General features: G+C 42.2%; 1 protein-coding gene across 2 annotated transcripts; it reads left to right on the forward strand.

Annotated features, from left to right (window-relative positions):
* Positions 1-419: 419 nt before the first annotated feature.
* Positions 420-38,991, forward strand: efnb3a (ephrin-B3a). 2 transcript variants are annotated; one of them, XM_060909346.1, is made up of 5 exons: positions 420-1,532; positions 15,913-16,193; positions 36,848-36,940; positions 37,052-37,114; positions 37,260-38,991. In XM_060909346.1, exons 1-5 carry the CDS (start codon positions 1,435-1,437, stop codon positions 37,706-37,708), a joined length of 984 nt encoding a protein of 327 aa, XP_060765329.1. In that variant the 5' UTR covers positions 420-1,434; the 3' UTR covers positions 37,709-38,991. The 2 variants fall into 2 exon arrangements, with proteins under 2 accessions (XP_060765329.1, XP_060765328.1); XM_060909345.1 differs by having other exon boundaries at positions 421-1,536.
* The last annotated feature ends 33,098 nt before the right edge of the window (positions 38,992-72,089 follow it).

The raw sequence follows: 72,089 nt of genomic DNA on the forward strand, positions 1-72,089 counted from the left end.
GGCCAATGACAGTTGACGTACTGTACTGTGTTATCTTACATCTAAAGATTACAATGTCTGTTTGAATTATCAAATCTACCAATAAAAAGAAAAATGTCGATCACAAAAAAGCTGTGTTCTGATAAATCACCACAAGATGGTGCTGTTTAACTCCGTCAGCAGCTGGTATCCTAGCAACGCCGTAACGTCTCAGTCGGTGCTGCCTTCATTTTAAAAACGCTGTTTCTTAAAGAACCGGCGCCTCAATCAATCAATCAATCAATCAATCGATAAATCGATAAATAAAAATCGCCCGACACACACAAACGCGCGCGCATTAAAATCATGGATTCGGGTGAAAACTTTCTTGAGGAATCGACTCACCTTTAAAAGAGTCGTTCAGGAAGCAGAAGTGAATCATTTCGTGCACGAGCAGCCCATCATCGTCAGTAGTGCGCGAGCGCTGAGCGGAAACACACAGAGCAGCGCGAGCTCCTGCCGCGAGCGCTTCATTTCCCGCATTTTTTCCTCCTTTCTGAGTCCTGAGGCGCCTCCAGATCCCTGAGGGGGCTGTGCTGCTCCTCCTCCTCACTCTGTCCCAAACACCTGACGGACATTTTGTCTTTTATTTCCCGGGAGCTGGCTGGGGAGAGAGCAGCGGTTTGGAACAGAAGCGTTCAGGTTCATCTGAGGAGGAAAAGTGAAGGAGAACTTTTCCTCCTCTCAGTTTGGAAGATCATCAGATCTCCACCAAAATTCAAATTTACTTGACCTTGAGCTTGTTGAAGTATGTTTTAGGGAATCTTTTTTTTTTTCAATGCAGCTGAAACTTCTGTTTATCCTCAAAGAAATTTGGGAAAACTGAGCAAAAGACAGAACCACCATCATCATCATCATCATCTGACCTGGGAATAATATGGATTTCACACAACAATCTCACTAGCAGCCTCGAAGATGGAGAACTTTCTGGAACGTCTTCTTACATTTTCATCATTTTTACACCACAAAACAGAACTTAGTTGAGGAACTCACTGCGAAGAATTCTTGAAGATCTACAGATGCGTCAGAGTCGATTTTACTTTCTTTTTCGTCTTCTCACGCGTGGTCTTCACACCTCATCGGATTTAATAAGCTTCATGTTGATCGAAGAACTCGGTGGTTCTCAAATTTGACGCTTTGAAGGATCGTGTTCGCATTACGTTTTCTGAATAATCTCATGAACTTCATATTTCTGAAAGGTCTTGTGAAACTGGGAGTTTCTAACCGGCTCTAAAGGATGTGATTAAATTCACGCTTTGAAGGATCTCATGAGCTTCATGCTTTGAAGGATAATGAGCTCGAAGCATTGAAGGCGCTCATGAACTTGCTCTGATTTTCTGTGATTGCTGATTTTTGTATGCGCTCCTCCTCGGGTTTCTTTTGCAGGATGGAGAGAGGAGCTCAGAAACTCTCCGAATGTCCTCATGGACTGACGTTTTTAGTTGTATTCCTTATGGAGAGCTTAACGGTCACGGCAGCCAACTTGGAGCCTGTCTACTGGAACTCCTTGAACAGTAGGTATGTGATGTGATTGCACCATCATCACCACTGTGATCACCAGGAGATGGGAATCGAAAGAACATGCTTCCCATTTCTGCCTTTCCACAGTCCAGATCTTATTTGCACTTGAAATGCATTTTAGGGTGGAGCTTCTGATACGACCTGAGATCTGATCGAATGCTAGTTTAATTAGCATCACTTCGCACCAATATTGGCGCATTCCGATATCATCTATCCATCATCATGTCCAAAGGTAAAGATCTAGATACATCTCAATGCCAGTTTTACCAGTGATGGAAATCGAAGAGTGAATAAACACCAAAATGTAAACATTCCAATATTATAGACAGATGATGTTCAAGCATTGTCTGTTTTTCTTGAAAGATTGCATCTGAATTTTAATGAGTTAGTATATGAATATGAATGAAATAATGTTACATACCATCACAGACTAAACTACAAAGTGAAAAACAAGGTTAACTTCCACAAACAAATCACGATGGTGTCATCTTATTAGCAATGTTTCGTATACGTTTTCACCCACCGTTATTTTATTTTTCAGTGTTCGTATTTTGCTTGATTTTATGTCTTTTTTAAAAAAAATCAATATATAAAAATCTGCACAATTGGACGATGTCAACCCTCTTCAACAAAACGGCAGCAATGACGATTAAAAAAAACATGACATTTTTGATGGACCTCATCTATGTAATGTTTTAAAAGACTTCATGTCGGGTTCTAAAGGGTGTCAATAAATTCAAGTTTTGAAGAATCATGAACTTCAAGTTTCACTTCACACGTCGTCTTCTCTGCAGAAGATATAAAACGTCATAACTCCTGTAGCGTAGAGACGTTACCACCCAGAAATGAATGATTTTCCCGACAGCAGAACATCCAAGTGTTTTATTTTTCTTAAACCACAGCAATTTGATGACAGTTTTTAATTAATTCATGAATGATGTGAAACGTTTAATTTACTCATCTCATTCTCTCTAGCCGCTTTATCCTGTTCTACAGGGTCGCAGGCAAGCTGGAGCCTATCCCAGCTGACTACGGGCGAAAGGCGGGGTACACCCTGGACAAGTCGCCAGGTCATTACAGGGCTGACACATAGACACAGACAACCATTCACACTCACATTCACACCTACGGTCAATTTAGAGTCACCAGTTAACCTAACCTGCATGTCTTTGGACTGTGGGGGAAACCGGAGCACCCGGAGGAAACCCACGCGGACACGGGGAGAACATGCAAACTCCGCACAGAAAGGCCCTCGCCGGCCACGGGGCTCGAACCCGGACCTTCTTGCTGTGAGGCGACAGCGCTAACCACTACACCACCGTGCCGCCCCCTTTCATTTACTGTTATGTTTAAATGTCATCAAACATCCATGAAATAAGACAAAAACATCTGAAGTTAACGAGCCGTTACTCTAGAAATGATAATCTATTAGAATGAGCGCATCAATATAAACGTGTGATGGGTAGATACACTGCTGTCAGGACTGCCGTTAGAGAAAATTAATCAACACCTGACGACCAATCACAATCCAGAATTCAACAGTGCTGTGAAAAACCGTCCTTTCGTCCTCGCTCCTTGGTAAATGCCTTTCACACTTTAACGTTCCCAACAATCTGACTCTCTTTTTACCAGATCAGACGCCATTCGTTGTTAGCGTGAGGTTCGGATTTCCAAGGGAGTCTGTTACTCCGAGGAAAGATGGCGAGTTCCACCAAACTTGGAGGTGTCTACAGGACAGGACTGATGAGGACCAAGTAGTCATCAAGTGTCTCTAGGAGATGAGTAGATTCGTGTTTGAATGTCTGAATACGGTATTTCCGATTTTCATGTTTGTACTCGCGAATCAGGAGAATGTTTTTAAATGCAACACTGGAATGCAAAGTGCAAGGACAGAAGGATGAAGCGTGATGAAGCTCAAGCATAAACTCAGCAAGATGTTCCTTGGGTTCCTGAAAAGGTCAACGTGTTTACTCACGTCCCATCACACACACACACACACTGAGCTAACAACGCTGTTTTGCATGCTAATTCTGAGGCAGCATGTGCAGTCGTAAATGCTGAGGTGTTTGAGTTAAAGGGTAAGTGTGGTAGGAGAAGTGGAAACGATCTGAAGGAAGGGAAATGATTCTTTTTGAACACGTGATTGGAATCGATTCGTAAGCTTGAGTGAATCAGGGATGTGCGTTTTCCCCTTTTGCATTTCTAAATGACCCGTTTCTGTCATTATCGTGAACAGAGAGCTGTGCTGAAAGAAAACGACCTGCACACATTTTTCAAACCAGAGAAGCAAATAAAAAGTGCCATATTTGCAAGATGATCCATCACTGCAGCGGTGAAAAAAATATACAGAATTCACAGCATGAGCTTTCATCACAGAGGCAATTTGCCCTCGAGCTCAGCCGCACAGAAAAAAGGGCAGAGCTTTTGCTGGTTTTGCAGATATTACTGGCACTTATTGCTGGGAAATGTGAAGGATGATCCTGTGCAGATCAGGAAGGTTCGGGGATTGGAATGTCATTTAAGGGCAGCCATTTCCAGACCTGAAAAATCCGGATGTAAAGACATTAAGGATCGGAATATCTCAACTTGTCCTTGTTCTCTGTGCCAGCAGTGTCCTTAATGCAAATCACACGACATCGTTTTCCTGCGTCATGATAAGTTTATTGACCTTTAAAAATTTTAAGCAAGAAAAAAAAAAAACTTCACATGGAAAAAGTCTGGGGAAGGCTTGAGAAGGTCTGGATGAAAACATATCAAAGCAGATTTAAAAAAAAATGGGTTTCTGTGCTGACATCCACAGCTTGAAGAAAACAAACCCGAAAGACCTGTACAGGTCTGAGCTCAGCCTTCATCTGATTGGGAGACAGAAGCTACATAAATAGGAAAAAATTGCTTGCTCAGAAATACATCGACACCAGGATTCAAACCGACATCGCAAAGTCTGTTCCTTTCCTCGACAGCGCTATGGACCGCTCGGCCACAGAGGAGGACATCGTAAACTGAGGTTATGTAACATGGCACTTTCATAGTCAGTACACAGTGGCACCACACCGTGACTGTGGAATCGCTACCTGAGGCTGGCACGCCAATGACCATCTTACATTCTTAGACACGCTCAAACTCATTGAAACATACACATACAGACAAGCACCTCTATAGGCCTCCAGGAGCCAAAAAACCAAATCCAGATTCTACAAAACTGGACATGTCGGTGTTTTACAGACGTTTCATGATGGTAAAACCACGAGCTGGCCTAGTGGTTAGTGTGTCCACCTCTCAACCAGGAGATCATGATTTCTACTCATGGTTGGGTCATACCATCATAAAAATGGTACCTACTACCATCTGGCAAAGCACGCTGCAATACAGAGGTGAGTGGGGAAGTCAAACTCTTGCGGTTACCCGAGGACCAGGCCCCCCACTGTAACCCTAGCTGTATAGGCGAGAGGCCGAGGGTTATCGAAACGGAGATCGGCGCCGCACCCATACACCTTAAAGAGTTGGTTAGTACTGGGGACAGGAGACTGCCTGGGAAGACCAGATTCTGACATGAGAGGGACTTTGACATGATGGTAAGTTTGACACCTGGTTCGAACGATTCCTCTGACCAAGGCTCGACGTTTCTTCAGTTCCCCACTCGTAACTTTACTTCCTACGGTACCTGCAGTTTCCCACTTCCTGTTCAATGCACAAAATGGAGGCGCGTGGTTTTATCTTATGTCGTCATATACTAGCTCTCATTAAACATGTAGAGACGTTACAAAGAAAAATAAAGCTTGGAAGAGAACAGCAGAGATCATCAGTGCGTCTGGTTAGTGTACGTCGTTAGGACAGCGTGCACTGCGAATTTAATATTCTGATGAGGCTAGCACAAAGCTGAGCGCTGTACTATCCTGGTACTATTTAATAAGTACTCGAGCCATGCAAAGTGCTCAGCAGCAAAATCAGTGACTAGGGGCAACTTTTCACGTTCCGATAAATTACTGTACTAAAAAGTACACCACTTATGCTAGCATACAGTACTTTTTAATGCTGCTGCTACAATTTGCCTTTTAGAAATTCACTTTCAGATTTCGTTAAATGTGTGGGTGGAAAGGCAGCGTGTGTTTTGCAGTGTGATCTATCGGACGAGGAGAGAGAGAGAGAGAGAGAGAGAAGCAGGGGAAATTTGTTGTACAACTTCAAGCTCGGTTGCACATTAATAATGAATCACTCGATTCAGTAAAGGTGAAATCAGTTCATCTGATGCTTGCAGACCTGCATTTGGGAGCCAAGTGTGAGGAAGTGCTGCGATGCAATATGATATCGATTCAGGATGTCCGTGTGCACACATGGGTCCGAGTCCATGTTCAACGCAGGAGTGAATTTTGCCTCTTTAGTTTTGCGCTGGAGCTACAACACTCACGGAGCCAAAATGTCATGGTAGTTTACAGCCTCCTGTTCAGCACAGCGAACTGAATCGACATGTCGCATCTAATCAGTCAGCTTTTTGGAGTTGTTCAGCATCTTAAACTGACTTGTTACAAAAGTTAAAGTGCATATCACGGGTAAATTCAGGAGCAAGATCAATGTCTCATCTCATCTCATTATCTCTAGCCGCTTTATCCTTCTACAGGGTCGCAGGCAAGCTGGAGCCTATCCCAGCTGACTACAGGCGAAAGGCGGGGTACACCCTGGACAAGTCGCCAGGTCATCACAGGGCTGACACATAGACACAGACAACCATTCACACCTACGGTCAATTTAGAGTCACCAGTTAACCTAACCTGCATGTCTTTGGACTGTGGGGGAAACCGGAGCACCCGGAGGAAACCCACGCGGACACGGGGAGAACATGCAAACTCCACACAGAAAGGCCCTCGCCGGCCCCGGGGCTCGAACCCAGGACCTTCTTGCTGTGAGGCAACAGCGCTAACCACTACACCACCGTGCCGCCCAAGATCAATGTAATTCTCCTATTTTATATTTAAACTTTGGCCAAATATCTGTAACATTCTGCATTTTCTGCAATTTTTTTTACCTTGCGCAATACCAGAAAAATTCCGTTGAAATCAAGCCATTTGAGGCAAATTGGTCCGCCTCTGAAAAAACTTGGCATTTGGATTTCCCGGCAAGCATTGATTTTCGTGACGTCATCTGCGGGACGCCTCCTTCTGAATCCTACGTCAGCGCTGGTTTGTTTATGAGAAAACGACCTGGTGGTTTTCTGCAAGTTTCTTCAACATTATTGTGTAATTATTAAAATGGTTAACAGATGTATTGTAGGAGGGTGTAGCAACACCAATCGTGATGGGATTAGTGCTCAAAAGACTGGACAATGAGAGAGAAATGGGAGTGCTTGGTCTACACAGGCTGTGCACTGAACCCGTGCAAAGCTTGCGCAGCCTGCTGACGCTTCCGCAGGTAATGTCATGAATCTGGCTCCAGACTCCCTTGGGATTTTTCCAGACGCATTTTGTTATTTTTTTCTGCTGTAGACAGATGGCCGGGCGGCACGGTGGTGTTAGCGCTGTCGCCTCACAGCAAGAAGGTCCGGGTTCGAGCCCCGGGGCCGGCGAGGGCCTTTCTGTGTGGAGTTTGCATGTTCTCCCCGTGTCCGCGTGGGTTTCCTCCGGGTGCTCCGGTTTCCCCCACAGTCCAAAGACATGCAGGTTAGGTTAACTGGTGGCTCTAAATTGACCGTAGGTGTGAATGTGAGTGTGAATGGTTGTCTGTGTCTATGTGTCAGCCCTGTGATGACCTGGCGACTTGTCCAGGGTGAACCCCGCCTTTCGCCCGTAGTCAGCTGGGATAGGCTCCAGCTTGCCTGCGACCCTGTAGGACAGGATAAAGTGGCTAGAGATAATGAGATGAGACAGATGGCCTTGTGCAAAATTACCCTTCTGGATGAGTGTGTAAAGGGACAGACTTTTCATATAAAAAAACCCCGAAATTGGTCCAGAATATGCACTTTAAACAAGTCAATTTAAGAGTTAAAGTGAAATCTTAAGGTCTAATCACCATTTTTACTCAGTACACAGTTTGGTGTCAGTTGGAGACGACTCGAGTCCATTTATTCAAATGATTCATGTAGATTTCTTCACTGATATTTGTTCAGTTGCATGATTATGATTACGCTACCATCCAAGTCAGACGACAAACAGCTGGGTTCGTATGAAATGCTCATTTGTCGCATGCGTGTCATTTCTGTTTTTAGAAATTATTTTTCACTTCCAGTTGAACATACAGTCACGCAGCATGCACGACTGAATCGGCTCAAAGGAGACGCCCTGAACTCGGACACAACCGATTCACTGAATATCACAGAACTGAATCAGCAATGACCAAAAGATTCCCTGATTCAGTGATCAAGAGAGGAATCAATCTCAGTCATGACCAGAATGACTCCTTGATTCAAACAGCGATCTGCTGAAGGACAGACATGACTCTTGCCCTGTGTCCAAAATTGCTCCCTACTCACTATATAGGGCACTATGTAGTGGAGACGCCATTTTGTAGTGCTGTCCGAAACCTTAAAATTATTTACACCCTATATAGTTGTGGCAGTTCGTAAGAGTGGGCGGAGCACAGAAGACAGCAGGACAGAACTCAGTTTTGCAACCCTTTTTATTTTATACACTTCAGTGGTCTTTTCAGTAACACCCAGACACTCGCGCACGCACACACATCTGGTGCCTGGTTCAGGAGAGAGCTCTCCTCTGCTCTCGCTCTCTCCTTAAATAGGGTGTGGTCACTGGGGAAGACACACAAACACACGTTAATTAACATCAGGTGCAGTGATTCTGCCACTTACCTTCCCTGACTCCTCCCTCCGGTCACAGACCGACGCTTGACCACGCCCCCGCTGCCACATACCCCCACCGCCTGACTCAGGCCGGGCGGATGTCCGGCCTGCAGCCGACTCCCCCCCGACGGGAGAGGAAGTCCGCCACGACCATCTGCGCCCCCGGCCTGTGGATCACCTTGAAGTTAAAGGGTTGGAGTGCCAGATACCAACGGGTGATCCGCGTGTTGGCATCCTTCATGCGGTGGAGCCACTGGAGGGGCGCGTGGTCCGAACAGAGGGTGAAAGGGCGTCCCAGCAAGTAGTAACGGAGGGCGAGGACCGCCCACTTGATTGCCAGGCACTCCTTCTCAATAGTGCTGTAGCGCCCCTCACGCACCGACAGCTTCCTACTAATATACAGTATGGGGTGGTCCTCCCCCTCCACCTCCTGGGACAAAACCGCCCCCAGCCCTCTGTCCGACGCATCCGTCTGTAACATAAAGGGGAGAGAAAAGTCAGGGGAGTGTAACAGTGGCCCCCCACACAGTGCAGCCTTTACTTCAGAAAAAGCCCGCTGGCATTGCTCCGTCCACTGGACCGGATCTGGTGCCCCCTTTTTAGTCACATCAGTCAGCAGGCTGGTGACGTCCGAATAATTAGGTATAAACCTACGATAATAGCCAGCCAGCCCCAGGAACTGTCTGACCCCCTTTTTGGTCTTGGGCCTCGGGCAGGCCGCAGTTGCCGCTGTCTTGTTAATTTGGGGACGCACCTGCCCGTTGCCCAAGTGGAAGCCCAGATACCGTACTTCCACCCGCCCAATTGCACACTTCTTCGGGTTGGCTGTGAGACCCGCTTGCCTCAGCGACCTAAGGACGGCCCTCAGGTGTTGTAGGTGCCGCGGCCAGTCATTACTATAAATAATGATGTTGTCGAGGTAAGCGGCCACATAGGTGGCGTGGGGGCAGAGGTCCCTATCCATCAGCCGCTGAAAAGTAGCGGGCACCCCAAACAGCCCAAAAGGAAGTGTGACAAACTGGTGTAAGCCAAACGGTGTGGAAAAGGCCGTTTTTTCTCAGAATAACGGAGTCAAGGGGATCTGCCAATAACCCTTTGTCAAATCCAGTGTCGAGTAAAAGCGAGCCGTGCCTAGTCGATCGAGCAACTCCTCACTAAGAGGCATTGGGTACGCGTCGAATTTAGACACCGCGTTGAATTTTCTATAGTCTACACAGAACCGGACTGACCCGTTGGCCTTGGGTACCAAGACCACCGGGCTGCTCCAGTCACTGTGGGACTCCTCGACGATGCCCATCTCGAGCATGGCCTCGAGTTCTTCCCGAACCACTTTTTTCTTGTGTTCAGGTAACCTGTAAGGGTGGTTACACACTACCACCCCCAGGGGCGTCTCAATGTGGTGCTCTATGAGGTTGGTGCGGCCGGGCAGGGGCGAGAACACGTCCGAAAACTCGGTCTGCAACTGGGCAACCTCCATGAGTTGGGTCAGGGAGAGGTGGTCTCCACAGGGGACCAGAGAGGTACGTGATGCCAATGCTCCCTTTTGAACCTCCGGCCCCAGCTCCACCTTCTCCGGAACCACCGACACCAACGCCATGGGGACCTCCTCGTTCCAGAGTTTGAGCAGATTGAGGTGGTAAATCTGTAGCACCCCACCCCTGTCCGTTCGCCTCACCTCATAGTCAACGTTCCAGACTCGCCGTGTGACCTCAAAGGGTCCTTGCCACTTGGCGATCAATTTGGAGCTCGATGTGGGCAACAGAACGAGTACTTTATCTCCCGGTGCGAACTCCCTAAGGCGCGTACCCTTGTCGTACAGGCGAGTTTGCCGTTCTTGGGCCTGCCGCAAATTCTCCTGGGTTTCGGCACCACTGTGGCAGTTCGTAAGAGTGGGCGGAGCACAGAAGACGGCAGGACAGAACTCAGTTTTGCAACCCTTTTTATTTTATACACTTTTCAGTGGTCTTTTCAGTAACACCCAGACACTCGCGCACGCACACACATCTGGTGTCTGGTTCGGGAGAGAGCTCTCCTCTGCTCTTGCTCTCTCCTTAAATAGGGCGCGGTCACTGGGGAAGACACACAAACACACGTTAATTAACATCAGGTGCAGTGATTCTGCCACTTACCTTCCCTGACTCCGCCCTCCGGTCACAGACCGACGCTTGGCCACGCCCCCGCTGCCACAATAGTGCACTCAAAGCATCCCACAATGCATCACAAAAAGTAGTGTACAACTGATGGTCACTAACCAAAGCAATATATCCCATCATGCATTGCGGTCGCGCTGAAAGAAATCAAATTAAAAGTCTCAAGTTTGATTTAATAAAAAGCAGTGGCAAAGAAGAAAGTATTCAGCTTTGATTAAAAAACCTGAAAGCTGCAGGGACTTTGTATTGATTAATGTGTGAAATGTGCTCAGTATAATAGGGTTTATCACAAAAACACATGCATGTATTTATTATTTTGAAACCCACCAGCTGACTGATCTGGCACGTTTTAATTGTGCGACAGTAATGACGTAAACACCAGCACGACGGGCTAGTGTCCGAAAGCGTTTTTTCATTTTACCAATTAGCTCACTATATAGTAATTCACTATATAGGGAGTAGCGAACGAGTGAGCGATTTCGGACACAGGGTTGGTCTTAACCGAAATGATTCACTGATTCATATACCGTTTCACAGATCAAGAGAGGAGTGAATCTCAGACATAACCAAAATGATTCCTGAGTCAAAAACTGATCTACTGATTTCCAGACGAGCAAATCTTGGGTCCTGACTAAAAGGATTTGCTGATTCAAATCCTGATCAGCTGAAGGACAGACAGGTGAATCCCAGTCTCGACCAAAACGTTTTACTGATACAAGAAGCCACGAGATTCAGCACACACTCGATTGCAAATACAACTTTCGCAATGTTATTTGTGTAAACTCTCTGATTATGAAGCCTGTCTGAAACAAACAGAACGGCTCCATGCATAGCGGGGACTGATACGGATTCAATCTTTGACATAAAGTGACCTCGAGTTTATGAAAGGCGTTATATAAATCTAACTTCTTATTAAATTCACCTTAGTGATTTTGTTTATAAAATCACTGAATCATTTGCAAACAAATCTTTGTGTGAAAATAAATCTGGTCTCGGTTGCACACTCAGACTTTTGGTCTCTACATAGCGTGTTGTCGGTACACGGAGATTCTGATAGCTTTGTAAAATGGATTGTACTACTTGACCCCATCTTAGGTGTGTGTGTGTGTGTGTGTGTGTGTGTAAAATCCTCCATCCTCAAACCCTCCATTATCCTTTCATATGGAACGATCAATCATCAGCAAACCTGTCCGGGGATTACACACACACACACCTACCTCTCATTCCTCCTGTCATCTGTTCATTTTGTCATCTTTTAACACTCTCACTTTGTTCTCGCCTCATTTCATTACCTCCTCTTTTCCCTTTTCACTCCTTAAGGCTGATGAATGCACAGGGGCATTATGGGTAACATTACTCAAACCACTCAGAGCTGTTTGTATACCGGTGGGGGTTTAAAAAAAAAAAAAAAAACACCTTGCTTGACAGGAGTACTCATATCTACATCTGCTGATGAAAGGTGGGATGTACTGTTCAGCGAAACTAGCAAAAGCTACCATGCATCTCTAACGTACATCGAGGTCGAATCCCGGTTCTGCGTTTAGTTTCTTGAGAGGTGGGCGTGGTCTCAGCTGGGGGTTGGGGAAGGTGGAGTCAATCCAGCATACTTATTAGAATATTAGACCACACCTACTAGGACTTTTTTTGAGGGGGGGTTGTTTGAGGTTTTTTTTGTTTGTTTTTTTGAACTGGGCCCCATTTTCTCATCTTTTTGGGTCTAAATATTTCCTCGAGACAAACATCGATTATTGCACAGGGGCTGTTTTCTGATGTTTACAAATATTTACCTGATGATGATATGAATGAGTGTCTGACAACATGGAAAGGATTGCTTTTACTAACATCAGTAAACGGCCCCCGTGTGATCAGCGACTCCAGGCAGTGAACGACGCGCTGCGTCACACACCGGAAGAAGAGAAAGCTAAAACATAGAGTGTAGAAACGGTCACTTTTTACAGTTTCTTTACAGTTATTGAGGTGAACAGACTCGGGTGTATCTCTGTAGGGATCCTTTCCATGCTGTCAGACATTTATAACATCATTATGATCCTGTCAGTGGTGAAAACGAGAGCTTTACTTTGACCCGGATGACTGCCCCATAGGATTACATTGTATGGCTGTTTTGCGGTTGCCAGTTAAAGCATTCTAACTCAATACTGGACCGATTTCAGTTGTTTTTGGCTGGAGTAAATATCTGGAATCAAAGAGATGGAAAATCGGATCCAGGCTTCCATTTGAAACTTTGCTGGATGTTTAATAGATGCTGAAATTTTGAATCATAAGAACAGTTTTATCGACATAAACCATCATTAAATGTTTGGCAAAAAGACAATGTTAGCACACACCAAAAGTTGTGTGTGTGTGTACACTTTTGTAATTCAATCTGTTCTCATCAACGATGCTATCCATTTCTCTCTCTCTCTCTCTCTCTCTCTCTCTCTCTCTCTCTCCCCAGGAAATAGAGAATTATGTATAATAATGGTGTAAATGACCACATGGTGAAAAATAGATTCTGTTTTTTCCTCGAATCATTTCCGTCTCATGTTTGACTGCCGTTGTCTCGGTGCCTCTTTCCAAAATGTCTCATGGCTTCTGTCTGTCTCACTTCTCATTCTCCACTTCATCTGTCTGTCTCCCTGCCTTTCTCCACACACGTACTGCTCAGACTGTCTGACATTTTATTCACAAACGTTTAAAGAGAATGAGAATCAGCCAAATCCCCAGTGATGCTGTCCGTGTCCGTGTGTGTGCATGAGTGAGTGAGAGATGAAGGAAGCAAGAGATATCCTATAAACACAGAGACCGAGAGAGAGAGACAACGAGAGACATACACATGGACACCAAAAGGCAGACAGAGACATGAAAAGAGAGACACACAAAACACAAAGAAAGTGACACACAGAGGCAGACAGACAGGTAGAGATGGAGAGAGAGAGAGAGAGACGGGTAGAGACAGGATTTTTCTCAGCAGGTTTTGCGTCATCATTTCCAATTCTGTTAAAATGGCAGGTTTTTGTCTGATTTCAAGATATTTTTTTTTGAAACAACCTAAAACTGGTGTCCATGACACTGTGGTGTTGATCACGCTGGCCTTTTCACGGACTCTAAAGCTCACACGGCGGATATTCAAAACCAAACCGGTGTGTTTTTTGTGTGAAATGGTCATAGCCATGGTTTCTAGTTGTAGTCTGGTGTAAAGTGGGTTTAAGAGCAGCTTCAGAATGAAGGACGGCTAACCAGGAGGTTGTGAACCTATGATCTAACCAGGTATTTTGTGTGTGTGTGTGTGAGAGATTATGGTAAGTGGTTGCCGAGTGTTGTTTAATGTGTTTATCAATGCTGTGTAATTTCCTCAGCGGCGCAGATAATCAGCACATTCCTGAGCGATGACTAAACCCCTCACTGAAACACACTTATCTCACACACGTCCAAACACACTTAGCAGTTCCACACAAGTCGTCTACTGCTTAAACAGGCGGGTTTAATGGGAAATACGGACTTGTTTTATAACTTAAAGTCTCATCTTTTATTTAAAAAAAACCCAAACAGTTTATACATCATGTAATGGTGTTTATCCTTCTTCGTTCTGTCCGTGATGTTAAATGTGACGTTTATAAAGGAGCAGAGCAGGTAAAGTAAAATAAACACTGATGTACAGTATACTGATAATGTATAGATTTAAATATATACAATAACACACCCAGTGAGCGACAGTTCTACAGGACGTGATGTTGATGAGAGCAGTCAGAAGAGAATAGCCAAGCTGTTTTGAGCTAACAGGAAGGCTACGGTAAGTCAAATAACCACTCCATACAACCGTGGTGAGCAGAAAAGCATCAACATATCAAATAAAACTGTTGGAAGGTAAATCCAGAGCGTGTTCTACCAGAGACGGGCTTTGTGCTGAGAGCCGCTCTCACTCCTGCTCCTGGAATCATACCGGCAGTACCACACACACGCACACGCACACACACAAACGACTGTCATGATGATGTGGTGGTGGTGACGACACAAAAACACTCAATAAGAAAGGTAAAAGATAACGCTAAAAATAAACGTCTGTCTGGAGGACAGCAAGGTAAAATAACATCCAATTCTCTCTCTCTCTCTCTCTCGTTCTTTGTCCTTGTGTCCCTCTCCCAAACATTTTCTCCTCCTCTCTTTGCCTCTTCATTCATCTTTCATACTTTGCTCTCCATTTCCATCATTAGACTCTCAAACTTTTATCTTTCTCATGATTCCTTCGTCTCTCTCAGGAGGAAATGTCACTCTCCTAAATGCCACACCAGCGTTTTTACTGGAGGTAGACAGTTCGCATAACACATTAAGTGTCCCATTCTGTCACTGCTTAGCGAAGTTCAGCCTCGGTGGATTTTATTACAGCAGTAACATTTAACCCCCTGGCCTGCGCTAACACACAGGACACATCGTCAGTCATAACTCGTTATAACAGCATAGTGACAGTGGAGGAAATGAACGATGTATACATATATAATATATTAGACGCTCTGTGGTACACCTGTGGTCATTTTTGCAAGCTAGCATTATTATTATTATTATTATTATTATGCTTTGTTAATTTTTTGTGTTCTTCTGACAGAATGAATGTAACTGTCTGGGTGATTGTGAGTTTTCTTTCTATTTATTTATGACATTTTCGCACTTCATCTTACACCTTAATGAGTTTAATGAGATTGATGACGTAATGAGGAATTAATGATGGGTCATTTCCCTCCACCATCACTCATCAGTACGAAACATGACCAAACTTACTTTGATGACTGGAAACCAGTGCTCTCTCTCTCTCTCTCTCTCTCTCTCTCTCTCTCTCTCTCTCACACACACACACACACTCACTCAAGAGCACTAAAGGGCACGTGGTGTTTGTGTGTGGGTAGAAGACAAAAATTGCGCTGGGAATAAAAGGGCAGACATGGCATTAAACCCACACACAAATATCAGCCCGTCAATCAAGGTTTCCATGGTTACTCCGTTTTCCTCAGTCAGTCCGTTTTTTATTCTGTGCACGTTTAAAAACCTTCCGTGGCCTCATCCTGTTTAGCTGAACTCTGACACACTCCTGACGACTCCACAGGTCAAAGGTCAGATTATCTCCTTTAGGTTAATCTGAGCGTTCAGGGTCGTAACCTCATTATCGTTGGAATTCTATATCTCTGTCGATAAATCTCTCTCTCTTGTTTGGGTTTGTTGCGAATCTGTTTGATGTTTAAATCTCAACTCTGTCTTAAGGCGGTGCATTTCTAAATGTAACCTCCTTTCTAAAAGATTGAAACACGGCGGATGAAGTCACTCCTTCAGTGAGACTGATGGATAGAGAGGCCACACCCCTTTCTCTGAGACTTAATCGGAAGCCACACCCCTTTTACTGAGCGACTCCAAATTAAATTTCTTCCTTTCCTTCTCTCTCTCTCTGTGCAGGTTTGGGGACGAGCGAGGTTATGTGCTGTACCCTCAGATGGGGGACCGTTTGGACCTGGTGTGTCCCGCGTCCTCATCCCCGCCACAGTATGAGTTCTATAAGCTGTACCTGGTGTCAGAGCGCGAGCAGGCAGACAAGTGCGAGCTGAGCAACGACTCCAACCTGCTGCTCACCTGTGACAAACCCAACGCCGACACGCGCTTCACCATCAAGTTCCAGGAGTTCTCCCCCAACCTGTGGGGCCACGAATTCAAGAACCTGCATGACTACTTCATCATAGGTGTGGGATAAAGTTTCTAGCTTTCTAAAGGGGTTCTACCTGGAACCTTTTCTGAAATTAACCTCTGGCCTTTAATGTAGCTGCTCAGCCAAGACACAACCAGTATATGTGTGTGTGTGTGTGTGTGTGTGTGTGTGTGTGTGTGTGTGAGAGAGAGAGAGAGTGCGAGTGACCTTGTAGCCTTCTTTTTAACTGATTTGAGAAAAATGTGATCATTACAGGAACACAACTGGAAGCTGAAATAATGCATTAATATTCTCATACTGCACCTAATATGCTGTGTGTGTGTGTGTGTGTGTGTGTGTGTGTGTGTGCGCGCACACACGTAGGTGTATATTGCTTCCTTTGGGAAATCATTTTTAATTAACCTATTGTGGCTTTTGGTAATTTATACAGTATGGTGGTAATGAGCTGGAGCAAAGAGGGAGGTGTGTGTGTGTGTGTGTGTGTGTGTGTGTGTGTGTAGCCATTATGTTTTAGCTGAAGCTGGAGGCCTAATTGGCAGTAATGGGTCTCCGAGGCACAAGGGCACTGTGGAGGAGGGGCGAGAGAGAGAGAGAGAGAAACTATTTACATTGTCTTACTCAGCACTTAAATAAGAAATTTATTTCTCTCTCTCTCAAACAAAAACAGTCCAAAACCACATACTGTTCCCCATGGCAGGTGGTGCAAAGGCCACACCTCCTCCTGCCAGACTGACAGGTGTTGCAGAGGCCACACCTCCTTCACTCTGACTGAACAGGTCACAGGTCCTACATAATAAAGTGTGTGAAAATAGCACACTACCTTCAGTGCACACTCTTTAGCAAGCAGTGTTAGCTAGTCAGCTAAGTAGGACGTAGCAACAACCAAGCTTTCTCGGTTACCATGACAATTCCATGCCTGTTGCTCCGTCCCAAACCACACACTAGTGCACTAAAAAGCCTGTCAAAATAACATGCTGACAAAGTTGTTTTAATACACTCTTTAATGCAGCTGCATGCAGTTTGGGACACAGCCACATCGAGAAAGTATTTACTATGTGATAATTTATTGGAAGGCTCTGTGTGTGTGTGTGTGTGTGTGTGTGTGTGTGTGTGTGTGTGTGAGAGAGAGAGACTGAAAATGATATCTGCTGGCTGTATTCCAAACTGCTTTTGGGAGTACGAGCCCTCAGAGCGGTTCTCATAAAAATGTTCGATTGCTGAGCAGGAGGAGTTTACAGTGCTCATCTTTCTCTCTCTCTCTCTCACACACACACACACACTTCTGCCACTTCCCGAGGAGAAGTGCTTGTGCATGTGGGTTTGAAATGTGTGCATGCACATAAGTTTGTTTATTCCCATAGTGAAGATGTGGGTTTTTAGAGATTTAAAGCCTTGTTAATTATTAAAGGGTGTGTTTTGATTTATTTATCAAGGTTAAGCTGAAATAACAGAAGAGATTAACTGTGTGTGTGTGTGTGTGTGTGTGTGTGTGTGTGTGTTTTCTGTCCCAGTAGCTGGTTTCCGTTTCAGTGTCGTCACCCAAAAGGAACCTCGGCAGGCATCATGTTTGAGACGTCCTTCAGATTTGTATACGAAGGCTAGCTAGTTAATCATAACTATCAGGTTAGCGTGAGGGAGTCGAGTTAATTTTAACACAAAGAGCGACTTTACGGTTGACACACACAGAAGGTAACATTTTCAGAGAGGCAAATTACACGAGTTCTGAAGGAGTGAAACAGTTGGTTCAGGGATAGGTGAGCAAATATCAGTGAGGGAAATCAGGTGACGTCAGCGAGCAAATGAATGAAGCTGTGAGGAAATCAGCGAGTGAATAATCTATTTGTTTCGACTTCTGAATGTCTCGAACGGTCGGTTAACGAACTGAAGAAAAAGTCTGTGATCAATGAGGTAAACAAATCGGTGAACGGGTCTGAACGAGCGAGCAAGCAAGCGTTCGATTTAGGAGTTGGTGAACGTCGGTGAATCTGTAAATGAAAAGTGTAAACATTAATGAGGGAATCGGTGAAGGATTCTGAACAAATCAGTGAGCGAATCATGATTCATTAAACAGGTCTGAATGGCTCTGTGAACAAGTCTGAAGAAAGGTTTGAGCCGAAAATAACTGTAGCGTGTGTGTGTGTGTGTGTGTGTACAGAGAATTGGTTGAGTAAGTAACACAAAGCGACATGTTGCCTTCTGAACTAGGTCAACAATCGGAGCGCTGCATTACGGTGTGTGTGTGAGAGAGAGACAGAGAGAGTTGGAGCCTGTGTTTATCTAAATGTCTAAGTCTTCAGCTGTGTTCACATCATTATCACACGCGTGTCTGTCGTCTGGTCTGATGTGTGTGTGTGTGAGAGGCAGAGAGGTACAAGGGTCGGGCTGAAAGACTCTCAGACTAATTGGATCAGTTTTAGACAGTGATTCATTAACCTTTCTGACTGCTGCAGCTGCTCATATAGACATCTCTCTCTCACACACACACACACACACACACACACACACACACCTCTTGGCTCACACATTTGTCAAATGGGCCTTTATTGAATGTGTGTTTGTGGTGTCTACATCTCAAGTAGGTTATTGTGGTTTAAGATGACACATGAAGTCCAGCTTCCTCTAAAATTTCATTAAATGTGGCAATGAAATGTTTTAAAGTGTCTGTGTTGTTCGTCAATCCTGGTGGAATTCAATAGTGTAGCAAATCAAATGTCTCGCTGTAATATTTGCGCTTTAAACGCAAACTATTTTCAGTGAACAGTGTAGCCTGTGTAAAAATCTCCGAAGCTACAACATAATGCTAATATACACCCACTGACGCTTGTGCGTGTCAGTTAGCGCGTCTTCTGTGTTTGTGTATTCACTGTTTTAATTGGAAGAAAGGCTAATGCTCGTTGGACAACAGGTTTTTAACATTCCGTCATTTGAGCCACGCCCCCAACACACACACGCGCGCACACACACACACACATCTCTCGATATTTATGAGGCAACATGCTCTTCATTTGTCAAACCTGGACACAGTTTCTCCATGATGACTGGTTGACCTCTCAAAGGGGCGGAACCCTGTAACCAGGTGCCAATTCATCAGGAATAAACATCACACACACACAGACAATCAGTACCAGTCAGAACTTCTCAGAGCATGCTGTAGAGGCCATTTTAAATATCTCATCTCATTATCTGTAGCCGCTTTATCCTGTCCTACAGGGTCGCAGGCGAGCTGGAGCCTATCCCAGCTGACTACGGGCGAAAGGCGGGGTACACCCTGGACAAGTCGCCAGGTCATCACAGGGCTGACACATAGACACAGACAACCATTCACACTCACATTCACACCTACGCTCAATTTAGAGTCACCAGTTAACCTAACCTGCATGTCTTTGGACTGTGGGGGAAACCGGAGCACCCGGAGGAAACCCACGCGGACACGGGGAGAACATGCAAACTCCGCACAGAAAGGCCCTCGCCGGCCACGGGGCTCGAACCCGGACCTTCTTGCTGTGAGGTGACAGCGCTAACCACTACACCACTGTGACACCCCCATTTTAAATATTATAAATAAATTCAGTATTAAGTTCTGTTTGATGATTCATGATAATTTATGAAATCTGTTGTTTATAAATCTAGCTTGGTAGCTGAAGAAGGACATGACGGCAAACAGTACATTGGTTCAGCGGTGTTTATTATTAATCTTAGGTTCCAAATCCCTGTAAATGAGCAATAACATTTTAGAACGAATGCATTAATATAAACCTCTTGCTCATGTCACGTCTACAACATTCCATACAGCTGCGGTCAGCAATTTACAGACCGGGACATGAAGGGCATGGCAATTTTGGACTTTCAGGGATTTCTTTGAATTGTTCTTTTTCTGTGGCAGAATGATTCTCCAACATACACCTGTAATAGGAAAAGCAGAGAAAAAAAAGTTTGGTGCACAAGTTAATTTATTTTGGATTTTCTGAAATCAACACAGGGTCAAAATTATGCATACACCCACTTAGATTATGAATTCAGTTGTGCTGAAAGTTCCAAAATGTCTTAACTTGACAAGGCCTCTTAACTTCCTGTTTGTGATGATGATTGACTACAACTTGTAGCTTCTCTGTGTACAATATAAAAAAGGGTTTGTTTGACACTCATTGGCTTGACCAACAAACGCACAGTACAATGGGAAAGTCCAAGGAGCTCAGTGCAGGTCTGAGAAAGAGGATCATATATTTACACACTCGGAAATGTCTCTTGGAGCCATTTCTAAACCACTGCAGAGAGTCACTGCAGGATCAACAGTTCAAACAATTGTGCATAAAAGTTATTGGAAGTCATTTGCTGGAAGATGATCCAAACTGTCCCCCTCAGCTGAGAAGAAATTGGTTCAGATGGTCCGGAACAACCCAAGAATCACCAAGGCACAGGTCTGCCATGAACTAGAAGTCAAGTGATTACAGTCAAGTAATTTTTGAATGTTACCATGGACTGAGAGGCTGCTGTCCAAGAAAGAAGCCCCTGTTCCAAAATCAACACCTTCAAGCTCAACTAAAGTTTGCAGCTGACCACACAGACAAAGAAAAATCTTTCTGGAAGAAAGTTTTATGGTCAGATGTGACAAAGGTTGAGTTGTTTGACCACAATAACTAGAGGTACAGAGGAACGTTGTACCAACTGTTAAACATGGTGGTGGTAGCATCATGCTCTGGGGCTGTTTCACTGCCAGTGGAATTGGCGAATTGCACAAAGTGGATGGAATCATGAAGAACCGCAAACCATCAGAAACTTGGACACAGTTGTGTGTTTCCCAACAGGACAATGACCCCAAACACACATCAGATCTGGTTGTGATATGGATAAAGCAGGAGAACATTAAGCTTAAAACAAGTCCTGACCTCAACTCTATCAAAAATATGAGAACTGTGATTAAAAGTTGGGTCAGTTCCAGGAAACACACAAATTTAAAGGTCCCATGGCATGGTGGTTTGTTGATGCTTTAAACGGGCTCGTGGAGGTTTCCGGATGTTATATCCGCAGCCTTTCTCGAAATGAACCCTCGGCACGTAGATATAGCCTCCTGGGAGAAAGCCCCATTTCAGCGCTTTTCCCAGTGCGTCGTTTTGCTAATGAGAAGCAGGAGGCGGGGAAGGGTAGAGGGTGGGGGCGGGTCTTGTCATTAATATTCATGACATGTAAACGTGTTACCTCTGATTGGCTAACAGCACTGTGACACTACCTCCAGTGGGTCAGAACAAGTGGATGTGGGTGTCTTACTATGGCGAGAGAGAAGGAACAAACTGCGAAGGGAAAAACACCACGTGCTGACGTCATTAAGGTGCAACGTGAGGAAATAAAATAAATTCAACAAATGTTTGGGTTTTTACTGAACAAACAAACAAATAAAATGAACGAGTGACTTAAAAAAAAGAATGTGGGTGTCTTTGTAAAAACTGTTTTGATTGGCTATTATAACAGAGCATGCTGCATGCTTTTTGGTTTTGTAGCGCAGAGTACCTGGCTAACTTCAGGAAGTGGTTAGCTGCACAGCTAATGTAGCCATTGCTAGGCTAACGTGGCACCGATTTTAAAACACGGCAAAACGACTTAACAGGTATACACTTACTTGTTCGCTGTTTGTGGCTGACGCGGCAGGGATGCTTGGTACGGACCCAGGCTTCAGTGACAGTTGATGTGCAAAACCTGCCCTGTACTGTCCCAAGTTGTGGAAACATTCCTCAGGAAAATGCTTCCGACAAACATACACCGTCTTAGGTAGACTCGACGGCGTATTATTGGAGTAAATAAAATTAAGCCACTGCGTCTTCAGGGGCTCTCCCGTCGGCAGTAAAAACAGACTCTTTTCTGTGTTGTCACATCCATGTACAGCGCAATTTCCATGTTTCGCTCGCTTAGGTGGTGCCATGTTGTTGTGTCCTCCCTCTATGGTCTCCTCACTACAATTGGGCGGGCAATTCATACAGTGGGTGGGAATCCAGAGGGCGGGCGTGGGGATCATCTCCCTTGCTGACGTAGGCAAGGGAAGAGTTTATCAACGCGCCATTTTGACGCGCCATTCTCAAATGTTGGGCATAGTTTGGTTTACACATTATGAAATTTCTAGCCACTGGGGTGACTTAAGAAGGTCAGAGGAACTCATTTTAACGTTAAAAAACCTCAGAAAGTGAAAATTTCATGCCATGGGACCTTTAACTGAAATCTACCAGTCCTGTCAAGAAGAGAGGACAAATATCCAACCAGAATTCACACCGAAGCTTGTTCATGGAGCCCAAAAGCATCTGGTGAAGGTGAAACTTGCTAATGTACATTTAAACAAATATTAGGTGTCTGTACTGTATGTATAATTTTGACCCTTTGTTGATTTCAAAAATGAAATAAAATAAATTCAAAACTTGTGCACCAAATTCTTTTTTTTTTCCTATTAAAGATGTATGTTGTACAATCATTCTACCAAAGAAAAAGAACAGTTCAAAGAAACAATTCAAAGCCCAAAATTGCCATGACATCAATATCTGTGAATGTAAACTTCTGACCACACAAACTTACAATAGTCCATGATAGAAGTTGTACTTCCCCTACCTTAATAACGACCAGCGCCACACTGGTGACGCCCAAACTGAACAAATTTAGAAGTGTAAGAGTGTGTGTGTGTGTGTGTGTGTGTGTGTCCCCAGCAGCTGTTCATTACTGACAGAACAATGGAGAACATGTAGAGACAGAGTGAGAGATATTCAACCTGTGTGTGTGTGTGTGTGTGTGTGTGTGTGTGTGTGTGAGAGAGAGAGAGGAATTTAACTGCAAAATATTTTTAGCGTTTTTGAATGTTAAACTCCCCTGCCCCCTTTACATTTTTCCATGCACATGCATTTTTTAATTTTATTTTATTACTAACCCTAATTCTGAAAAAAGGAAACAAGAAGATATTTTTGTCAACATTTAAAATATTCCTCAGAAACAACTGAATCTAATGGGATTAAAAAAAAAAAAAAACAACTCCCATATGTTTAAACATAGTGTAAAGAAATTAAAAATGAAGTATCCTGCATTAAAAATAGACAGTATAGTAGTGAAGTTTTATTTGAAAAGTATCCCCACACGTCCTTCATAGCGCACTCCTAAGCACTGCATAAATTATTTAGAAAGCAATACTGAAGGATTTATGGTTCTATTCATTTAAGGTTTATAACAGTACCGTTAGTCACCTCATGAGTTTTGCGATACATAAAAATCCACCAGCACGGCTTAATAAAAGATTTATGCGCTGCTTATGAATGTGTTATGAAGCCTTATTTAGGTAAACAGAGGATTGGACAGGATCAAATATGATGCCTCCGAGTTATAAGAAATATTTTTCAAGTGTTGTGCTCATAATTCAATAACACTGTATTAGCGGTCGATGCTAAGTGTATTAACTGTATAATAATTTTAGTTGTTCTGAATATTTTATTACAATTTTACCAACACATCTGAGGTAAATGTTGACATTCCGGATAATTCTGTCTCGCTTCTAGAGTCACTGTGGCTACGTTCACACTGCAGGCTGAAGTGACTCAAATCCGATCTTTTCGCCCATATGTGACCTGTATCCGATCTTTTATTGACAATATGAACGACACAGATCCGATTTTTTCAAATCCGACCCAGGCCGTTTGGATATGTGGTCCTAATTCCGATTCCTATCCGCTCTTTTCATATGCGACTTCAGTCTGAACCGCCAGGTCGCATTCATCCGACTTACACGTCATCAACGAGCCACAAACGTCACTGTTCTGCGCTGAAGTAGGTGGCGGGTCTCTCAAAAAAAGTTACAACAACATGGCGCATAATCACGGGCGCAGATAGAGGGTGGGACGGGGGGGATTCGTCCCACCCAGATTTAAATTCACTTCGTTCGGTCCCCCCCACTTATAGGGAGGAAAAAACGTCTATGCTGTCTTTCTTTGCATAAGGCAAACCTCACGGAAAAATCAAAAGACTAATTACCATTCGGTTTATTGAGGTGCACAGCAGTACATACATAGTTGCAACAACTCACATAAAACAAAACAAAGACTGATATTCGGTTGGTTGAGCTGCGCAGACTGCACAGGTTGCGAGCTCGAGCTTGGTTGCTATGGTTACTAACAACAAGTTTGACAGGCATATCGGGGTTGGGGTTGGTTTGCTGGCAGCTTTGTCCCCCCCAGTTCAAAAAACGTATCTGCGCCCCTGCACATGACATCAATGCGAGGGACGCTTCGGGCTGTGAAGGTTCTGAATCTTCTCAATGGAAGGACGCAGAGGTTAGGGAGCTGATTTCCATTTGGGGGGATGCAGCTATTCAAGCTAGATTGGATGGGTCATACCGCAACCGGGCGGTTTTACTTCCGTAAACACTGGCCATGCTCACTGCGTGTGACGTCGTCGTATCCTGCAATGCGCATGCGGAACACTTTTAGGTCGCTTTTCGTTCATACTGAGGATCACATACAAGTCGCATATATTTGTTAATGTGAACGACCTCACAAAAAAATCGGATTTCACAAAAAAATCGGAATTGAGCATTAAGCCTTGCAGTGTGACCGTAGCGTGTGTCTTTACATCGGGCCTCAATTATCACGCTGGATGAGAGCGGAGTTATTCATAAATTGTTTGTAAAGCGTTTACACAAGGAATTTGTTATTCATGAACATCCTGTAAATGCTGGAAAAAAATATTTTGTCTCCTTCTCCTTTTTTGCTCCTGTGTGCGTGAGAGAATTTACACATAAGATGACTAACTAATGTAAACGCTGACTTGATTGACTTCAGCTTGAATAATCTGCATGGGTTAATCTGCATGCACTTTTATATCTGGATTATACAGTGGAGTTTATTCTGCTTATTTTTATGACATTGTTTAGCTGTAAATATAATATTCAGAGCGACTTACAGAAGAGTTCGAGTCTCTATCACAAACACATCCTCATGCTAGTTCATGACACCAGGGACTAAGAGAACCATCCAGAACCTTAAGTGAAAACAAGTGGTTTATCTGACTGCCATTAATTAAAGGATATAATAAAACATTATTGCCATTCAGTTATGACAAAAGAAATGGCGGTGTATAAACAGAGGAGGGTTCGGTCCGTCTGCGCAGAGCCATAAACATCTCAGTTGATGGAAGATTTAACACTCCTTTATAAATCTTATATCGTCTTATTGCCCCAACAGTGAAGGAAAATGATTTCCATTTCTGCCTTTCAGACCCCGTCCACACGTAGCCGGGTATCTGCTAAATCGAAGATATTTTTCTACGTTTTGGCCTGTCATCCACATGAAAACACATCAAAAACGAATATTTAAAAAAACTCCGGGCAAAGTGAAGATTTTTGAAAACTCCGTGTATGCCTTTTCGTGTAGACAGAGATAACCGGAGTTTTGTGTTTTAGAACGTCACAATCTGCGCCAAAAAAATGACAACAAATCTGCCCTGACGTCAAACGTGCGACCTTTGTTTACTGCAGAAGCCAGATTAAGCATGGACAAAGAGTAATGGATCGGAGTAGTGCCTTGAAAGCGTTAATTATTGTGCAGGTGCTATTTACATGTTTAATTTTAGAAGCCCAACTACTGACAAGATTCCCAATCAACGTTTTCTTGCGTCTTTTGAAGTTTATACTCCACAATTGTGTTTAGAAGCAATTCTGTCTCCGAGTCTGTCCAGACGAACGAGCTTGGCGCCATGTTTTATGTTTAGGCGGAAGTGACGCCAGCAGAGGGCTATTCTGATGTGATTAGGGGGTAGGATTTGGGGAAATAATGCCATCTACAGGTTTGGAATGCTTATGAATGTGATTGAAAACGCAGATGTTCGGTTATGCGTGGAAGGGATTTTTTTCGAAGACGAGGTGGTGTGGATAAAACATTTTTATAAACGGAGGGGGGGAAAATGTTCGGTTTTAAAAATACCCGGCTACATGTGTACATGGCCTCAGTCTTTACCCTGATCGCTCATTTCATGCTCCAAGCTCTGTGAATTTTACCTTATATGGAGTTTTGTGGGTGTCACCACATGCAAATGAGCTGTGTCAGGAACAGGCGCGCGCTTTACACTTTATGAGTGATCAATATATCAGGGCTTTGAACCGGTTCAAGGAACGAAAACGAAAACCGGGAACTTTTTCTATTTCACATGGAACAGAAACGAAACCAGAAACTTTATTATTTTTTATGTTCCGGAACAGAAACGCTTATTAAAAATAATGGTAACCGGTTAATACCGGTTTTTATTTCGTTCTTCAAAGTTTCTGTAGCCTACAAATAGCCATTCTTCGACTGCGCAAGTTTCTATGACCCATTGGGGTTCACTTCCTGTGTGACGTTCGCTGACTGAATGGAGAGAGCGGGAAGGTGGACTACTAGTGAGTAAGTGCATTACTGAGTGTCTCTGAGCAAAGAAGAGCCTGAACGATGCAACCTCCCTATTGGCTGTTTATTGGCTGTTTGTAAAAATGTATCAGTTGTTGCCCTTCCCACGGGAATCATCGCGGGCTCGAGAGACGAGACCTGACGAGTTAGTTCGTTGGTAGCAGAACAAAATGTCTGGACACAAATCAGGTTTTCAGAAAAGGAAAGAAAATAAACGGAGGGTCGAAAATACAAAAAAGGAGGCAGAAAATGCAAAACGAGTTTTAAGGTAGGACAAATGGTTACTTTTCTGAGGCAGCCCGCCGTGGCTGCCTGCAGGCTTATTTATTATAGCCCATTTAGTTAAAATAGTTGATATAAAATGTTTATAGTTATAGTTATGTGATGGTTGTCCTGATTTAGACTGGTGTGGTTTTTTTTTTTTGGGGGGGGGGTTTGCGCGATGTTGCACCCGGGTCCAGATTAGGGCAGAACCGGCCCTGGCTACATTTCAGCTGTAGTTTGTTATGAATGTATGTACTTGCATAGATGTGTACTTGGTCTTCCAATATGGCGCTTAACAAAATCTCGCGGCGTGGTGACGTCATGCGGTAGCCCTCTATAGGGCCTGACTAGCCTTTGGTAACACACTAAACGAATTATCTTTCATTTTTGGCACTTTTTCTGTTTGTGTAGATGGGAAGACATACTGAGAATCCAAATCGCCAACATTTGAAATAATAATTGTTTTGAATTATTTCTTGTCTTATTTAATGAAGGTTGTAATAGAATTAGCCTACATTTGGCTTAAGCTGGATGAGTCCGAGACATAATTTTATAGCCATTTGTTAAACAGCTGACAGGGAACGTAATTAACCGTTCCGGGAACGAAATTTTTTTGTTCTAACCGGTTCGGGAATGTCTATTTAATGGTGGAACCCAAAACCGGAAACGTTAAAATTCCGTTTCTGTTCGGAACGAACCAATAGGAAAAAAATTCCGGTTCAAAGCCCTGCAATGTATACACCGGTCTGAAGAAAATCAGCATTTGGGGTAGCTGGTAAATTTTCGTCTTGTTTGGTGAAGAGATAAGTCTTTAAAACATTGGTTTAGAAACATTAATCTTAAAAATGTTAATCCCTTCAGCAGTGTTGTGTTTTCAGATTCATATCATATTAGTGAGCACAGGGACTGACGGAGAAAGAAGCTTCGACAAAAATAGCATAAATGTTGGAATAAAAACAGCTCTTGGAAGTGCACTTAGACTTTTGGCTTTGTGTGCGTGTGCGCGTGTGTGTTTAGTGTGTGTGCGTGGTGGTGGTGTTGTTGAGATTAGAGCTTTTTGCACTGGATGTATTCCAAACTGCTACTGTTTTTGAGTACGAACGCTCGGAGTGTTTCAGATCAAACGCTCGATTGCAGAGTGCTCGCAGTTCCCAAAGGAGCACTTTAACCCAAAACACACACACACACACAATCAATCCCTTGATGTGAGAAATGTTTGTGTAGCATTGACAGAATGCCAAACATATCGAAGCTTGGGTGTGTCCTTGAGTTTCTTTCCTCACTTTAACTGTCTCACGTTTATATGACGTTTTTCAGGCAGTCACATAACTCTCGTAGGTTTATGTTGTTTTTAGCTAGCTAGCTATTTATGCTTAGCTCACATACTCCAATGACAACCTCTGAATATAACGTTATGGAGTTTATTTGGTAGCAGACTAATGCTAGCTTGAACAAACATTTAGGTCCAAGAAAAAAAAAAAAGGTTAGTATTTCAAGCTCCACCTCAATATTTCCATTTCCCACTCTGGAGAAAAACCAGAAAAAAAAAATCACCCTTGGTTCCTCAGATTCAGTTCAAGTTCCTAAAGGAGTTCCTGGAACAGTAACTGAAGTTCTTGAGTTCGCTGATAAGAGTTCCCAAGTTACCGATACAGTTCCTCAAATGGAAATATGTTCCAAAGTACCTCGAAAAGGTTCCTGTTCTGGAAATGCATTTAAAGCCCCAGCAAAAGTTCCTGTTGTAACAGCGTGCCTAAAGCATTCCTCCAATGGAAAGACATCTAAAATTCTTTAAAGGGACACTACATACTGTAGGATCTAGAGCAGGGGTGGGCAATTATTTTTTCCATGGGGCCACATGAGAAACAGAAAATTTTGTGGAGGGCCGGACCATAAGGCTGAACTAAATTCTGCATAATATTAATTGTATTTCTTTATATAAAGCAATAAATATCATTGTTTTTACAAGCTGCTAAGACTGGTAAGAGTATGGAAGAAACGAGGTTGCCTTACAAAAAATGTCATTTATTCAATCAAATTTCCCAAAACAATGGTTAACAAAATGTGAACGTTTGTAGCATTTTTTTTCAGTCACATTCACCCCAAACACAATAAAGACATCACAATATTGTCTTTCTACTCCAAATATCAAGCAAGATACATCATATTATAATAATGATGCCCGCATTTGTAGTCTAATCACCTCATTTGGTGTTTTTCAGTTTTTTATTTGTTCAGTGAGAGAAATCTCGTCTCTGTTGGTCTTTAACGAGTGCATCAGAGTCAGGTTGAATGTCTGAGGTGGAGATGTGATGCACAGCTGACAGATGATCATCAGTCGATTCGGTGTAGGAATCAGATCTACAGATCGGCTCGGGCTCCGGCGCCTGCTGGTGACGTCACACTATGTGATTGGCTGGACCGTTTGAAGGATGACGTGCAAGTTTGTGGTTGGTCTGGACAAATTACGGAAGTAGTTATCGCAGGATTAGGTTTCGTGGGATTTCATGTCATGTTCATGTCGTGCGCATTGCGTTTTTGTTGAACACAACTTCAAAATAAAAGCAATGCACATTCAGTCCATGCATGAGGTAAAATTAGAAAATACGTTTATTTTGTAATTTCTAATCAACCTTACGCGGGCCGGTCAGAATGAACCAAAGGGCCGGATGCGGCCCGCGGGCCGTAAAATGCCCAGGTCTGATCTAGAGGCATCGAGTGGTGAGGATGCAGATTGCAATTAACTGAATGCCCCGCCTTCCCTTTCCAAACGTACAGTGACTATCAGGTGACTATAGCATCCTTCCAAAATGATTATCATCTACGACTGCATCGTGTCGAGTCACCTGTCGACTGATGTTACTTTAAATAGATATTTAGAAATTGTCTTTCATTTTTTAGTCTGTAAAACTATAGGTCATAACTTACACATAAAATAGCGCGGTGTATTCTGTGTTGTGATGGTGTTTTATTTCTTGTAAATATTATTGTTACTTGTTCTGCATTGTGGTGTGTTTTATGGATAACGTTAGGAGCATACTTTTTTTTTTCTCCATTTGAAGTGTCAAATAATGGGTAGACCACCTGCACTGTAAAAAATGATTTGTTGTTTTAACTTAAAAAAATGAGTGCAAGGGCTGCCTTAGAATTTTGAGTTCACTGAAATTAATATAGTAAGTTCACAACAATTTAACTTACTATGTGAATTTCAATGAACTCAAAATTTTAAGGCAGCCCTTGCACTAACTTTCTGAAGTTAAAACAACAAATCATTTTTTACAGTGTGGTAACCTTCTGGAGGTTAGAGGGAGAGGACGAGGTGGATCAGCACGGCCAATTTACATCTGAACACACACACACACCCCTTATGCTATAAATACTCTGAGGACACAGATTGTGTTGCCCAACTTGCTGCTAATTTGGCAAAAAATACTGACAATGAAATCTTCCAGTTCACCTTTTGATGACATATTTGAAAAATCACCCCAATTTTTCCATTCTGTAGTTATGGAAACTGGATTTTATTCATGTTTGACTCACTATATGAAAATCAAGTATAAGGAACCACAAAATTTTATTTTGAGGACAAAATTACATGGAAAGTGGCTCCATTTCCAATGTTTAGAATGTGACAAACATTGATCATTAAAAGAAAGCTCCATTTTTCATTTCAGAATGAAATTGATTTAGATGAAGGTAAACTAATTCCATAGCTATATTCTAGCTAAAGGTATCAAACAATATATTTGTAACTGCATTTAGGTTAGAGGCTCAACTGGTCCAGCAGAAAACATTTGTCCCTCAGTGAGTTCCATCTTCGAACGGACACCAACGTTTATCCTGGTTTCCTGCCATCACCCGTCCCGATCTCTCCAACCTCATTTTACTTCATGCTTTCACTTTTTGTCGAGGACTCATGCTCCTTTGCTTTCTCCTATGCAAAATAAATAAGTACAATCCTCCATCTCATCATCTTCAGTCGCTTTATCCTGTTGTACAGGGTCGCAGGAGCCTATCCCAGCTGACTACGGGTGAAAGGCGGGGTACACCCTGGACAAGTCGCCAGGTCATCACAGGGCTGACACATAGACACAGACAACCATTCACACTCACATTCACACCTACGCTCAATTTAGAGTCACCAGTTAACCTAACCTGCATGTCTTTGGACTGTGGGGGAAACCGGAGCACCCGGAGGAAACCCACGCGGACACGGGGAGAACATGCAAACTCCGCACAGAAAGGCCCTTGCCGGCCACGGGGCTCGAACCCGGACCTTCTTGCTGTGAGGCGACAGTGCTAACCACTACGCCACCGTGCCGCCACAATCCTCCATTTTAAAAATAAATTAAAAATTTTGGTTCTCAAACTTGTTAGCCAGCACCAGCAAACACTAATTCATCTTCTTTCTTCTTCTGCTTCCTTCTGGATTCACGCTGCCGCTTATAAAAAACACCAAAGTCACTCTGCAAAGGTTTGTCTGTTCTGGGCTACTGTATAAAAATGGCAGCAGTGGAAGTGGATCTCTGCCTTTTAGATATAAAGGGCTTGTTCTAATCTTACAAAAACACAACGATTCATAGTTATGGTTAATCATACACTAAAGAAAACACACTTCTGAATACTGTCTTCCATTTCTGCCAATAGATCCCCCTGAATCCCACATCATACACCATGAAGTTCCTAAAAAGTTTATTTTTGGAGTGGAAACATAAAATTTCTGACCTTTTCCGAAAAAGTTCCTCAAAGGGAAATGCATGCATGCATGCATGCATACACACACACACACACACACGCACAGGTTCTTCCATAGGGGGAAAATTATAGAAGCTTTTAAATAGCCTGTGCTAAGTGCTACATTACTGCAGTGTGCATTTGGTGTTTTTCGTGATGAGTTTCTCATAAATAATGCACGAGCGAGAAGAGAACCATTCAGTCGGCTCCATGAGTCTGGGAACAAAAACTCTGAATACTGCATCACTTATTAAACACTGCTGTGTCAATAACTGATTCCACCCAGGACACTATATGGAGGCGTGGCCTCTGCGTGCAAGGCTCAGTGAGGGAGGCGTGGCCTCCGCGTGCAAGCCTCAGTGAGGGAGGCGTAGCCTCCGCGTGCGAGCCATGTGTCAGTCTTCATGAAGAAGGCATTGCCACTGAATCTCTGCTCTTCGACTTTGTGAAGGAGGCGTGACCTGTGCGGCTCAGTCACAGTGAAGGGGGTGTGGCCTCCTCAAGGCTGACCATCACATGATATTAAATTGTATCTCCTTGAACCAGCTATAAATCATGTCCTATTAAAATGGCAATGAAACAAATATATTAAACTGACTTACCGTATGATGGTTCTGACTTATCATACTGTAATGCATCTTTTATACAATTTTTTCAGAAAGCATCTCATTAAAATAACAAAAGTTCAGCTGAATAAAACTGTATATGTTTATAACTTATAAAATACTTTAGTGATCGATTTATTAAACCACCTAAAAATGTACATCTCTCTCTCTTTCTCTCTCTGTATGTGAGAATGAGATGTCGGTGCGTGTTATTTCTGCTCCGTGCTTCTCCATAATGCAGCTTTATTTTGAGTCTTTCTATATAAGCTGTGGCATCACTGCTTATGGGTGTGTGTGTGTACACATCCATGGAAGCAGCAGAGACCATAACTAATGTATCTATCTATCTATCTATCCACTTATCTGTCCATCCATCTCTTGCTTCCTTCGTCTTTCTCTCATTCTCTTGGATTTTCTCTCTTATTTTTTCTTTTCTCCTCCTCTAAATTTCTCTTTTTCCTCTCTTTCTCCATTTATTGCAGTCTCTCGAGTCGAGCTGACAGATACATGACCCAGAAAACCGTTAAGCATTTCACCCTCAGATTGTTCTCTCCATATCTCTCTCTCTCGCTCTTTCTCTACCCTTTTCTGTGTTAACATCTTTAAAAGTTTTTAAACTTCCAAAAACTTTCCCCATCACTTAATTTCTCCGTCTACTTCCAGCCCCTTTATCTCTCTTCAGTATTTATTATTCTCTCACTCCTTCCTTGTAGATCATTAATGATTTATATTTGCTGCTTAAGAATGTGCAGAATAACGCAGGAAGTGTGCTTGTTAAACTGCAGTTTATGGGCTGATGGACACAGAGTACGCAGGGACACGCTGCCTGTCTCTGCACAAGACTCCGCAACCTTTTTAAGGTTCAATTTACATCTGTGGAAACCATGTGCGTGCGTCCCAAACCAAACCACGCTACATTAAAAATTAGTATTACATGTTATAATCCTGTTCTGTTTGTGCAAACTATCAGGCAGCCATGATTGGCCAGTGCAGCTCTGATTGACAGGGCTAAGCTAGGAAGCTGTCTCCGCCCACTCACACCTAGCTATGGTGTGATCTCCTGATGAGAGGATGAAATCTTAGGGCGTATTCACACCTACGTTGTTTGGTCCGGACCAAACGAACCAAATTTCCCTTGGTCCGGACCTTTTGGGTTGGTCTGAATACAAACCACCGAACTCTGGTCCGGACCAAACAAGCGGACCGAGACCGAGCTGCAAGGTCGGACTCGGTCCGGACCAAAGGAACCCTGGTGCGGACCTTTTGGAGGTGTGAAAGCAGACCGGACCTAATCCGACAGTTTTGCTTTTTTGTACCTCGGGAGCTTCCATCGTTTGTTGAGCATTATGGGAAACCGAGTCTTGACACTCCACCGCAAAGTGCAAACACTGTTTCGGTTGTCAAGGGAACCTTACAACAGTCGTTCAGTCATTCAGGCTAGACTACAGAGTACAAAAAATGAGTAGGGGGCAAACGTGGGCCGACGAAGAAACGCGTACCCTTGTGGATATATGGGCAGATGTCCACATATCTGAGCTTTTGGAGAGAACACACAAAAATGCCAACGTGTTTGCTGTATTCAGTGAGAAAATGAAGGAGAAGGGGTTCACGCGCTCCCCAGAACAATGTCGGCTAAAAGTGAAGAAACTCCGTCAGACCTACATTAAAATCAGGGACATTCTTTCAAAAAGTGGCGGTACTAGCGACTTGCGTGAAGAGCCAGAACTGTCACAACATGATGTGCACTCATCAGCGCTATCCTCCCTGACTACTTTTGAACTTAACGCTTTGTGCGCGTGTCGTCTCTGACCAATAGCTGAACGACCTCAGGGCGCGTGGCTTTGTTGACAGATTTTGGTCCGCTTACTAAAATGTACAGTGTGAAAGCGAACCGCACCAAAATGAAAAAATAAAAAAAAACATTTGGTTCGGACCAAAGCAAGTGAACTATCGAACTATCCTGGTCTGAATACACCCTTAAATACTTATCTGATGTACGGTGTAGCTCAGTAACGTGGCGGTTTGTGATCGAGTCCATGACCATGTGTTTGTTTATCTGGCGCTATTTGATGATGTCATCTTGCTGCTCCTCTTTAGAATATTCAGGTGCTGGAAACAACTGTAGAATTGAAGAAACATCAACGATGACCCCGGCCTTGATTCAGGAGGAGTTGTGTAGTTGTGCGTGTGCTTACAGTGCGATCCACGTCGGCTCGACGTGTCCTCATGCTATAAACAAACTGACAGACATGACGACGATAAAAACAAAATAAAAGCATTGTTTCTAAGAGCCTGATGGAGTGAGAAAACAATGCCGATTTCTCACTCCTCCCACTCTGTATCATCTGTCTGTCCGTCTGTCTCTCCATCTTTCTCTCTCCAATCAGTTTTTCTATCTTTCCATACTCTTCTGTTTTGTCTGTCTTTCCATCACTTGTTTCTTCTCATCTTACCCTCCCTCTTTCTTTCCACTTTGTCTCTCTCCCTCTTTCTCTCCGTTTTATCTATATCTCGGTCCGACTCCATTTTATTTCTCTCACCACCTCATTCCATTTTGTCTCTCCATCTGTCCCTCTCCATTTTTTGCTCTCAACTTGTCTCTCTCTCCCTCTCTCTATTCATCCGCCGTCAGTCTGGATCATCATCTCAATTACGCCATCGTCCATCCTTGTGTGTGTGTGTGTGTGTGTGTGTGTGCGTGCCCCTTTTGTCCTGTCGTGCTCTCCCTAAAAAGGAGCCCTTCATGTGATTCTCTCCTTCCTCTTTCCTGCTCTCAGCCTTGTTCCTTCCATCACTTTCTCTCTCTCCTGCTGTTCCTACACCTCCTTTCGCACCCCTGCAGCTTCACCCACGGGAGAGAGAGAAGAATGGGAGAGAGAGAAGAATGGGAGCGAGAGAGAGACAAAATGAAGTTTGGGAGAGAGTGAGACAAGAAGTAGGAATGAGTGAGCAAGACATACTGAAAGAAGAGGAAACAGAGTGAAAGTTATTCCTCCATGTGCAAGATCAAGTTTAGTCAGTGTGTTATTGATATTACAGTGTGTGTGTGTGTGTGTGTGTGTGTGTGTGTGTGTGTATGTGTGTACTGTTTGAAGATTTTTAGCGAGCGCGCTGGTGAGTGGGCTTGTGCTAGCATGATTTAGCGTTGTCCTGGACGCTAGCCTGCTGCAGGCGTTAGTGTTTTGAATCTTGAGCCAAGTGGGTTTTTTTGTTTTGTTTTTTTGAGCGGAGTTGCAGTTTTTAGCACATTTGCTAACGAAGTCATCAACATGACGCACTGAGCTGCAGGCGAAGGAAAGCTGGATGTTTTCCAGACAAAATCAGAAGCCAAATGATTTAGTGATGTGTGTCAGGTGAGATAAAAATCAAGGGGTTTTGCTGCTGCGCCTGAATTCACGCCATCTTACACTGTTTATTGTATACGCTGTTCAAACACGTTTCATTTGTGATTCAGTCTTTCTGAACAAGTCATGAATCACGACACTTTAGTTTGGTGCTTTGGTTTAGTTCAGTACTTTTCGAATATCCCAGAGTCACTCCTTTGTTGTTCAGCAGGTTGGGGTTTGAGAGTGAAATGAATCTTGGGCCTGACTGAATGATTCATTGATTCATCAGTGTTTGATTCAGTGATTCTTTTGTTCATAATAAATCCTTTCATTCAGATAGTCAGTGTTAGAGAGGGGATTGGTTCTCGATCACGACCAGAAGATTCGCCGATTCGTTCAACGATTCTTTTGGTCAGCGTTTGATTCACTGATTCTTTTGGAAACGACAAGATTCACTGCTGTGTCATTCAGCATGTCAGGGTTTGAATCAGTGTGTTTAGTGAGAATCGTTCAAGCTCATTCAGTCAAAGCTGGAGAGTCTCATGTGTTTCAGTACAGTGTCTTTCTAAACAGAGACATAAAGCACATTATAAACGATAATCAGCAACAATAATTAACTATTATAGTAACATTGCTGAAGATGCTGTGCAACTGAATGAATCAGAATGAATCATTTAACTGAATGAACTCAAATATCACTGAAAAGACTCAAGAAGTTTCAAGTGTCGCCAAACACATCATCGTGTTCCAACATGGTATAAATGCTGCATTCATGACCGAGTGAGAAAAATCAATCACTTTCTCCAACTTATAAGTCCAATTCGGAACGTCGGAATTGCATAAAATCATGATGTGTGTCTGTGGTACAAAGGAACACAGGAAAGTAAGAACCAAGAGCTGCAGATTGTTTTAAAGCTTACAAGTGTGTGTGTGTGTGAGAAGACATTGCAGGCTGTGAGTGTTAGCGTGTGTAAGTGTTCATGTAGTGCCACAAGGAGTGTGTGACCCGTTTTCTCCTTCTCTACAGGAGATCAGCTGTCATGAAAGGCTGCGCGCGCGCACACACACACACACACACACACACACACACACACACACACACACACACACACACACGTGTCAGAAAGCAGTGGGAAGACTCCACTGAGCACCGAAGTCGCACACTGTCTCACATCCACTCTCACATGGAGGTTTAACTCAGCAAGAGCTACACACACATTCTCCGTCTGTCTGTCTCTTCACCTGTATCTCTCCCTCACCTGTCTCACTCTCCCTCCAACACCCGTCTCTCTCTAGTCTGGTAATTTCACCTGTCTCTCACACTGCCACCGTCTCCAACACTCTACTCTCTCTCTTCCTCAGCTACCTCTGATGGGACGAGGCAGGGGTTAGACAGCATGAGAGGAGGAGCATGTGCAACACGAGGGATGAAGGTTGTGCTCAAAGTGGGACAGAGTATGTACCATCATGAACATCATCATCATCACACTCTATTCAGTAATATTTTTTGTGTAATATAATTACACCTTTAATAGAATAGTGTGTGTGTGTGTGTCATTCCTGCAGGTGCATATGGACTGCCCCCCAAACCAAAACCCGATCCGGGTCACTCCAGCAGCAAAACTCCAGGTTTATCACTCTTTGTGTCTCACTCTCCCACTTGTCTCTGTTAACGTCACCTGTATCACTCCATCTCTCTCTCTCTCTCTCTCTTGTTTGCTCTCCATCACCTATCTCATTCTCCATCTTACTCCTGTCTCTCTTTCTCTCTCAGATCACGGCGCAGACTCCCCAAACAGCGTAAACGGAGCCGAAGCGGGCGAGATAGATACAGGTGACGGCTCCATCTCAGCCTCGGTCACCGTGGTGATCTTCAGTGCAGTGGGTGGAGCCTTTGTCTTGCTGTTGGTTGCCGTAGTGATCGGGGTGGTGTGTTACCGCAGGAGGAAAGCCAAACACTCAGAAACACAGCGGCCTAGCCTGTCTCTCTCCGCCCTTACGCCCAGAAGGGGCGGGCCCAACACTGCAGGAAACACAGGAGTCATGGCAGGGGGTAACATCACTGGCGGCACAGAGCCCAGTGACATCATCATCCCGTTGCGGACTTCTGACTCCGCCTACTGCCCACACTATGAGAAGGTCAGCGGTGATTACGGACATCCGGTCTACATTGTACAGGAAATGCCTCCTCAGAGTCCGGCTAACATCTACTATAAAGTATGAGGAGGGACCTGGAACAAAACACACACACACACACACACACACACTCCCCCCCCCTCCACACACACTTCGTAAGACTGAAGATTCTTCCTTCCTTCCTTCCCGGAAACTCATCCTTATCACACATGTCGTTGATTGGCTGAGATGTGTTCTGTGCGTCTTTAGTTTGCTACAAAGCTAATGTTGCTAACAAATAAGGGAAGCTTATAGCCACCAATTTAGCATATTACACTAAGTGTGTGTGTGTGCATATGTATAAAATCATCCTCCAGAAGCTGAATCACTTTCCTCATCGACACACACTTTGATGTCACTTGACACCAGCACAGGCTCCGGTACGGGGGTGGGGCATGGCGGGGTGGGGCATGGCGGGGCGGGGCTGAGTTAACAGTCAGTGCTAAATGTAATTACGGTGTATTCTTCGTCTCTCTCGGTATCGTTTCAGCAGTTTTTCAACACATCTGAGAGAAATGCTGACGTTCCTGATAATACTGGATATTTTTTACACGGTTTATATAAAAGATTTGAGCTACATGTTAGCTCGCAAAACGCCATTAGCTTCCCAGTGTTGTATTCCAATGTGACGAAAATAAATAAAATTCATAGTTAATACTATATAAATAAAAACACTTGTTAAATATTACAGTACTGAGTAATATAGTAAAATAATATTTATACATGTGCAATATTTATATCTAATCCTCAGATCCACAAGCGCTTTCATTTGTTACTGAAGGAAATGAAAATCGCTCCAGTTTTTTAAAATCATACAAGTTCAGACATTTATCTTCATATTTCTGTATAAAGCTGCAAAAAACATGTATGAGTCAGTCGTTACTGCCATTCTGCCATGACAGGACCACAAAAATATTCTAGAAAAACCACTAAAAAGGGCATATTGTTCCTGAGACGAGTCGGTGACTATTTTGACGAAACTGAAGGCCATAAGCTTCTATTACTTGTTAGCAACATTAGCATCAACTCAAGGTGCAAACCTCGTGGAAAACATGTCTCATGGACATTTTACTTTTGGACTGCTCTGTGTGTGTGTGTGTGTGTGTGTGTGTGTGTGTGTGTGTGTGTGTGTGTGTGTGTGTGTGTTAAACTGCAGATCTTTGTAAACACCTGTGGTAGAGACTGGCACTGAAGCCTTGTGTTACTTCCTGTTTCTCACCTGTTGTAGTAAATGTTTCGATCGTGTGTGTGTGCGTTATAAAGATGTCCTAAAACCCCACAAACACATTGTAGGATTGAAGAGTTGAAATATTGAAGCGGTTGGTTTTAGAGCGGTGTGTGTGTTTGGTGTTTATTCTGCTCTTCACTCCCAATTCCCTCGGCGTGTTTATTTCAGTCACCGTGAAACCAAAAGCGCTGGCGTTTCCCTCCTCCTGCGTTTGTCCCGATTTTTCCCGCCGTCTTTCTCTCTACATGCATCTAACCCTGAATTCACATGCTGAGCGTTTTCCTGCCTCACGCTGGTTGTCAGCAGGTTACTGGCAACTGCGTGTCGTTTCTCTGCGACTCGACATAGAAACAAATTACAACGAAAATAATTTTTAAAAATGGCGAGGTCAGTGATGTTGAAGACACCAAAAGTTTCTCCTTATATTTGTGCATCTTTAATGAAATTTCTGCTCAGAGGAGAAACCATGACGTCTCTGGTGACCCCCATGGATTTAGATGTGGACCATAAACATTCAACCAATCAGGACAAAGAACCGTCCCTACACTTCAGGTTACACTTCAGGAAGCGCCGCCTCTTTCACTAATGCACTAATGTCCTGTCAGAAATAGTGTAATATTTTTGCAGTGAAGGCACATGAACGCCATCACAATGTCATCATTACATTTTTTTTTCAAATCAAGAACCCCAACTTTCCAAGTAAAATAAACTTCCTGTCATTGATGACACAAAAAAAAAGTAAACACAATAAAACACTGCTCACACTGTCCGTTTTTCCTCCCGATCAAAACGACTTGGATACACACGTCATAATCACCACCTCACAACTCGTATGCACGAAACTCCAAGCAGGACGTGAAGGCAATAAAGCATTGAGGCTTCTTCACCCCGATGTGTGTTTTGGTGATGTGGATTTGGAGGGAACTGGAGGGAGATGGTGTTGCACGTGTAAGGAGGGGCGCTTTCTTCATTTGTTCCTTGTCAAACGTCTGAGTTTTACTCAAATGGAGCAACGGTCAGTCAGAGTTCCAGCCGGTTTTCTTACCCCATTTAAAATCACACATCTCTCTGATCCAGTTTTCTAAACTCCTGCGCTCCGCCCCATCCGGAGTGCCTTTCCAACGCGACATCAACTTGATCAGACAGGAGCATAAATTACATTGTTTGCCTCAATATTCTGGGGAAAAAAATTGTGCCAAATTAATAGGTTGTCTCCAGTCTTGAAATAAACGTAAATAATAATAAAAACACAACAATTAGAATTTTTTTAAAAATACAATACAAATACGGTTGCTGTTTTTGCCGTTCTATAAAATGCCTTTTGACTGATTTCTAATTCCATTACAAAATTAAAAAATTTGGGTTAATTAATTAATGGCAGTGAATGTTGGCAAGGAAAACTCAGGAGTGGGAGGAGTTTGACACACACATTGATGACATCAGAAGACAGCAGTTGGTTTAAAAAAAAAATGTTTAAGGATACATGGAGCACATCTTCATCCTGACCATGATATCAGACACCAGTAAAGAATGGATTATGGTTCACTATTACCTTCTCACTCAACACTTCGCTTCTCATTTACAGTGGTGCTTGAAAGTTTGTGAACCCTTTAGAATTTTCTATATTTCTGCATAAATATGACCGAAAACATCATCAGATTTTCACACAAGTCCTAAAAGTAGATAAAGAGAACCCAGTTAAACAAATGAGACAAAAATATTATACTTGCTCATTTATTTATTGAGGAAAATGATCCAATATTACATATCTGTGAGTGGCAAAAGTATGCGAACCTTTGCTTTCAGTATCTGGTGTGACCCCCTTGTGCAGCAATAACTGCAACTAAACGTTTGCGGTAACTGTTGATCAGTCCTGCACACCGGCTTGGAGGAATTTTAGCCCGTTCCTCCGTACAGAACAGCTTCAACTCTGGGATGTTGGTGGGTTTCCTCACATGAACTGCTCGCTTCAGGTCCTTCCACAACATTTCCATTGGATTAAGGTCAGGACTTTGACTTGGCCATTCCAAAACATTCACTTTATTCTTCTTTAACCATTCTTTGGTAGAACGACTTGTGTGCTTAGGGTCGTTGTCTTGCTGCATGACCCACCTTCTCTTGAGATTCAGTTCATGGACAGATGTCCTGACATTTTCCTTTAGAATTCGCTGGTATAATTCAGAATTCATTGTTCCATCAATGATGGCAAGCCGTCCTGGCCCAGATAAAGCAAAACAGGCTCAAACCATGATACTACCACCACCATGTTTCACAGATGGGATAAGGTTCTTATGCTGGAATGCAGTGTTTTCCTTTCTCCAAACATAACACTTCTCATTTAAACCAAAAAGTTCTATTTTGGTCTCATCCACACAAAACATTTTTCCAATAGCCTTCTGGCTTGTCCACGTGATCTTTAGCAAACTGCAGATGAGCAGCAATGTTCTTTTTGGACAGCAGTGGCTTTCTCCTTGCAACCCTGCCATGCACACCATTGTTGTTCAGTGTTCTCCTCATGGTGGACTCATGAACATTAACATGAGCCAATGTGAGAGAGGCCTTCAGTTGCTTAGAAGTTACCCTGGGGTCCTTTGTGACCTCGCCGACTATTACACACCTTGCTCTTGGAGTGATCTTTGTTGGTCGACCACTCCTGGGGAGGGTAACAATGGTCTTGAATTTCCTCCATTTGTACACAAGCTGTCTGACTGTGGATTGGTGGAGTCCAAACTCTTTAGAGATGGTTTTGTAACCTTTTCCAGTCTGATGAGCATCAACAATGCTTTTTCTGAGGTCCTCAGAAATCTCCTTTGTTCATGCCATGATACACTTCCACAAACATGTGTTGTGAAGATCAGACTTTGATAGATCCCTGTTCTTTAAATAAAACAGGGTGCCCACTCACACCTGATTGTCATCCCATTGATTGAAAACACCTGACTCTAATTTCACCTTCAAATTAACTGCTAATCCTAGAGGTTCACATATTTTTGCCACTCACAGATATGTAATATTGGATCATTTTCCTCAATAAATAAATGACCAAGTATAATATATTTGTCTCATTTGTTTAACTGGGTTCTCTTTATCTACTTTTAGGACTTGTGTGAAAATCTGATGATGTTTTAGGTCATATTTATGCAGAAATATAGAAAATTCTAAAGGGTTCACAAACTTTCAAGCACCACTGTACATAATATTTAAATTTGCCCCTCCCACATTCTGACACATTTGAAGGCAAATGCTGTGAATGCAGTCATGTCTTTTCATCTTAGTATTGTTTTCTTTCTTATGTTTCTCTCATCTTGTATTTTTGTTTTAATTTTCTGTCCATTTTTTCATCTTTTTGCCTCTATGTCTTCTCTTTCGTATTGGCTCACTCCATGAAAATTGCAGTCGCACCGTGATATGAGGGTAAGATTCCAGAAAAAGCTATTTTGAAGAACTCCAGTCCCACCCTGACGCTGTTAAATTTATCCTCAATGATAATTATGTAGGAGTTCAGGTGGTGAATCTTCATCCAATACCTGATATACAGCGAATGACCTCAGTAGCTTAGTGGTAATTCCATGGTAGTTTTAAAATACAGAGATAAATCTACGTGAAGAACGCAACACTGACTTGACACTCACATAGTGTCTCATTGCATTCCACACGCGTATTAAAAAAACAAAAATGGCCCTGCTGTACACCACACAAAATAAAATTAACTGAAAATTAACTGTTAAAAACACAAATAGGCTAGATAGAACACAAAATCTGCCCTGCAAAATTATTTTTGGATGAGTTTACCGATCCCTTGAGCTGAACACAACAGTGGATGTTGACAGGACGGGACTCAACTCAATCCATCACCTGTCAAAAATCTGCATTGATTCAAAGATTTTATCATGATGATGATGATGATGACTGTGACTCCATTCGTATAAAACGGAGGGTGGTTTTTGTTTCTGCTCAAACGTATCCAGGTTATGCAGGTCGCGGGGGTAGCAGCCTAAGCAGAGCAGCCCAGACTTCCCTCTCCCCAGCCACCTCCACCAGCTCTTCTGGGGGAATACCGAGGTGCTCCCAGGCCAGCCGAGAGATGTAATCTCTCCAGCATGTCCTGAGTCTGCCCCGGGGTCTCCTCTCAGTGGGGCATGCCCAGAGAACCTCCCCTCCTTGAATCGCCACCTTAACGTGGTGGAGGGGTTTGAGTACCTCAGTGATTCTTGGAGCTATGTTGTCAGGGGCATTTGCCCCTGGTAGGGTCTCCCAAGGCAAACAGGTCCTAGATGAGAGGTCAGGCAAAGAGTGGTTCGAAAGACCCTTACGAGAGAAAGAGCAAGGATCCAAGTGCCCTCGTCCGGACCAGGGATACCGGGGCCCCACCCTGGAGCCAGGCATGGGGGAGGGGCTCATCAGCGAGTGCCTGGTGGTCAGGCATATGTCCGTGGTGCCTGGCTAGGACCAGCCCAAATGAGCAACACAGAACCACTTTCTTGTGGACCCACCACCCACAGGATGTGCCGTAAGGGTCCAGTGCATTATGGATCGTTGGCAGCCAAAGGCGGAGGCCCTAGCGTACTGATCCCCAGCTGACAAAACTGGCTTTTGGGACATAAGCTAATTCAGAAAGACTTATTTGAGGAAAGGGTAGGAATTAAAGCAACAAATAATTACTTTATTAGGTAAAGTAAGGAATGTCACAATTTCCAACATTAATCAATGAGGAGAATTTAGAAAGACATTATGTTTATAAAAAGTTAGGAACTGGATGATATTGAAATTATCTTATCTTACGCATATCTCAAGGTGCAACACCTTACGTTAAATTATGACATTTAAATAATATTGGCTGGCGCTTTTTCGTGGTCTATCAGATATATCCCATTCAACTAGCATGATATAGAATGAGTCGAAGACAAGTAGCTGAATGGAATATGTCTGATAGACCACGAAAAAGTGCCAGCCAATATTATTATTATTATTATTATTATACATACATACACACACGCTTCATGTCAGCATTCTCAAAGGCCAATACTAGCTTACCCATGACTCGGTGCTGTTAGCGTGGCAGTCCGGTTACCTTCCAACTGGTGTAGTATTAGCGAAGGCCAATGCTAGCACAGTCAAGCTGAATGTTATTATTTTCCTTGTGTAATTTACTGAGTTACTTTTAAAATCAACATCGACAGCTACACACAACAAAGCGACCTGGCAACCAAAATTCTCTCAAAATCTTACTTTTTTAATGAAGCAAATCTGGCAGCCATGTTTGTTTACAAACTGTTACAGTCACTCACTAGCACGGAAGTTTTACATCTCTGACGTGTCTCTTTTCCAGTTTTTCGATGTCTGTTGGTATGTTTTTCTCCTGTAAATATGCGTGAAGAATATATAATCAAGTTTTGGTAGCCTTTCAGGTGTTCAGCGTGTCTTTAGTTTCAGGTTATTTCGTGCTTAAGTAGCACTGGATCAGCTCCGTCAGCTCTCTTTCCCAGCAGACAAAGAAATGATTGTGCGCATGCACAGCAGAAAAGTTTTGTTGTTGGATCTTCGCATGAGCTCCGACGTGTGACATCATGTCGTCTCGACAACATGCAATATTGTAACAATACTGCACACTCTCTATTGGGTAGAGCGGTGTAATACATGGAGGATAAGCGATATGATAATATTGCATGCCATCAATAAACCCACTAGAAGGGAAAAGATGTTTTAATTCCATGGAAAAAGTGGCCTGTATGGATAATAAGCAACAATATTCACTGCAATGTTAAATTCCTATTGCAAATTATTTTATACGTGTATATGGCTGAAGTTTTCATGGAGTGACCCAATTTTTTTCTCTAACTTTATCCTCTTGTTTCTTCTATTGTTTTCTCATCCACAGACTGTCAGGATTTGAGCTGTGACCAACATCAATGGCATATTAATTGTGTGATCACTGTGCTTCTGACCATCTCACCTTCACACACACACACAAACACACACACACACATACACCATCTGTCTTAGCCCTGAGCTCGTCTCTATGAGCTCTGAATTTGAAATCAAAAATGTGTTCTGACTGAAACTCAAATGACCCATGACAAAGTGAAGCCATGGTCCTATGTATGTGTGTGTGTGTGTGTGTGCGCACGCGCGCACGCACGAGTGTGTGTGTGCAAGAGAATTTTGTAAGTGTTGTGTGATGGACATGCTTTCAGGCTACAGTCTAATAATAACCAACTCAAAGGAGGACCGAGTCTGTGACTGACACACACACACACTTTTATATAGTCATGAAAAATAGAAAGTACACCCTTCAGTTTTATGTCTTTATCCATCAACTGTATTGTCTTCACAACTTCTAAGAACAAATATCCTCAGGCCACCAAAGAAAAGCCCCTGATTTCAATATGTAGGAAACCAGCAATCAGAAATCCTTCCGACGTCACAATCATTAAGAGAGTAATTAGCAGCCAGGCATTACTAATGAAATGCACAAGATTAGTTAATAATCACGTACCTCTATAAAAGCAGAACTTTTGCCATTTGGTGTTCTGGAGCATTCGGGTGTGTGTCTGCATCAGGCCAAGAAGAAAGAACATCAGTCATGACCTCAGAAGCAGCTGCTGCTGCTTATCAATCTGGGAAGAGTTATAAGGCCATCTCCAAATAATCTGAAATTCTCCAAATAATCACCATTCTACAGTGAGAAGGACTGTTTACAAAAATGGAGATCCTTCGAGACAGTTGTCAATCTTCTGAGGAGTAGGCGTTCCAGCAGATTTAGTCTAAGGTCAGATCATTCAATGCTCAGAGATAGAAAGGAAACCCAAAAGCTAGATAAAATCTGACCTACAGGCCTCCACAAGCGCATTAACTATTGATGTTTATGACCATACAATCAAAAAAAGACTGAAAATATATGGCTTTCATGGAAAGTTGTCTTGGAAAAAGGTCCTTCTGTCCAAAAAGAATATAAAGCTTTGCACTTAGCTTTGCAAGATCACATCTAAACAAACCACAAATGTTTTGGAACAATTATCCTCTGGACTGATGAGATCAAGGTGGAGATGTTGGGTCATCATGCACAGCACCATGTTTATTGAAAACAAAAATGCAGCGTATCACCACCAACACCTCATACCAGCAGTGAAGCATGGGGATGATCTGGGCTTGCTCAAACAAAAGCGAGAGCTCAAACAATGTTGTAAAGAAGAGTGGGCCAAAAAATGATCCAAAACTATGTGAGGGACTGATAAGCACCTGCAGAAAACATTCATTTCAGGTTACTGTTGCTAAAGGTGGCTCCATGGAGGAAACCATGGCCTAATGGTTAGCGAAGGAGCTCTGGGCCCAAAAGGTTGCCAGTTTGATTCCCTGGACCAGCAGGAATGGCTGAAGTGCCCTTAAGTAAGGCGCCTAACCTCCGACTGCTCCCCAGGTTGCTCTGGGTATGTTGTACGTCACTCTGGATAAGAGCGTCTGCTAAATGCCATGAATGTAATGTAATGGTTCTACACTTTAATGAATTACAGTGCACTCTCCCCACCTGGTTTCGGAATGTTAGGTTATTTTTTGGGGGGGGAAAACAACAACATGATTACATATTGAAATCTGTTGTGTTTTTATGTTGTCACCCAAGGTCATGTTTGTTTATAGAAGTTGGTGAGGACCACACAATTATTTAGGCCCTCATAGATAAAAACAGAATTGAAGAAGGGCGTACTTTCTTTTCTCCCCCATGACTATATTGTGTGTTAAGGGCTTCTATCATCTTATGTATTATTAAAATCAGTCAATTTTCCTGAGTTTAAATGCAGGCCAACTCTATTCAGATATGAAAGACCTAAAAGGCCTGGGGCATCTCTCTCTCACACACACACACACACACACACACACACACACACACACACACACTCTTTGGAAATAGGACCACTGTTTAATGGACTCGTGTGTCTGTGCGTGTCCATTCATCTGAGGAACAAGAACTTTACTCAGACTGACAGAACAGACACAGAGGCCACAAGTTTGCTTTGTTGCTACATTTAGCCTCGAAGCTCCAGTACAAAAAGCAGAAGACACAAACTTTTCACTCCAAACACGTCTTGGCTAACAGACTACTATTTGAGAAATGAGAAAATTGTGCGAATTTGATTATCTTCCAAACTCTTCTCAGCTTGGACGAGCGGTAACTTTTCCCCAGAGCGTCCGGCCTGCCAGAGTTTCTCCAAGCACGCAGGGTAAAATCATCCTGGGAGTCTCAGAGGCTCATAAAAACCTGCAGGCGTCTCTTCGCTCAGCGCTCCAGACTCCAAAATTAGAAAAAAAAATGAGTTCCGGGGGAGAAGGTGGAAACCACCGAGATCATAAACGCTCATCTAACATTCAGCGAGAAGCGTCTGGATGATTCCCAACGCTGCTGGGAGAACGTTCAGTGGATTTACGAGGCAAAAGGGGGAACCTTTTGGACGATGTGGGTCCCATTACGTGCAAAACCATAAAGCAAACTCTGTGTTTCACAGAACGACTTTCCACCATGGAAGGAGCAATAAATTCTGATGTGCATCTGAAATTTCCGTAACACTTTCAGTGAAGCCCTTTGAGTAAGTCATTCTGAGTGCAGTTATTACAGTGTTTAATTTACTCAAAATGATCTGTGAACGTTTTTATAAAAACCGTATTAAACCTAGATACGTGAGGAATAAAGCACTTCAGGATATGCTCTTATAGAAAACAATTAATGACGGCATGGTGTCAATTTGTCGAGGATCAGTTGTTTGTTTTTTTAATTAAAGAATGATGCATACTTTTTATCCATTTATAAACAAGTTAATTCCTGCTGTCACTAACGTTATAGCAGCTATAAACGTTCATTCCTTCACCAGCCTCTTTTTCTCTCTTGACATTCTAGAGACCTGAAAAAAAGCAGCTCATTGTGTTACCAAGAAACCACAAAGCAGTGTAAACTTCTCCATCCTGAAGATGTCGGAAATCTTAAAGTTACATCTTTCCCTCCGACTGTTTCAAAGCGCTGACACTGGAGACTCCTTCCACACACAATACATAAACATCTCCTTTCTGACAACCTTCACTGTATCAACAATTTTTTTCCTTCATCCATTTATGTGAAGCATCTGCCGTACATGTCCCTGTAAAAAGATCCGTTACCATAGAAACAATAACATATTAGAAATGCACCGCTGTTATAGAAATACAGTGGTGCTTGAAAGTTTGTGAACCCTTTAGAATTTTCTATATTTCTGCATAAATATGACCTAAAACATCATCAGATTTTCACACAAGTCCTAAAAGTAGATAAAGAGAACCCAGTTAAACAAATGAGACAAAAATATCATACTTGGTCATTTATTTATTGAGGAAAATGATCCAATATTACATATCTGTGAGTGGCAAAAGTATGTGAACCTTTGCTTTCAGTATCTGGTGTGACCCCCTTGTGCAGCAATAACTGCAACTAAACATTTGCGGTAACTGTTGATCAGTCCTGCACACCGGCTTGGAGGAATTTTAGCCCGTTCCTCCGTACAGAACAGCTTCAACTCTGGGATGTTGGTGGGTTTCCTCACGTGAACTGGTCGCTTCAGGTCCTTCCATAACATTTCGATTGGATTAAGGTCAGGACTTTGACTTGGCCATTCCAAAACATTAACTTTATTCTTCTTTAACCATTCTTTGGTAGAACAACTTGTGTGCTTAGGGTCGTTGTCTTGCTGCATGACCCACCTTCTCTTGAGATTCAGTTCATGGACAGATGTCCTGACATTTTCCTTTAGAATTCGCTGGTATAATTTAGATTCCATTGTTCCATCAATGATGGCAAGCCATCCTGGCCCAGATGCAGCAAAACAGGCCCAAACCATGATACTACCACCACCATGTTTCACAGATGGGATAAGGTTCTTATGCTGGAATGCAGTGTTTTCCTTTCTCCAAACATAACGCTTCTCATTTACAACATAAAGTTCTATTTTGGCCTCATCCATCCACAAAACATTTTTCTAATACCCTTCTGGCTTGTCCACATGATCTTTAGCAAACTGCAGATGAGCAGCAATGTTCTTTTTGGAGAGCAGTGGCTTTCTCCTTGCAACCCTGCCATGCACACCATTGTTGTTCAGTGTTCTCCTGATGGTGGACTCATGAACATTAACATTAGCCAATGTGAGAGAGGCCTTCAGTTGCTTAGAAGTTACCCTGGGGTCCTTTGTGACCTCACCAACTATTACACACCTTGCTCTTGGAGTGATCTTTGTTGGTCGACCACTCCTGGGGAGGGTAACAGTGGTCTTGAATTTCTTCCATTTGTACACAATCTGTCTGACTGTGGATTGGTGGAGTCCAAACTCTTTAGAGATGGGTTTGTAACCTTTTCCAGCCTGATGAGCATCAACAACACTTTTTCTGAGGTCCTCAGAAATCTCTTTTGTTCGTGCCATGATACACTTCCACAAACGTGTTGTAAAGATCAGGCTTTGATAGATCCCTGTTCTTTAAATAAAACAGGGTGCCCACTCACACCTGATTGTCATCCCATTGATTGAAAGCACCTGAGTCTAATTTCACCTTCAAATTAACTGGTAATCCTAGAGGTTCACTTACTTTTGCCACTCATAGATATGTAATATTGGATCATTTTCCTCAATAAATAAATTACCAAGTATGATATTTTTGTCTCATTTGTTTAACTGGGTTCTGTTTATCTACTTTTAGGACTTGTGTGAAAATCTGATGATGTTTTAGGTCATATTTATGCAGAAATATAGAAAATTCTAAAGGGTTCACAAACTTTCAAGCACCACTGTATAATCAACATCTTCTGACCAATCAGAATCCAGAACTCAGGAGCGCTGCTGCATGACGCTGAACTGAAGGTTTTTGAGATTCCGTTGTCCAGCTCTTGGATCACATTCTCAAACCTGAATCCAAGGAATTCTAGAACCAGATCCCAGATTACTGATGCTCATTAATTGTTAACAATTAAAGAAAATGACTAAATAATGTCATCAATGAGTCACTTTATGAGAAACAAAGCCATAATTACTGTACATGTTTGAAAGAAGGGTAAAAAAATATCAAGGAATTATTAATAGTCCTTCACGAGATCTTGATGAGGCATAACTGGAAATTTTAAATCCCTCCTTATTTGTTCCCTAACAAGGAATTTTAGGAAGGAAGGAGCCAAAACTTTAAATAAAATAAACTATCCATTTCAGTCCCTGATTCTGCAGCAATTGGATTTTTCCCGTCAGACATTTATACCTATAAACATTTCACTGTGACATTTTATGTCTTGAAAAAAGGAAAATCCATGAACAGTTTTTGTTAATAGTTTGGGAAAATGTTCACAAAACGGTATGGGATGTTGAGCAGGATGTAGAACTCTCATCTGCTTGCACGAGTAGTGTGTGCGAGTGGGTGTGTGCGCGTGTCTTGGCTTGACACAGTTTAGCAAGTCACGTACAGTCGGGTAAATTTGGCTAATTCTGTTGAGGAGTTTGTGAGAGAGAGAGAGAGAGAGAGAGAGAGAGATTCCAACTGAGTGAACCGGGTTAACATAGAATGTAGGGCACACTCCCAAAGCCCCACACACACACACACACACTTTTCCTAACCATTAATGGCATCAACCATTAGTACTCCGTCAAAAAGAATTGAGCTACAAACAGAACACACACACACACACACACACACAAGCGTGCACTCTGTTCTGCTGATTGTCTGTTGTGTAAATGTTTATTTCATCTCTGTGCCGTTGCTCCATTGCGTTCCTCCTGCTAATGTGGAAAAAAGCCACATTGCAATAAACACATCACCATCAAACATACACACACACACACACACACACACACACACACACACACACACACACACACACACACACACAGCTGATGAGTCCCATCATCATCCTACATTAATACACGTCCATATGTAAAAGTCCTTATCGCTGAGTGCTGCCAGGCTTTGCCATAAAGCTATAAGGTGAATGTTGCGAGATCAAAGGTTCCCCAAAGGCCATTATGAAGCTTCGACCATCCTACAAATCCAGATTTACAATTCAGGACCAGTGTAACATTTGAACATTAATGTCAATAACATTACAGGTAACGCAAGTAACTAAAAATCAAAGGAATATTAGTCACACTGGCCGACACAACTGGCATGTCTCAACACAGCAGGAATAAAACACAACGGTCGTGTTGTTCTAGGGTTGGTTTATGAAGCATTATTCACACACTCGCCTGCTTATCTACACCTGGTTTAAAAAAAAATAATCTACTATAGTCGGAAATTCAGAGCCGAAACATCTCTGTCCGTCTGCTTTCCGAGTCAAACTGTCAAAGGTCATGCAGCGTAACAAACAGACTGACTACCTCTGCTCCTCTGTATAAAACTTTTCACCCTTGGCTTGATTGTGACCCACGGAAAGCACAATCTGAAAACTTGGAGTATTTATTAATCCAGAAAATCCAGATAACTGGTGCGGTACACAAATCGGAGCTTTGGTTCCATAGGTTCGAATGCAACGTGAGAGGTTTTTTAAATTATTCACTTTAATAAAAACCTGTTAAAACCAAGGAGTATAAAGAAAATACAAATAAAAAACATGGACAGTGTGACGCCTATAAAAAGCGAATCCACTACAGATCTAGCGCCCCTGCTGGCTGCAATATAATGTATAGCCCCGCCCATCCCCATGTGTTTCAATGACAAAGTAACCTTTATTTTCCCCAGGTCACTTCTCTCATCTCAACTTTTTTCCATATACAGTGTCTAAATCAAAGTTAGCTTTCTGTCTGCTGATACCTGCCCATTTGTATTTATTTTCCCCCAGAAATTAGTTTTCAAAACATTATTCTATCGTAAGAAGGCATATCCTATTAAATTTTGGTGCAGATCCAAGTCACATGATGGATTGATGAATTTTTCTTCACTTTCACCAACACTGTGAGATACAGTATGGTGTTTGGCCTTGGCGGAAGTCTGCGCTCAACAATGCCATACATCTTAAATTCCAGTAGAGGGCAGTAAGTTTCAATGGTGACAAAACATAACCAGTGTAGAAATATGATGACTCCATATCACAATCCACATTCATGGGTACCAGTAACCCACTGGGATACACACAGACAGGCACATCATTACCTCACCCGGGACGGAGTACACTAGGGGGCAAGGTATTGGTTTCGGTTGGGGTTTCTTTGTTTGTTTGTTTGTTTGTTTGTAAACGATGTTACGGGAAAACAGCTGGACCAATCTTCATGAAACTTTCAGGACAGATGGGCACTGGTCTCAATTAGAACCTCCAGAATTTTGGGGGTCATCCGGCCAAAGTCAAGGTCACAGTGACCACAAAGGTAAATTAAAAAAATAAAAAGCTATGAGCTCAGACTGCTGCCTCGGAAAGACTCCACCCACAAACACACTGATTGGATTACTACCTGCCTCATTTGCATACACTGTGCGGTCATTCGATGGTTTCTTGGTTTGTTTACATACGCAAAGGAAGGGGGTTTGGCCACGCCCACTTTTAAACCCCACTGATAAAAACTTGCCCACTCTGTTGATTTATTACTATAAATTATAAATAAATGGACTCGACTAAAGAAATTGCTTTCAAACTTGTTTATGCTTATTACAGAGGGAAAGTGCGTTCCACTGAGCTTCCACTGTCTGTACTTTATATTATTCTACTTTTACCTCTTACAGGCTGACATACACACGCTGTCACAGGGGGCGACAGGATCAGAACCATGTTTATTGGCCAAATATGTTCACACACAAGGTCAAAATCAAGGTCATCAAAAAGGTCAAAATTGTTTTTTCGCGATATCTTCCTTCATATTCATCATAAGTGCTACCAGGCGATGTTTGTTTTCCCAGCACTTGTTCTAATAGTTTTGGAAATACATCCAGAGATATAAATAGGCATATCAGGTGAAAATTCAAATTCAATCCAAACTGCCTGAAACTGCTCTCGCTGAATTCAGAACTGAATGCTGAACAGACTTTTTACAGAATTAAAATGTTTATCTGTTCTTGAGATGTTACAAATCAAAGATTGAGAAAAACAGTTTAATTTTTAGAAAACTGCCATAATATTCTGTATGAGGATCACATGGTCCAAAATGGGCCTCATTAACCAATGAGATCAAATGTTTTATCTGAATAACTTTTTCTATTTTTCAAGATACTTACATGGAATTTGGCAGGAACATAGATGGTTGTATACTGAATACAAAGTTTGAAAAAATTAGTAAAAACAAATTATGCAAATTAGTATTTAATTAGTAATAATTATGCTAATTAGATATTAAAAAACCATTAAATCGGTACACTCAATAAAAAAGGAATAAAATATTATTTCTAATCCGCTCTTTGTGCTCTGTAGGCCTTTGTATTTCTAAGTAGGGCCTACTAGTGTTTATATGAAAGAATATAAATGATCATTTTGATTAATATTCACAGCTTTCAAGGCGAACATCGAAAAAACTGTCTGATCTACATCCAATAAACAACTCACATTAACTGAACTGAAATTGACACTCGCGTTTCTGATTTCCAGGGTTTTTTAAAATATCATTCTGACCACTAAGATCTCAATATTTTTCATCAGAACAACTCCAGTTATATTCTCATCTCATTATCTGTAGCCGCTTTATCCTGTTCTACAGGGTCGCAGGCAAGCTGGAGCCTATCCCAGCTGACTACGGGCGAAAGGCGGGGTACACCCTGGACAAGTCGCCAGGTCATCACAGGGCCGACACATAGACAACCACTCACACTCACCCATGGGGGTTGAATCCGGACCTTCTTGCTGTGAGGCGACAGGGCTAACCACTACACTACCGTGCCGCCCCGATAGAAAATATTCAAGAGTTAATCAATGACAGATTTGGAAACTTAGATGAGTGTCTGCATGGACAATTTTCACAGCACGGACAGCGAGCGTCGGATACGCCTAATATAAAGTGGCTGCGGTTGTAAATTTGTATATTGTAGAAGAGACGAATATTGTTTTTGACGGAGGACTGCACGCTACACGAGTGTCCTTCTAATTGCATATCAAAATACACACAAATGTATTGTGTTTCCAGAGTCAGTGACTGAAGTCCAAAAGGTAAGTCAATATATACACAGGGTAAGTTCCTTGTATTCATAAATCAGGTTATTCAGGCACAGAAGCTGACTTTTTTGCATCCTGAAATAAAATTTGGAGATTAAACTTAAAAAAAAAAATGTTCATCATGCAATTGTCTGGTATTCCCCACCCAACAACCTAACCAATATGACCTGATCATTCTTTTATCACTTAAATATTACATCTACACAATGGACCCAAAAAGTTATGACAGTAAATGTAACAACAGTCCTGTTTGACAACCAAAACAAACATGAGATCATTTTTATAATAGAGAGATTTTCAGCTGGCTAAAAGTGGCCAGAGCTACACCATGTTTGGTGATGTTGCATTACATTATAAGCATTTAGCAGATGCTCTTATCCAGAGTGATGTACAACAGGACCCTGACACACCTGCAGCAGTGGGCAGCCCAGAGAGCAGTTGGGGGTTAGGTGCCTTGCTCAAGCCATTCCTGCTGGTCCAGGGAATCAAACCAGCAACCTTTTCAACCCAAAGCTGCTTCTCTAACCTTTAGACCATGGCTTCCCCTATTAGCTGATGTTAGCTAGTCTCATCTCATTATCTCTAGCCGCTTTATCCTGTTCTACAGGGTCGCAGGCAAGCTGGATCCTATCCCAGCTGACTACGGGCGAAAGGCGGGGTACACCCTGGACAAGTCGCCAGGTCATCACAGGGCTGACACATAGACACAGACAACCATTCACACTCACATTCACACCTACGCTCAATTTAGAGTCACCAGTTAACCTAACCTGCATGTCTTTGGACTGTGGGGGAAACCGGAGCACCCGGAGGAAACCCATGCGGACACGGGGAGAACATGCAAACTCCGCACAGAAAGGCCCTCGCCGGCCACGGGGCTCAAACCCGGACCTTCTTGCTGTGAGGCGACAGCGCTAACCACTACACCACCGTGCCGCCCTGATGTTAGCTAATCCCTCATATTAATCCAATGGAGCAAGCTGCTTTTGTTAACTTTTTCTACCTTTTTTTTATAGTCCAGGTTTAATACAGATGTTTGTGTGGTCAGTTTCACATTGCCATACCGATGATAATATCAAATCATAATTCAGTCAGACACACCCACACAGTTCTGATCAGGCATACCCTTAAACACGCTCAGAACACGAAGCTTTGATTTTTGATCCTTATGAGACCCAGAACCGTTGTCAGGAGGAGTGTGTGTGAGTGTATCTTCATCTTCACGTTCTCAGGATGATTTATATCTCCACATCCCTGAGCGCGATATTCATGTTACACTCGCCCAAAAGCAAACACGCCAATGTTTTACTTCCATAAATCTACTAATAATTGCTACATACTCCCTAATGTCCTCTCTCCAAACACACACAACTGGCCCTGTGCTCTGCACTCCCTCAACTTTTTTCCTCTGTTGAAACAGATTTTGTTTTCACACATGAAGAGATGGGAGTCACACACTCCTCTGCTGTAGTGGTGTGTTAGTGCAGTGTGGATTAATTACACACACCACAGATGTTCATCTGTAGTGCATCACATCTGTAATTTATTTATTTTAACTCTGTAAACCAAAGAAAGAAGCAATGCTTTAAAGCTTCTCCTCATCCAAATACATCCGGCCTCCATATACACAGTGCAAAAGTTTACACCCACTTGTTTTTTTCAATGGGAGGGAAGCACCTCCATTTTACACTTTACATTGAAACAAATACTCATCAGGCCACAACTACAAGTGCCAACAGAGGGTAGCATTCACTCCATGTCCACGAGAGATAAACTACAAGCGAGCAGTCTGAATATCGGACCACTGATCTGAATTTGTCCCTCGCTGAGATGTCTAAAATACATGTTCATTTGTTACATCTCATTTTTAACAAAGCTAACGTCCAAACAGAATGAAAATCCTGAGCAGCGGAGTTAAAAATCAGCTCTCGCACGCCCCAAGCCAGAAAATATTGACCTTTCACAAAGCCAGAGATAAAAAGATATCAAAGAAATGAAAGAAACCCAGATACAAAGGCAAGACCAAAGAGGAGGGCTTTTTTTTTTTTGAGACTAGATTCACAAGGATCCTAATCAAACTGCAGGAGACACGAAGAGGCTCAGAGCAATAAAAGTGGAATAGAATGTTAAAATAATAGTGAAACAATCAAAATAATAAAAGTCCTAACAGTGCAGTGATGTACATGTTATGATAACATCCTGCAGTGATTTATGCACATGTAGTAACGCAAGGCATGGCGGCCAGTAAGTGCAAAACATTGATAAAAGCAAAACCTCACAGCAAGTCAGAAATATGAGAAAGCAAATGCAGAAAAAAGCACGGCAAATTCAGGGAAAATCGACTGTTAGCTACTGCTCACTTGCGTATCCCCCCGCTCTCACTTATATCAGAATGCAAGCAATCGAAGGAATAGGACACTTATTATTAATGTTGATTCAACAAATAATGAACCCTGAAACAAGTAAGTAAAGAGCAGTGTCTCTCCCCAGGGATTTCAAATAGCATCCTGCTAAACTGTCATTTTGAAATAGCATTTTGCTTCTTGAAATAGCATCAAAATCCACCCTGTATGTTTCGTAAATACATTCAGTTGGTAAACAGGAAGTCAATGTATGACAGACCTGAAAACAGTATACACCCCTAAGCTCGGTACCAAATATCAAGCAATTGTCATTTGTAGTTGCTGAGAAAAATGTGACGAAAATTTTGTAAATCCACGCTATATGTTTCGTAAATACATTCAGTCAGTAAACAGGAAGTCGATGTGCGACAGACCTGAAAACGTTAAACACGGTATAGAACCCCAAGCTGAAGTTTGGTACCAAGTGGCTATGATTTGTGGTTGCTGAGAAAAAGGGTGTTTCGGACAGATGGAAATATGGACGGATGGACAGAGGTAAACCAGTATACCCACCCACCCCCCTTCTTTGGAGCGGGGGTATAAATAATAATAATAAAAATAATTAGCAGAAAGGGTGGCACAGTGGTGTAGTGGTTAGCGCTGTCACCTCACAGCAAGAAGGTCCTGGGTTCGAGCCCCGTGGCCAGCGAGGGCCTTTCTGTGCGGAGTTTGCATGTTCTCCCCGTGTCCGCGTGGGTTTCCTCCGGGTGCTCCGGTTTCCCCCACAGTCCAAAGACATGCAGGTTAGGTTAACTGGTGACTCTAAATTGACCGTAGGTGTGAATGTGAATGGTTGTCTGTGTCTATGTGTCAGCCCTGTGATGACCTGGCGACTTGTCCAGGGTGAACCCCGCCTTTCGCCCATAGTCAGCTGGGATAGGCTCCAGCTTGCCTGCGACCCTGTAGAACAGGATAAAGCGGCTACAGATAATGAGATGAGATGAGAATTAGCAGAAAGTTCAGAAAATCCACAGCAACAACTTCAAGAAAACAGCCAGCAACAAATCCACAGCAACAAATTCAGGGAAAAAGCGGCAAAATCAGAAGAACCCCACCACCCCCACCACCCCCACCCCCCAAAAAAAAAAAAATTAGAAAATTTTTGAAAAAAATCACCAAAATAAAATTTAGAAGAAAAAAATATATGACAGCAGCAAATTTAGACAATAAGACAAAAAATTCATTAAAGACAACAAATTTAGATCCACTGACACCAAATTCAGAGACATGACTGCAATATCATGACTGTAATATATAATATACTAACACATTTTACTAATGATCCTTTTTTCCAATTAAAAAAAATTATTTGGAGTTTCCTAAAGGTTTGGATTAGATAGCAACATTTTTAAATTATCAGACCAAAAGTAATCAGAATAGAACATGTTTTATTAAACACATTTTATTAAAAAAAAAATAGGAAGAAAAGCCAAGGAAGATAAACTTTCTATCCCTGTAGTTCAGATCTTTTAAATCCTGAGTAGTTTCCAGTCAGGCTGAGCAAAGTGACATAAAATAAATATCACATTATACTTGAAGACATTTCTTCACAAGACTTGATATTTTGGTTTCCGAACAATAAAAAGCAGTACAGCTGAATTCTAAAGGAACCGGTGTGAAACTGAGTCTGATGATGATGATACATTTATTGAAGATAAACTGTATATCAGTAAATTTGTATTGAGGTTATTTTATCACAATATTGATGATATATCATTATATTGCCCAGCCTTTATTAACAGTTACATCACCAAAGCAGGAAACAAACAACACGCAACACACATTAATGTAATTTAAACGCACTGCACTGTTTGTTGACAGTGTTGTAGAAACAGCAGCTCTGTAAGAAACAGCGGTGTGACGGCCATTTTGTAGAAATCACTCAGGTGAAGAACATTCTCACTTCCTCTCAGCAAAGTCATCCATCATGTTCCGTTTCCATCTTTCCTGAAACTTTCTGTTCCTACAAAAATTACTTTAGGTTCAAAATGAAAAAAAAAAAAAAACAGGCATTTTGCTGTTGTGCTACTCTGATAGAAACAATTAACTTCAATTAAGCACTGTAATTAACCAAATCAGCTGCTTTGAAGTCACGTGATCAAATCAGATGCATCCTCTCATCTCATCTCATTATCTCTAGCCGCTTTATCCTTCTACAGGGTCGCAGGCAAGCTGGAGCCTATCCCAGCTGACTACGGGCGAAAGGCGGGGTACACCCTGGACAAGTCGCCAGGTCATCACAGGGCTGACACATTGCAGAATTATTAAGAAATAAAAATATATCTGGGTTGTGATTACAGTAAATATTCTTACTGTGTAAACTCCTTTGAAAAAGAGACATGGATGGATGGAGATATGTTTTTTTTAATATAAGAATTAACCATTCACACATTTTATTGGTAGCTGAGTTTTTTGCTCTATTTCTCCCCCTAGTGGAATATCAGAGACCAGCTTCCCTCCTCCCCCCCCAATTCCATGCCAACGATTTTCATTTCAATTACAGTTTCTAAAATTCATTTGGTGGACTTGGAGCATTTATAAGGGGTCGTGTGTCGTATATAACACCTGGATTTAGATCATTGTTGTCTATCCGAGCTGTCGATGTATATAGTTTGCAATTGTTGCCATAAAAGCGACAATAGGAATGACCCAGTGTCGTGTTTGGTCAAAATGTACTGATGCTCTGTCCGAGTTCACAAGTTGTGACACAAGTTGTGTTATTTCTCAATATTTCAAAACCTATTGAAGCTCGCTAAATTGTCTCATTTTCAGTCAAATAACTGAAGTTTCTGTGATTAGCAGTTTCCTAGCAACAGTATTCTGAGTTGTAACTTGGAGTTGTTTCTCAGTAAGGCTAATTCTACTAAATGTTGGATAGTGCTTGATGCTAAACATAATTAAAGTGTAACTTTAGCTGGTCTGAACCTTTTTTTGAATAATTTAACACCACTTCTGAGAAAAGTGTTGTTTCTGATTATTTTTGATCTCATTTCCAACAATCATTTAACAGCTAACATGCGACTTAGCGAAGACATACATTTCCAGTCAAATAAAAGCAGAGTCTGTGTTTCCCAGTTGGCTTGTGGTAACTGTTTGAACAATCCTTGTCCAGCATAGTTGCTGCTTCTTTTGTACTGAAGAGCTTTTATTGTGCCTCGTGGTATCTATGGCATTTTTAAGTTGAGAGTTTGAGTGCATGTGCTAATGAGCTAAACGCAGTCATGACGCTCCCTTATCAGGAGAGTTTGACCTTTTAAAAACAGAGCAAAGCCGCAAATCACTGACTGGGGAGTGTGTTCATTAAATTAAACACACTACAGCGTGGTTAAACAGTAACCTGTGCAGGAGAGATGCTTTGAGATGAACACCGCAGAGACGGTGAGGATTGTTGCTAAGTAGCAAACACTACAGGAGAGTAAACCCGAGAGCACATCAGAGTGATCGCTCAACTGTACGACTCTGAGCTAATCAACGAAAAGCAGGAACCCAGAGCAAAAGTTAACAGCTCGGAACGATTCGGATTCATTATTACAGTCATTATACAGACTTACGGCAATTTAATTCAAATTTGTTTGTAATGTTTTTTAAATATGAACACTGAATAATCATGAGTGTCGCTCGAGGGATCAGATCACTCAGAGTGACGACGTTCAAGCATTCGATGAAAAAGGGCCTGTGGTGAGGAAAATGTACTTTCTGTCTCGTCTTTTGTTCCATTGGACAGATTCATGTCCGTGTCTTTACACAGATACCGCGCAGACACAGTCTGTGTGTGAGTGTAATGTGTGTATAATGTGTGTGTACACAGCAATAACCCAGAGTGTCTCTCACCTTTGAATGCAGCAAGTCAAACAGTGTGAAAGGATATTAAAGAGTAACAAATGACACTCCTCTCTTTCATAATGAGTCATTATTTAACTCGGGACGAAAAGGCCTGAGCGTTCTCATGGCCCGAGAGGCGTGAGAACGGCTCAGAGTAGCGATTCCGCTCGCTTCACTGCACTCAATATTTACTAAACGTTGTGTATTGGATGAACATCAGGTGCCGATGGAGATGGAATGGATTCGAGTGTCTCTACTTCAGAGATATGACACCAGAACGAGCCATTCTTTTTAACAATTAACACAATGTTAGATTAAAAGCGCTATGCTAAGACTAACAATTTAGCTTCACGAAAGAAAGTTAATGTTTCGTAATTGTCAAGTGTCTGATTTCTGATTAAAGTTTACACTGAAGGTTTTCGCTTCAGTCCCAAGCTAGCTAGTCAATATTAGTTAAATGACTGCAGAATGTCATGAGATCAACTGAAGCTCCACCCATCATAGTCCTGGAAACACAGTTCGGTTTCATGTGGGCATGGAACTGTTTATTAGCCACTGTTATCTGGCAGTTTCAGTGACGGAGGTCACTGTGGGTTTTGTTTTCTTAGTGAAGGGGGTGTGGCCTGTGTTCCTTGTGTCCTGTCAGTCTCAGTGAAGGGGCATGGCCTGTGTTCCTTGTGTCCTGTCAGTCTCGGTGAAGGAGGCATGGCCTGTGTTCCTTGTGTCCTGTCAATATTGGTGAAGGGGCGTGGCCTATGTTCCTTGTGTCCTGTCAGTCTTGGTGAAGGGGCGTGGCCTGTGTTCCTTGTGTCCTGTCAGTCTTGGTGAAGGAGGCGTGTCCTGTCAGTCTTGGTGAAGGGGCTGTGGCCTGTGTCTCTTGTGTCCTGTCAGTGTTGGTGAAGGAGGCATGGCCTGTGTTCCTTGGGTCCTGTCAATGTTGGTGAAGGAGGCGTGGCCTGTGTTCCTTGTGTCCTGTCAGTGTTGGTGAAGGAGGCGTGGCCTGTGTTCCTTGTGTCCTGTCAGTCTTGGTGAAGGAGGCATGGCCTGTGTTCCTTGTGTCCTGTCAGTCTTGGTGAAGGGCAGAAGTGGAAAGTAACGAATTACATTACTCGCATTACTGTACTTGAGTAGCTTTTTTGTGTACTTATACTTTTTCAAGTAATTTTTAAAGAGTGTACTTTTACTTTTACTTAAGTATGTTTTCTTTTAAGTAGTGTACTTCGGTACATGCCCTGTGATGACCTGGCGACTTGTCCAGGGTGTACCCCGCCTTTTGCCCGTAGTCAGCTGGGATAGGCTCCAACTTGCCTGCGACCCTGTAGAAGGATAAAGCGGCTAGAGATAATGAGATGAGATGAGATGAGATGAGATGAGATGAGATGAGATGAGATGAGATGAGACTTCAGTACATTTTACATCACAACCGTTACTGAGTAAAAATAAATAAATAAAAAATAAAAAAAAGGCTAAAACGGAGAAGGGGAAATGCGTTCTGGAAATGAATCACGGGAAGGACAGTTGTCGCACGTGCACGAGTCTCACACAGAGTGTTTTCCTGGCCAACGGTAAGGGTAGGGTTGACAGGTAGCCTATGAGGGGCCTAGCCCCTGGGCCACGGGTGTTGATAAAGCGCCCCTGCGGACATGGAGGAGACCGAGGAACCTGTGGTGGACGACCCTGCAGAAAATGCAATTTCTTCCAGTAATGAAGTGCACCCCTGGCCCTACATACATGATCACTTCAGCTTCGTAGAGAAAAGGGGTGACAGTTTCATTATGCAATGCAGATTGTGTGCCCAAGAAGACAACCATTGCGGCATACAAAAATTCGACGTCTAATCTGCGCAAGCATGTTGAGGTAAGTATTGTCATTGGCATCATAATCACGGGCGCAGACAGAGGGTGGGACGGGTGGGATTCGTCCCACCCAGATTTAAATTCACCTCATTCGGTCCCCCCCACTTATAGGGAGGAAAAAACGTCTATGCTGTCTTTCTTTGCATAAGGCAAACCTCACGGAAAAATCAAAAGACTAATTACCATTCGGTTTATTGAGGTGCACAGCAGTACATACATAGTTGCAACAACTCACATAAAACAAAACAAAGACTGATATTCGGTTGGTTGAGCTGCGCAGACTGCACAGGTTGCGAGCTCGAGCTTGGTTGCTATGGTTACCCACAACAAGTTTGACAGGCATATCGGGGTTGGGGTTGGTTTGCTGGCAGCTTTGTCCCCCCCAGTTTTTTGTCCCCCCCCAGTTTTTTGTCCCCCCCAGTTCAAAAAACGTATCTGCGCCCCTGATCATAATGTTTCCTTTCCATAGTAAAACCGACAATAGGCTGGTTATATTCCAAAAATAGTGGATGGCATTGCTAATGTTGAAGTAGCAACCTGTTGGTACTGTAACATAACGGTAACTAGTCTGTTATTTGGTTGGCTAATCATGCAAGCAAGTTAGCTCGCCAACCTGACGTGATCAGTCCTCCTACCATTCTACATCCAACAGGCCAGAAAGGAATACTAAGCAAAACAAATAATGTTTGAATTGAATTGTTCAATAACACACAGTGCACACAGGCAAGCTACGAGATTTCAGTGCAACATTTCACTTTCATATTTCGTGTACAATGTTTTGTGTGTGGTCAGGGCGATGTAAACGACATGACTGTGTGTATTGACCTTTTTTGTTTGTCTCAGTTTTAATGCAGCATTATCCTAAGCATTCAATTTGATACACTTCCTTTAAATAAAACATCTGGGTTGAGATGTACATATATCCTTGTTTCCTCTTCTTTTTCATTTTTGCACAACACAATGGAGGCAGAAAACACCCATTGTTAAAAGTAACGTTTTACTTTTACTCAAAGTACATTTTAAATGATCTACTTTTTACTTTTACTTGAGTAGATTTTTTGTCTGGTAACTTTACTTGTACTTAAGTAAAATTTCATCAGAGTAACAGTACTTGTCTCATCTCATTTCATCTCATTATCTCTAGCTGCTTTATCCTGTTCTACAGGGTCGCAGGCAAGCTGGATCCTATCCCAGCTGACTACGGGCGAAAGGCGGGGTACACCCTGGACAAGTCGCCAGGTCATCACAGGGCTGACACATAGACACAGACAACCATTCACACTCACATTCACACCTACGCTCAATTTAGAGTCACCAGTTAACCTAACCTGCATGTCTTTGGACTGTGGGGGAAACCGGAGCACCCGGAGGAAACCCACGCGGACACGGGGAGAACATGCAAACTCCACACAGAAAGGCCCTCGCTGGCCCCGGGGCTCAAACCCAGGACCTTCTTGCTGTGAGGCGACAGCGCTAACCACTACACCACCGTGCCGCCCTAACAGTACTTGTACTTGAGTATAATATTTTAGTACTCTTTCTACCTCTGGTGAAGGGGGTGTGGCCTGTGTGTCTGTCCCATCAGTCTCCACATAAGGAGGCATGGCCTTTGTGCATTCTGTCAGTTACAGTGAAGGAGGCGTGGTCTTTGTACATCCTGTCAGTTATAATGAAGGAGGCGTGGTCTTTGTGTCTATTCTGTCAGCTGTAGTGAAAGAGGCGTGGCCTCACAGTACACAAAGTGAAAAGTGTAATAGTCACTTTGTTTATTCTGGTTGTTGATTGACTTTGGTTGTTCTTATATTGTCTTGCATCGTCATATTTGTCTGAAAATGAGGTAACTAGCAATTAATTTTTTAATTTTAAAATTTCTCTAGCTATTTTATCTTTTATTTCAATGACGAACAAATTGACACAAAGCCTCTCCCCATGTTTGGGGATCCTCCTGTCAGCAGGTGTGTGTGCGTGTGCGTGTGTGTGTGTGTAAAGGAAAAGCTTGTGATTGTTTGTGATGGCTAGTCTCTGAACCATGCAGTTACGGAGGGATGAGTTTCAATATTTGCTCTGTGATGGTGGCAGTGACACATTACACACCAACAACAGCCTAACAGACAGATCAATTCAGTAAACCAAAGCCTGTGTAAACACACACACAGAGAACACCAGCGGTGTGCACCGGAGCAGGGATCTTGCCTCTAGTGTTGCCTTTTCATCACTGATCTCAAAGTGTAAAACATTTTTTACACCTGAAAACTCATTCGAGTTCAATTTTGGCTCAAACAGTATCAAGGGTCTGATAAGATAGAGTTTAAATACATTTCATTAATCATTAACGCAGAACAAATCTGAACTGCTGAATGCTGCGCTTCATACCCAGCAAGTTAATATTCAACACCTGGTTCTCATATGATTCTTCTCATGATTTTGGTAAAAACAACAATTATTAATCAAGTTTAAAGAAATTATAAATATAGTTGGTAAAAAAGTGACTTAAGTTATGCCCGGTTAATATTTAAATTATTTTGATAGTTGCAGGTAAGAAAAAGAACATTTAGGCCCCGAATGAAGAGCAAGTCTCCTAAGTTATTTTTTGGATAAGAAACAATATTTAAACAAGGTTTTGGTGTGTGTGTGTGTGTGTGTGTGTCTGTGCGCGCAAATTGTTCTTAGTAGCCTACTATCGAGAGGCTTCAAGGCAGTGTTGCCAGATACTGCTGACATTTTCCAGCCCAAAATATGTTCAAAACCCGCCAAAATGCACTTAAAACCGCCCAATCTGGCAACACTGCTTCAAGGATGCTGCAAGAGGTTTCATGCATTTGTTCTAACATTGAATCCCCAATCAATTTCTAAAAAACTTCTACATTTTTCAGTATTTAACTCTGTTTAAAGATGTTTATTCCTTATACATGTATCTACATTTCTAAAATCATTCAAGGTGCGTTCGTTGTTCCTCAAAGAACCTGAGTAGTGTTTTCTGTCCTGTCAACTTTAGTGAAGGCGGCGTGGCCTCTGTGTCCATCCTATCAGTCAAGAGTATCAGAAAGAATTCCCGTTCTGAAAGTAAGAACCCCTAATTATCCAAAGAACTCTTAAAGAGCACTTTATGTCTTAGCGGGTGTGTATTCACTGGGTAGTGTTAGAGCCATCTATTTTACTAGTTATCTATCTATACTGTCTCATCCTCATTATTGTGATGCTCTCTCTCTCTCTCTCTCTCTCTCTCTCTCTCTCTCTCTCAGCTCTTATTCTTATTCAATGTAGAATATACAACCGGCCACTTTAATAGGAACTTACTGTTGATTCTAAGATCCCTGTTCTTGTCTGCACGAGTGGAACCCAATGTGTTCTTCTGTTACATGCTGAGATGCTTTTCTGCTCACCACGGTTGTAAAGAGTGATTATATGAGTCACTATATCCTTCCTGGCAAAAAAGCTCAAACCAATTTAGCCATTTCCCTCTGACCCTCTCTTATCAGCGAGGCGTTTGTTTCCACCCACAGAACTGTCGTTCACTCACTCAATTTTTTTTTCGCACCATTCTGTGTAAACTCTAGAGACTGTTGTGTGTGAAAACCCCAGGAGATCAGCAGTTTCTGAAATACTCAAACCAGTCCATCTGGCTCAAACCAACGCCCATACCACAGTGAAAGGAAGTCACACTTCACTGTGAGATCACAATTTTTCCCATTCTGATGTTTGAACATTGTGCACATTAACTCAAGCTCTTGATTTGTATCTGTGTGATTTGATGCATCGTGCTGCTGTCGAGGGATCGGCTGATTAGAGAACTGCATCAAACAGCAGGTGGATGTATGGGTGTTCCTAATTAAGTGGCCAGTGAGTGTAATGCACAATAGACTATATAATGATTATACTTTATTTGGGTATATTCACATCAGGGGGGTGTGACCAAACCTTTTAGAGTGGGGTGGGGCCAGATTACAACCAATGAGTTTATAAGGGTGGTAGTCTGGGGTGAGGGAAAACGCTAATCTGCATCATAACATAATTTGGCACCCGCTTTATATTGGAATAAAAATTGATGGCCTGGGGCAGTTTGAGAGGTGTGTATTGATGTGTCGAGCATCCAAGAGTATAGAATAAGAGCTGGTATTGTGTGTGTGTGTGTGTGTGTGTGTGTGAGAGAGAGAGAGAGAGAGAGAGAGAGGATGTTGTGTTGTCTCACATAAAGAGATCTCTCTCGCTCTCAATTTATAAAAATAAAAAAACACATAAAACCTTGATTCATTTCAGAAACATTAGTGTGTGAGAGAGGGATGAAAGGATGGAGGGATGGAAACCAGGCTGAGAGGTGAAAGAAACACTTGATGACTGGTCCGACTCACACCTGCTCCTGCTCTCACACAGAATCCATTAAACACCAATAAGCATGAAAACTCCTGTGTCTATGAAGCGTGAAGCTGAAAATAAAAACTGTTTTCTCTTCATACATCACTTTAAACTTCACTAAAGTTGCTTTCACAGCCACCTTTCTAGCATCTGTCAGAAAACACTGTGATGTGCACTGGTGCTTTTAGTGTCAGTGTGGTTTAGTGCAGAGGTTTGGGTTTTTACTTATTTTTATCTGAACACTCCATTAAAACATTTTGGAAATTTCAGTCAAATTTTAAAAATGTGACTGATTCTTTGCAAATATCAGACAAGTTGGTAATAAATCAGTGTGAATGAAATCAGTGTGGGGGTTTTATCAAGGAAATTTCTAAACAGTTGGTTTTAAAAAGTTAATGAAACCATCAGGGTTTTTTTCTTTGTTTTCAGCAAAAACTTCATTAAAATTGAACAGGTAAAGAACCAAGAATGTTTTGTTTTTACCTGATGAATGCATCTTTAACTAACATTAAATAATCTTAAACAAAGTTCTAAAAAAGTCAGTGAAAGAAAATTGTGAATGAATCTGTGCCAAAGAGATTGATGTGTGGGTTTTGTTTTTTTCTTCAAAATTTTCACAAATTTTACACCAAATTCTAAAACATCTGTAAAGAAATTGCAAATAAATCTGCCTTCCTGTGAAAATCCTGAAGGTAATGTAACCTAATTAGGATTAAAATGACTCCTAACACACACATGCACAGTTGCTGTTGGAATTTATGTCTTTTCCATACATTAAATTAATATTAAATGAATTTTATACAAATCGTCTCAATGGTAAGAGGTGTTTTTATGACTCAAATTCACATTCCATTCTGATTTGCGGAAAGTAATTCCCATCACGGGCGGCACGGTGGTGTAGTGGTTAGCGCTGTCGCCTCACAGCAAGAAGGTCCTGGGTTTGAGCCCCGGGGCCGGCGAGGGCCTTTCTGTGCGGAGTTTGCATGTTCTCCCCGTGTCCGCGTGGGTTTCCTCCGGGTGCTCCGGTTTCCCCCACAGTCCAAAGACATGCAGGTTAGGTTAACTGGTGACTCTAAATTGAGCGTAGGTGTGAATGTGAGTGTGAATGGTTGTCTGTGTCTATGTGTCAGCCCTGTGATGACCTGGCGACTTGTCCAGGGTGTACCCCGCCTTTCGCCCGTAGTCAGCTGGGATAGGCTCCAGCTTGCCTGCGACCCTGTAGAAGGATAAAGCAGCTACAGATAATGAGATGAGATGAGAATTCCCATCACCAGAGACTGACTCGGTAACAAAGCCGAAATTTAAACGAAACAAAAGTGAGCCAATATTCCTCCTCCTGTGATCTCAAAGAGACCTTTAAGTCAGAAACTTTTCTCTGGGCTGATATTTTTGGGAGCCATGTTTACCATGTGAGTGGCTTTCTGTTCACTAAAAGCAGCTCGGTGTGAATCTTATCCTCCTTTTTTCCCCTCCTCGGCAGGTTTGCGAGTCGTGTGAACAATAGTGCAATCAGAAAGCAAATCAGCAGCATCGTTTGCAGCACATTCGGAAATTGCAAATGACTTGAAACGTCACACATCAATCAGAAACACAGAACTGCTGCGGAGCGACACGTCTGAGGTTTGTGTAGCAGATGATGTTGTTATTCGCGTCTTCTGCAGGCTACTGTGAAATAAACAGAGGCCTGTAGCAGGGCTGGGTGATATCATCATCATCATCATCATCAACAATATAGTGGTGTTAAAGATGTGGCATCTTTCTGAGATATTGAAGGAATCATCAGTATTTTTTACTGCAAACTCTGATTGGAAGCAGCTGATTAGATGTTAACATGTAGCACTGAATCTTTAAAACTGTATCATCTCACAATAATGATTTTTTTTTAAAATATTGTCCACAGAGGTGGACAAAGTACCCAACTTCATTATTTAAGTCAAAGTACAGATCCCACTGGTCAAATGTTACTCCGATACAAGTGAAAGTTCTCCAGTCAAATTTTTACTTAAGTTAAAGTACTGAAGTACTTGCTTTTAAAAATACTTCAGTATTAAAAGTACATTTTCTGTCAACGCATCGTTGTATTATTGCCACAACACTTACAAAACCTAATGCCGTTACCAAAGACAGAAATGTGAATTCACAAAATGAACACATGCGTGCCGTCATGGTGGTTTAACGTTAAAGTAGCTAGTCAGTGAAGCTCCAGCTGACGTGCTAGCAAACTCTTTTCAAACTCAAAATCATATTGGGTAGCTAACGCTACTAGAAAAGAAATATTTCTACATTCTGTTTGTTTGGCAAGATTATGCTAAAACATATTTCTGAAAGGACTTCAGATAAGTTAACGTTATTCATGTTAGCGTAACTCCGTTTTTACATGCTAACTAACAGTGTCCAAATTAACTAGCTATGTGTAAACGTTAACTGTGGACAAGGCTACGGCAACTTGGTGGGCAAATCCATAGAAAGTCATGTGACTAATCAGACTGCATAGCTATTGCAATGTTATTGCTAGCTTGAAAAACACAGACAACTTCATTGCAAGCTTTCTCTTGGAATAAAACGTTTATATCCCTCAATATGCTTCCGCAGGTCGGATGGTGAGTTTTGTAGGCCGTGATGTGGTTCGTTTTTGGCAAACAAAGCAAATGTTTAAAATGAAATGAATCTTTAATCCTTTCAGAGAATTGAAACATGGGTTCCAGGTAAAGCCATGGGTGTGTGTGCATTCCCCAGAACAACTGCCTCCTTCCATTCTGCCATCATCTGATCATGTTCAAATAACGCTGCTGAGAAATAAGTGAACTTGATTTTATCCAGTCAATGGACGTGACGTGACCCTAGTGATTACTGGTCAGCTGCGAAAAAACAATCACGTTTTAGAAAATAAAATAAAAAACATCCACTTTCAAAGCTGCTTCATTGTAACAAGTAACGAGGACCTTGATAGAAATGTAGTGGAATGAAAAGTACAATATTTGCCTTTCAAATATAGTGAAGTTAAAGTCAAAAGTTTTCAAAAAAATACTCAAGTAAAGGACAGATACTCAAAAAGTGTACTTAAGTACAGAACTCAAATGTACTTTGTTACTGTCCACCTCTAATTGTCCAGTATTTTGTATGTAATGTAATGCGTGGTGATTATATGGATAGTAGGCCTATTATGCTCATCATCATCATCATCATCATCATCATCATCATCATCATCATCAGGAGTCTCCAGTAAATAAATATAATATTAATGTGTATAACTTTTAACATTCTGCATTTGGAATAAAAGTGAAACTGATGGAGGGAATAAAAGATTTTTTTAATGTCCTGTTTTTGAACCTCAGCAGTTTCTGTTTGAAGTGATGGAGGAAAGAACAGGAACATCTGGAGAGAGGGAGGGGTGAAATAAAGGAACAAGGAAGGATATAAAATAAGGATGTAGGAAGGGTGGAAAAAGTAGAAGAAAGGATGGAGAGAAAGCATGGATAAGGAAGGGATGAAGAAAATACATTTTAAGAAAGAAAGAAAGAAAGAAAGAAAGAAAGAAAGAAAGAAAGAAAGAAAGAAAGAAAGAAAGAGGAAGTGTGTGAGAAAAAAGAACAGTATAAAAAAGAAAGAGATAAGGAGAGAAAGTGGATATAAACAGAGAGTGGAAAGAAAGAGATAATGGACAGAAAGAAAAGTGTGAGTGTGTGTTAAATCGATGCTGCTGATTGGTCAGCTGCCGTTATGACATCATCGGTTGTCAGTGTGAACTGAAATTGTCCAGTGTTGCGTCAGTGTGTGTTTCAGAAAGTTTCACACTTTCATCTGGATCAAGTTAAAAAAAACCCATTGAAATTCTACACAAAACTGTGTTTAAAAAGGGTCCATGGAATATTAAATTGTCCCTGAAACAAAACATTTGACAGTTCTTGACAATCAGCTTCAGAATTATTGGCACCTTTGGTTAAAAAAAAAAAACAGTTGTCACAAAAGTATGGCCACTTTCAGGGTACACACTTGATGCGAAGGCCATTTTGAAAAAAAAAAGTCTCTGTTTCTTTGGCAACTCAGAGCAAAATAGAAATAGAAAAATAGAAATTTTATGAACTTGTTTTCAGTTTGTACGTAAATGAATGAACTCTCGCTGACACTTGACCTCTTGCTTTGTGAATGACCCGGTCCTGTTAAGGAGAGAGGGGCTGAGGAGGTGATGAGAGAAATCAGAGCACAATTTTTATACTTCTGATTCTAATCAAGCCGTTAAATAATCACACACTGATGAGGATCTTTTTCTCTCTCAACCACCTCAGTGTGACACTCTCTCTCTCTCTCTCTCTCTCTCTCTCTCTCTCTCTCTCTCCTGTTTAAAATCAGATTATGCAGTGATCATGTCATTCACCCAACACATGACCTGGATAAGAGCAATTAGACAGAATGTGTCATCTCTCTCTCTCTCTCTCTCTCTCTCTCTGTTTCTTTTCTCGAGCAGTCTGATGATTGCCTCCTGTCACAGGCTGATTGTGATTATACGCCACACAAAATTACTTTTTAGGAAATAAAAATAGATAAACTGATCTAATGTTTCTCATTATGAGATTCTGATGTAACAGATATAAATTGATGTTGAATGGAAGATAATTTCACATTATCAAGCTTTTATTTTTAGAAAGAATCAACAATAACAATCTCTCATTTGTTTTATCATCATGCTAAATGCTGTTGATTGTATAGATTTGGGTATTTGGGTCAAATTTATGGGCTGGGCCTTAAATCATATTAAACATTAATCTCTCTCTCTCTCTCTCTTCAATTTTCACTTTACTTGACAGCGTCAGTCGGAATAATTAATTTTTTTTCTGGTAAACTTTTCCTCATTGTTCATGAAAAGGTCAAACCCATGTCCCGGTGTGGTCCATCATTCAATGTGGGACTCTCATGCTGTGGACTAGAGAGAGAGAGCGAGAGAGAGAGATATCTCTGTGGAGAGGAGCAGATGTGAGATGTTCCACCAGTTTTCTCATTTTGTTCTCTTCCAGCTGTGTCCTAGTTTCCTCACTAATCATTCTGATCACTAGAGTACAGGCGCGTGTGTGCGCGCACGTGCGAGTACCAAGCAAGGCTTAATATCAGTCTGAAAAGAAGAAAACACTTTTCCACCCTCCACACACACACTTCTTCGTTAGCATCCCTGACTGCTAGTTAGCAAAGCATTAATTAGCCCATCTGTTCTGTTTGGCTCGAAATGACCCATTTTTAGATTTTTTTTTCAAAAGTGGAAACATATTTAATGTCAAGTTTTAAAGCTGTTGGTGATTTAATCACAAGTTATAAAAATCCTGGAAAGGTTTGAACTGTTTATTCCATGAAGTTTAGATTCATTAAATTATGTAACTCAAACAGCCATTCTAATATAATGTTTTGAGTCTGTATTTAAAATGAATAAAATAAAGGAAATCTGATGCTACATTTGAGTTATGTGTTGATTTATTTTTTTTTAGATCTATGGATTATAATTTTAAAGATCTGTTCCACATGTTAAAACCAGATGTTTGATCCAGGAGGATCATGTGTGTGTGTGTGTGTGTGTGTGTTTGTATGCATGCATATGTATTGGCACCCCAAAGTTGACCATAAGTCTGATTTTGTGAAAGGTGTATGATTTCTAAAGAAG

The sequence above is a fragment of the Neoarius graeffei genome, chromosome 25 (genome assembly GCF_027579695.1).
Source record: "Neoarius graeffei isolate fNeoGra1 chromosome 25, fNeoGra1.pri, whole genome shotgun sequence".
In the NCBI taxonomy this organism is placed as follows: Eukaryota; Metazoa; Chordata; class Actinopteri; order Siluriformes; family Ariidae; genus Neoarius; species Neoarius graeffei.

Bases quoted from the DNA above. Each gene is read 5' to 3' on its own strand.
- efnb3a (XM_060909345.1), top strand. From the start codon at position 1,376: ATGCGCTCCTCCTCGGGTTTCTTTTGCAGGATGGAGAGAGGAGCTCAG. The intron at 1,537-15,912 runs GTATGTGATGTG...CTCTCTGTGCAG, and splicing joins TGGAACTCCTTGAACAGTAG to GTTTGGGGACGAGCGAGGTT. The intron at 37,115-37,259 runs GTTTATCACTCT...TTTCTCTCTCAG, and splicing joins CTCCAGCAGCAAAACTCCAG to ATCACGGCGCAGACTCCCCA.